This window comes from Triturus cristatus, chromosome 9, assembly GCF_964204655.1.
Source record: "Triturus cristatus chromosome 9, aTriCri1.1, whole genome shotgun sequence".
Classification (NCBI taxonomy): Eukaryota; Metazoa; Chordata; class Amphibia; order Caudata; family Salamandridae; genus Triturus; species Triturus cristatus.
In genome coordinates this window covers 852,132,905-852,204,993 of record NC_140592.1, presented here as the reverse complement: position 1 = coordinate 852,204,993, position 72,089 = coordinate 852,132,905, and positions in this window count along the sequence as shown.

Below are 72,089 nucleotides of genomic sequence, written 5' to 3'. Positions count from 1 at the left end.
CGACATAGTCATGAACCACATAGTTCTAGCAACCCTGCCAGTACTTGATAGCCTTGCTGCATCTTTTACATTTATTGTTATTCACAATAAAATAATAATACCTTTATGTTTTCTTAAATTTATTTGTGCAAGCACACTGAGGTTTCTCGGTGCAGTTGGGGAGCACAACAGTAATATTAAATGACCCAATTTAAAAGATTACAACTAAAAAAGATAGTTCTTGGTTTTTATTCAAAACAACTCCGAGGCCCCAAAAACCACAGGCGGCAAACACTGCGAGGACTGAGATTCTTCTATGACACCGATCTTCATCAGTTTCCCCTCCAAACTCCAGCGTTATAGATTCCCTCATCAGAACTGATCTGGGCCTAACCTTATATACATGGATTGAGAAACCATCATGACCTGTTCCCTTACATTAGGATCCAGGGTAAACCCCAGGTCATGCAGATGCCTCCATTCCAAGAAATTATCACCACATATACCTTCCCTAGAGTGTTTCTGGCCCTATAGTCAATCTGGGTGTGCAGCACCCCTATAATCCTATGATAGCAATCTTTTTCTGTCCATTTCCACTGAGTTAATATCAAATATTTCCAATTCCTCTTCCATATCCCAAATGTATGCATTGCCTGTAAAATGTATCCTTATCCACTAGGGTATATGATGTGCCAGAGTCTGCTTACACAGTTACCACCACCCCATCAAGACTGATTTGCCATTCTAGCTTAATTAAATCATCGTCATCATCTGACTCATCAGCTTTCCCAATGTGCAAAACTATTTTCACAGATTGTGGAGCCACTTGATGTTCCTCCTCCACATTTATCACTTTGGTCTCCTAGCATCATGATACATATTATCTGCATTTGCCACATTTTCTGTACGCAAATTTTTTGAATAACATTCTTCGCCACTAGATAAATGATCAAAACTTTTATTTTTACCACACTTCAACCTATTGTCCCTATCTCATTTCTTGTTGTCTTCCGAACACGCTTATTGATCTCTTTCAGTTTTCTTTTCTTTTCATTGCACAACTCTCTGACATTTCATAGATACCCCTGTCTCCTCTGTAACCCCCTCTTCTGTTAATTTTAGGAATGTTGTCATAGAAGTTTCTCCTCTCCATTCCCAGGTTATGTAATAATACATTTTGTTTCACTAGCTGTGAAAACTTCTGCCCCGTATTGCAAAATAGCTCTAAATGATTTTCTTCCACTGTCTCCAACAGTGGTGCTCACACTTTAGACAAAAAAGAGGAGGTTGACCCATACTAACTGCTCCCATGTTGGAAATCCTTGTTAACAGAACAGACTGAAATGATACACTAATACACCAGATCAAAACAATTAGCTAAAATAATTATCTTACAAAATCAGCTTTAAATTTTACATATGGCGAATTACAAGAACTTTTCTTTTTTTCCTAGTTCTCCATTAAGAAAAGATGTCTTGTCATACAAAGTCTGACAGCAACTGATCCTCAGCTTGCCCCATAATAACTCCCTTCAGTATCTCCACCCTGAGGATAAAAGTATATATCACCCTTAAAGTACCTTTATCTGACCCTTTCCTGTTACAGGAAGTTTCCATCCATCTCTATCACTACAGGAATATTTGCTCGCAGTAATGTTTCCCCAAAACCCATCCCTACGTCTTTTCTTGGTGCTAGGCGATTGATTCAAAATAGGGGCTCAGACACAGTCTCTTTGGAGCTGTATGCCATGCTCTCACTCTCCTCACTGGGTTCTTCAGTTCCATAGCCCATCACAATCACTTGCAGTTGTTACTGGCCTCCAGCACAAATGCAAGGTATAATGGCTCTACTATCTATCACACTAATAGTAAGTGTGTGGCTGTGACCATTCAGCAACTGTTGCAGGAGCCAACAACATGTCAATAAAACTGTTATCCCTTCACTGACCTCTATGCAGCATATCTAACACACAACCTGCTGATGAGAGAATGCTTGCAAATAAGTCTAACCCCTGAAAATTGCTTGGGGAAGCATTCCAACCCATTGTTCTTTTGCCCACCATTCCCACCATGCCACCTCGGATTACACATGGGTGGCTGAGATTAATTCAAGCTTTTCATCCACCATTTGTTTGCATTCTTTATGCAGCATAACCTGCAGCTACAACACCACTTCCGATGGTGGACATTATTCCTTTCTGGTGAATGGTATTCAGAAAACTCTTTGGAATACCATTCACCATGATGAAATAAAGTTCAGGGGTTCGTGGCTTGTCAGATCCTGCCCCCTACACAGGATAAACATTTTTACGTGATCCACTCCAAAAGACCACTTCAACCATTTTGCTGATTCAAAATGGTTGAAGGTTTAATAAGCTACAGGAACACCACCAACTCACACTTTCTCCGGGGAGACTAAGACCCAGTGTATAGACATGCAACTCACTAACATTATAAACACCCTCTCACTAACATTATAACCACTTACATAAAAGAGAGAGTAGAACCTAGATGTCTCAAGGAGTATTTGGTCACAGTTATGTTCCCCCACAACCCATCTCTACTTCTTTTCATGTTGCTAGGCAACTGATTCACAATAAAGGTTCCCATACAGTCTCTTAGGCACAGGATTCTTCAGTTCCATAGCCCATCACAACGCCAGTTTCCACACCATAGGCATGACCTAGCCCCCAAAGTTCATTACAACAAACTCAGAGTTCAATAAGTTGGTTATTCCAAGCTTATGAATCATCAACTGAGGATGCCCTTTCCCCAGTGTGTGTTTAGGGATGTGTAGTTAAAATGTATCCCCTAAAAATACTTTAGCTGTTGAATGAATAATATGATGTGCATTTACATGTGATTTGAAGTTGACTGTTTTTCTAACAAGTAGTCGGTGAAGGTCCCTCAGAAGTGGAGTAACATGATTGTGAACCCTGGATCCTGTTACAATCCTGCCTGGGCAAGTTAGAGATGTTGAAGTAATTTACCAGGGAGGGGCATGGCCACCCAAGGTAAGACGGCATACGTGGTCTAGAGCCCCATCACTCTTCTGACCCACGATCCTGAGTCATCTGTCACCATCTTGAGCCGCTGAACCCCACCGACGACTGCAGGGCAAACAGAGGTGCCTGGCGACCCGTGTGTCCGTCTGAACCATCCTGAATAGCAGTGCAGTGCCAGAGCTGACTTGGAGCAGCGGGCCCGAGGCAGCTGCCCCACCACATGCACCAGGGTGAGATGTGCTTTGGCCTGTGGTCTGCAAATATCTGGTAGGCAAAGATTTATCTGGGTGTCCTGTTGCATAAATTGCGGCCTGTGCCGCCCTCAGACCTGGGAGGTGCGTGGTAACATCCTATCCCCACCTTCTTCTTCCTGCACCAATCTCTCCACGCAGGCCTAGGACAAGGTCATGGTAGCCCTGAAAGCTGGAGGCAGCTATTACTGCCTGGTGCAAGAGGCAGTGTGCACTTCCTGGTGAGATGGTGAAAAGGATCCTTTGACCCTGAGGATCAGTTGTTCGATTGCCACTAAGCATGAGCCCTGCGCTGAGGCCTTATTCTCCAACTAGAAGACTTGAAATGTGTGACCTAAAGGTCACTGCATCAGTTTCCCACCGCTGCCCCTTCATAACAGTACGGACTGATCTTGATCTCCCCATACTGGCCTTACTGGCCAGGGGGTGAGGTGGGTCCAAGACCGACGTCGCAAGGGCAGGAGGACTCTGATGGACACACCGACCTTCAGGGCCCAGGATACCACTGCAGTCCCATAAAAGTTGCATAACAGAAAATACACACAGTTTTTTTTGCTTCACACTGTATCAATAAGGACTAAGAATATATATGTTTATAAGTTTCTGTTAGTTCTTTGGTGCTAGCAGAAGGCAATTTAGTTTTTAAACAAAGTGCCCATTTTTATTGTTTGTAGACACACAAAATGGGAACTGACCTTGTTTTCTAGGTTTGAACTACCCTGTCCCTTTTGTCAAGCATGAGTGCCTCTCCTTTTTTTGGGAATAAATGTAGTGCAGCAATTTTACAAGGCGAACCTCTCCACCATGCTGACCAGAATGGAACGCATACCGTGGTTAATAGGAGGTGATTTTAATTGATTATTGAATCCACTCCTGGACCATTTACACCCGCCCCAACTCTCCTCCCCAGTGCTCACAGCGGCAACTTACTTGACCCAATGGCGAGTGCTCTGGTCATTATGAACCCTTGGCGCATAATGCACCTTCATGCTAAAAAAATGTTTTCCTACTTGCCACTGCACGATCTCCATGTACGACTGGATCGAATTGTCTGCCATCAAACCATACATCTGCAGGTCACAGGGGGTGAATATCTGGGAAGAACCCTGTCAGACCATAATCTCTTACTACTCCACATGATATGGGGCCCGGAGACTTCAGAGATTAATATGGCTCCGCAATACAGAGCCCACAATGAGAGTGAAGATCGTGGCTGTGTTTCAGCCACCCCATTCCGGTCAGTAGGGTTACAAGCCAAGGCTGCCCCCTGTCCCTGATACTGTTCGCCTTGGTGATGGAACTGCCAGCACTGAGACTCCGACAGGTGGGGCACAACTGAGCGATAACTATTGAGGCAACATACACAATGTCTCATTATATTCAGATGAAATGTTGATATATGTATGAGATGTATGGAATAGGATTGACGATATAGCGACCATTCAGGTAGAATTCCATGCCACTTTGGGACTATGAGGGAACTGGTAAAAAACCTACCTGTTCCCACTCCATCCAGACTCTCCGCAGTGGAACTTTGTGGTTGATGGCCAACCCCTCTGTTGGGAACTACACACATTTAGGTATTTGGAGATTAACATCTACCGTACCACTCCTGAACACATAGATGCAATCTTACTAAGGCCATTGCTGCACTCTGCCCTCAGATTGCGTTCTGGTATACACTTCAATATCTGTACAGGGCAGAGTGCCGCTCTCAAAGATGGTATTACTGCCTCGAAGGGAGGCGGCGTGCAGCACTGCTTACATTAAATCTTCAAGTAGAGAGGGGGGCCTTGGTACTCCGAATTTTGAGCATTATTATTCGGCTGCACAACTATAGTGGCTGTCCCGCTGGTTGGTGGGCAGCCATCTGAAGGAATTGGGTCTAGATCTGGTAATCTGAGCGCAGAGAGGAGTTTGTGATGCCTTCATATCATGGGAAGGGCTCCCCCGCCAGGCTAACAACCTGCTGCATGAAGCTTATAGCAGTTACCAGAAGAGCCTGGGTCACATGACGGACAACCCCCCTATGCATCTGACATCTGCATGTTAGAATTGAAATGTGTTGCAGTTACATCATTTATGCTTTACATTGTATTATGTTTGCATTTATGTAGCTATTTCATAAAAATCTTTATTGCATACATATGTAACCAATCCCTGCAGATACTGTGAGATTAAGTTAGCATCTGTGCTGCCATTATCTCTCATACAGCCTCCATTTCGCCCTATGATTGAAACTAAGCTTTTGTCTCATGTTGCTTGCCTCAGCAGAAAGCTGCTGGGATGCATTTGCATCTCCAAGGTTAGGCCTCACTGAAGCATGAGAAGTTGCTTGTTAACGCATACCTTTACCTGAGATAGTGGGTGCTCCCACTATTCCAGCTGCAAGCACAGACTGTATGACCTCGCCAGAGAGATAGTGTGTGCTCGGTCTCAGACTATTAGCTCATCCTTCTGTGCCTCCCTTTGCTCAGTGTTTGCCCAAGCTGTATTTTTCTATCTGGGGCGGGACTTGGGAGGAGTTGGAGACACTTATTCTGTGTTTCTAAGTGTTCTGAAGGCAGTCCCTCGACAGCCATCCCATAGAGCTGGTCAGACTGGACTCCATTGCAGTGTATTAACTAATAAACAAGTTAGTTTGTGTTCTCTACTGCGTCATCGACTCTTCATTTCTTGGAAAGCTATTGGAGGTCGTGAGTGACCCGGGTGAACCTAGTTGGGTCACTTCCTTCAGCTGGCGCCCGAACAGGGACTCCATCAGGTGACTCATCCCGCCCGTAGTCGGGCTGTGGGGTCGGGGTTGCGTCCGGTCAGATGGGCGGATCGGAGATCCCCATATGATAGAGCCTGGTTCTCGTGGCTGCCCCGTCTGTCAGATTGGTCAGCCCCTCGTCTAGTGGTCATCTCGGCTGGGGTCCTGAAAAGGCAAAACCCTTGGATCTGACCGTGTGGTCTGAAGAGTTGGCAGTGGAGAATAATCTTGTTTAACCAGTGTGCACCAGGTGAGTTCATCTGGAATTTTGGTAAGTGCTGCGCCGTGTTGGTTAACTTGGTGGGTCTGCGGACCCTTGTGTTATAGAGCGTTTTTGAACGTTCTGCCAGGCCACTTGTTGATTTGGCTTTTTCTTGAAAAGGCCTGGGGCTAGAGTCTATCTTGTCTTGGTGCAGTCTGTGGACTGACTTGTGGTTTCCTTTGCTTGACGCGGTCTGAGGATCGTCTTTGGAAAAAGCGCTTGAATCTGTTTGTGAATATGGTGCACCAACAGTTTGTTTTTGGTATGGTCTGAGGGCTGTCTTTTGGGAAAAAGTACTTGCAATTCCTTTGCCAGGCAAAATAATGAATTTGGGCCCTTTCTTGAAAATGGCTGGAATGAGCTTAATTTGTTCTCTTGTTGTCGTTGTTGCTTTGTAAATGCCCAGTGGAAGAAGATCAGCCGGCGCCTTTTTTGAACAAGGTATATTAAAAAAAAAGGAATATAGTAATAATATATATATGTTGGTTTTTGCATAGGAGGAGTGGTTTGAGAAAGGATGAAGGAATGTGTAATGGACGGAGAAAGTGAAATAAGACAGTCAAAGAGCATGATGTAATAATAAAAATACGAGAAAAGCAGGGGTGTGCTGATCTCACATTTAGCTTTGGACATTGCAAGATGACAAAAAGCTGTTTTGAGCTATAGACATAAAGTTGCATTTTAAAAGTGGTATGCAAGTAAAAATGAATGAATGAGCCCTGCTCGGATGCTGATGCTTTTAGTCTGATGGGTAGTGTAAGGAATGCTCAAGTAATTAATTCATGATTGATTTGAGTGAGTGTGCTTAATTTGGATTTGACCTCACAATAGAACGTGTATTTAATTTGGAAAAGGTGTATCAAACATTCCAGGCAGCGTGTATTTATGCTGAATAAAAAGGATTTTCAAAGTTGAAACACACAGTTCATGATTCAGTTTGTTTTGGCAGGCTTACTGCGGCCTTCGGCCTTGAGATAAGGAATGGATTTTTCTCCCTATTCCTCCCGTCTTCATGAAAAGACCTTTTTTTATAATTTACGTTTGTGGCTAAATTTCATCAGTTCGAAATTTGTTTGAACAAAGCTTACTTCACTTCATTACGTAGAGTGAAAACTGCAAAGCACACATTTTTCTTATTGATTATATTATATATTCTCTTTTTCCGCATGATTAATACCTTTTGTTGGAATAGGTTGCTAGCTGTGTTGTGTTTTTTTTCTCCTTTTTTTAGCAGGACGCTTGCAGAATATACAGCCTTTTTTTCCCTTGAGTTTTGCAGACAGGGACAGAGTTGGGGGGATTGGGTAGCTTCTGAGCACAAGCACAGAGAGACTGCTGTGATACAAAGTGCAGAATGAGGACAGAATTAGATGCTAGCAGTCTAAGTTGCATGTTTTGACTAACAGGCTTTGTAAAGTTTTCATTTGTCCTATGCATTTATTTGTCTTCATGGGAGATTTTGCAATTTTTAAAAATTGATCTAGCTATATTTTGAACACACCCATGCCTTATATTTCATGAGTACTTTTAGAGTCCTGACTGTCCCTTATGTCTCATTTTCCATAGAAAATAAGTTTTTCTTCCTTTATGGGGTACTTTGTGTACAATATGCTTTGTGAGAGTATGGTTGAGCTGTTGTTTCTATTTCTGCTGTTTCTGCTCCTGCCATGTTGCCCAGCTGTGTAGGCTATGACACATTTTCTTTGTTCCCACCATTTGTGGCCATTATAACTAGGGCTCCTGGTTTTCCGTTTAAACGGATTTTTACATAGAAATACAGACGGAAAACAAGTTTTCCTTTGTCTGTATTTATATGTAAAAACGGGAAAATACTAGCACATTTTGCAGCGCTTCTGTGCTCCACCAGAGTTGCCTCGCCACGCCCTCTTGCTGATTCTAGGGCCATGGCTGCCTTAAGTAACACGAAACACCAGCTTCAGTTTTGCTGGAAATTTCTTTCAATGAGGGGTCATTTTGCCCTCCTGTCTGCCTTTTGTTAGCTGCCCCAGCCATGTCCAGGGCTCTGCTCCGCCCCTCGAGTGAGCCTGGCCAGCCATTTCAAAAGAAAGGTAAGTGGAGGGGGAGGGGAGGCTGTAGTCAGTGGCGTATGCAGGTTTGGGGCGGCAAAAGCAGGAATCGGATGCCAGCTCCCTCCCCCCCACAATCTCCCCCCCATCCCCCGTTGGACTGCACAGCCTAGCTACGTCAGTGTAGTGATTGTTGAGTTTGTGGCCGGACTGCAGAGCACTTTACACTGGGAACGTGTGCTGCAAGAACAGTCCGACCACAAAGCCTTACGCCACTGACCACAACAGAGAGGTCTGCTGGTTCCTGCAACATGTACCCAAGGTGACTGACACTGCCCCAGCCATAGCGGCCTGTCTTAGACTACCCAGGCGCCTATCGTCCGGTTTACTTCTGGGCCCCAGAACACAGAGGGCTTGAGAACCTACAGACCTAACACTGATCGGCCAGCTGAAACAACACAAGCCCAGTAATCTATGTAGCACCACCCCCGTCTCTATGTAGCAATAGGTAGCGCATAAAGCTGAGCCCGAGGCACATAGATTCGAGTGTAATCACATGGGTCACTTCTAAGTATTTCACTCTGGCGCTGCTGTTTGTCCCGTTCAGCTCGTCATATTGTGTTGTGTGCAGCCCCCCTCCCTGCGTCTCACCCTCACAATGTCTGCTACATTGTTTTCATGCTCAGTAAGTGCCTGCACAATGGGGGGTCGTGGCAGGAGGATCAGTGCCCTGAGCTCCTGGATGATCTGTGGCTGCTAGCGCCAGTAGGCCTGCATTGTTCTCAGCTCCCCACCGGTGCGAAGTGAATCACTCTCACACACAGCGCATTCAGCCCCCCTCCCGTGGCTCGGGCTGAGCTCTCACTCTCGCAGACACGCCTTGGGTAGACAGGGGGTAGTGGGCAGCGGAGAGAAGAAACCGGATCCTTGTATTTTCAGCCCGGGCTGCGCTGGAAGGCAGGGCTCAGTCAGACACACATACAGGGAAGAAGGTGTAAGTGAGACTCAGAAACAGAGTCTTTGCAGAGTTTGAGACCTGACTGCATTGCCCATAGCCATTGCTGTCTCTTCCTTCTTGCCTGGACAAGACAAGGACAGTGTCCAATTCTGCTGCCCCCCTCTTTTTTCCTCTTCCTCCCTCTCTTTGTCGTGCTCCTCCTCACTTGTAGAAAACCGTGACTGTTCTTTCCTCTCCTTTCCGTCATTCGTTCCCCAGTGAAATGGATCCAACAAAAGTCTTTTTCTGACATGTTTCTATTCCAAAACGCGGTCTCAGGAGGAGAAAAAAGGTTTTAAAATACGAACAATAAACACATAACTAAATAAAACAAGACAGAGTCGTCGCAAAGTGGCCAGATTGGTTTTATTCACACCCAAACACATTAGCGCCACCTTACAGAGTTATTTCTGCTGCTATTTCCACTATGGTTTTTCATCCCCCGATATTAGTGAGTACTGGGACACAGGTATGTGGATTTGAGGATAGAGATTGGATGAAATTGGAGGAACGTGTGGGACCGTACGTGTGATCTGAAGTAGGAAAAGAAGAAAAGAGAGTAGTAGCTACTGAAGGTGCTCAGTGGGTTTGTGTGCAAGGTGTGTGGAATGTGATAAAAATTATGAGCCTTTTGGGCAATAGCTTGTCTTTAGGAATATTGTTTGGTTTCTATGAGCAGTGTTTTAAAAAATGCTGCACCGCAAATTTTGTGTGATCTCAATGGGGATACTCATTTTGCTGGGCGCATTGTCATGCCTTTGGGTTCTCTCATTCCGCCGAGGAAAGGGATGGGGTAAGTCAATGGCTTGTCACCAGAGGACAGACGAGAGTGTGTCTGATGTTTCTTTTACTTCAACTTGAAGGTGTTCTTAGATTATAGTGGGCAGGAGTTGCCTCCTGAAAGGGGATTTGATTGTTTGTCCATAGATTTGTTACTAATGTGTTTTCTGAAATAGCGGCCTGGTTGTAGACATTTGAGAGTACTTGGTCTACATTGCCTCCTTCTGTTACATATTTTACATAGCATAATATTATGAGTGTTTTTGTGTTTTTTTTTTTAGATGTATTAGTTGTAATACACATTTTGCGCCCTCTTGCTTTGACTATTGGTCCATTTTTCGGTGGATTTTCAGTTTATGTTAATGTCCAATTGTGGTGAGAATGTGATGGGTTTGGCATCCGACTATTATTGCTCTCTGGCAGGTGAACGTATGATAATGGGTCTTAATGTGAGTAGTGAATAGTGTTTGCCCCCCCTGAGTTTTGCAGATGCGCCATTCACTTTATGGGCAACAGACGATGCAGAGGTGGGATTGTTACAGATATCCCAGGTTTTGATCTAAGCTATAGCCAATGCTATCTTGCCTTGCATCACTTATTGTCGGACAAAATGGGCGGGGCAGCGAGCCTTGTTGTGTATGCTGCAGGATTTGGTTGAGAAAGGCGTGGTTGAGGAGATGACTGTTGAATTGTAATAGCCCTATTATAGTCATTGCTATGTTTCCTCTTGATGCTCAATGTTTTCCTGACACTAATATACCATACATTTTGTTTGATAGTATTATTTATTTCAATTTCAGACAGGGGTCACAGATGTAGGGTCAGTGCAGTCGAATAGTTATTGCTTTTTGGCTTCTAATGGCCATGAAGAATGCTTTTCAAAAGGTAAGTATTGTTGACAGGAGGTCACCTGCTTAGGTCACCTACTGTCGAAGGGGGGTAGGAGATAAGGTCCTTGGCGAACTAACACATTAAATGAGGTGCATGGGGTGCATGAGGTGGATGAGTCTTCACCCTGAATGCCTGAAACAGTCTTTTGGGCAACTAACACTTGGGCAACTAACAAACTGTGCTTTCTTTGGCTTCTGTGCTTGGTACATATATTGTTGCATGCTGTTTTGTGCTGTAAGTACACAAGACAGCTTGTTGTGTGCTTTTTGTCTTTGATGCTACTGCAAGAGCCCTTTCGAGCTGTCAAGGGGGAGGTCATGACGGTGGCCGTCTCCATGGGACAATCAATTGGACTCATTCTGGCCACTGATTTCACAGACGTGGTGACCCCGACCACGCCCTTGAATAAAAAAACAATTAGACATAGCACCTTACCAGTGCTTGTCTAACTGGCTATAAATTGACATTGTTCGCAAAAATATTGTGATTAAAAGACGTGTCACCATGAAGTCAGCCATGTTACTTCCCCTCCCTTCTGTCAACTGATGGAATTGGAATTGAAAAGGAGATGAAAGGACGGGTAGACTAGACTGATGTTCCCTTATCTGATCCTTAAGGGGAACTATAGGTTGGTGGCTCTTGTTTAAATTCCTCGGTGGCACCGCCACCATTGCTCATGTTACCACAGCACTACATACAGTCGCAGAGACATCACAAGTCCCTCATTAGTTAGACTGAGTAACTGGGTTGTGGATTGTAAGTAAGTGTAGTGCCCGCCGGAAACTAACTGATGATGTGGGAAGGAATAATGTGTTTGCAGATCAGACAGCTAAGGAAAATGACCAAGATGAAATGATAAGAATGTTTGTAGCAGGCCCTGCTGGGTGGGTACTGGAAGTCACAATGTTTAAGTTGAAAGTAGAGCACATTTGAAGGGACGAGGGATGGTGAATTAATAGGCTAGGGAAGAAAAAGAAATGTTGATGCATTTCCCGTGGTTATGATGAGACATTGCCCATCCCGTGTACTGTATGGTGTGCATGACGCACAATACTAGGAAGGGTACCTGTATGCCCCCAGTAATTTCGCACCTCACATTTTCCCTTTCTGATGTTCTTCAGATCAATAATATAGGAATAGATGGATGCAATAATTCAAAGGATGTCATTAATATTTTCTTAAAGAGTTAAGTAAATGTAGTCATATCAGAGAGGCCCGGACGTGATGCACACAGCCTGGCTGCTTATTATGGAACATCCATATAAATACGACTTAGGCGAAGCTGCAGAGCAAAGAGTTGCTGGACAAGGCAGTACCACCAAAAAACAAAAGAAAGAGGGGCTATCCAGGAGCCCCACCCTGTTGGTCCACCTGTGCTTGAGTCCCAGCCCATTGAGCCCAGCCTGTGGGCTCGCCTGTGTTTAAGCCTCTGCCCCTTGGTCCCCTTGAGTCTGATCTCCATTTTTCCTGACCCCTCTGCTCCCGGTGTGTTGAGGTACAATTTGCGCTCCCGCAGCAGGAACAGTGTACCAAAGTGAAAGTCAGATTAAGTAGGGATGGACTGTATTGCTGAAGAATAGGGTGCATGTACCCTGCCCTTGGTACCAACGATATTGTAGGGAAAGGGGGATTGGTGCATTGTTTGGACAGTCAACAAACAGGGAAAATGGACTGTGATTCTAAGGAAAGAAATACCTTGCCCTGCAACGTGGGATCTGAATCCGAGCTAGGCGAACAGCTCCACCGCCGGTGCTCAACAGCGCCTAAGCCTAATGGATGATAGGGGTCCGCCAGCCGGAACCAGATGGACGCTGTGAACTATGTCCCATTTCCTTGCTTTATCCCCATTGGCTCCACTGCATGTTCTTTCCTCTGAACACATGTTTGATTCTTTGACTCATCACAGAGGGGAGCACTGGAAGGCATACACTGATAATTCAATTGTTTCGATTGGTGCACATTCAATTTGTTTTCTCCTGTTCCAGATATGACATTTATTGATTTTCACTCCTACATTGGGCAAATGTCTATTATGATGGTTAATATAGCAGTTCGTTTTGTATCCAGGGGGCGAGAGAGACTAAGATGGGTAGGAGCACATGACTGTACTTATAGCTTGCTTGACAACAAGTCTGCCTTGGATCTTACTTCATAATGTTTACTTTCACATTTATCTTTTGCATATGAGGGAATGGTCTGACAGATGTTGCCTCTCTTTTCTTTTTCCCTAATACTTGTTGCTTTGTCTATGTATCATACATTTTATTAGCTACCACGTAAAAGTATGTTTCTGCCTTGAGCCAAAAGGGTTGCTGACACGAAGAATATGTCCCTGTAGACCCTGTCTCCCAGCCTGTTGTGCCTGCTGTGTATCAATGCTGACACCACGCGTGTTTAGTCTCATAGAGTATTTAGTTCTGACAGATAGTTCATAAGTTAGCAACAGTAGCTTGTGATTGAACAGTTTTTTCTACCTTTAGAATTGTAAAGACCCCTACCTGATAGCAAGAATAAAGGCGTTAGCATTAGCTAATAAATGCTAAAAGGAGGGTCTGTTAGAATTGAAATGTGTTGCGTTCACATCATTCATGCTTCACATTGTATTATGTTAGCATTTATGTAACTATTTCATAATAATCTTTATTGCATACATATGTAACCAATCCCTGCAAATACTGTGAGATTAAGTTAGCATCTGTGCTGCAATTTTCTCTCATACAGCCTCCATTTCGCCCAATGATTGTAACTAAGCTTTTGTCTCATGTTGCTTGCCTCAGCAGAAAGCTGCTAGTATGCATTTGCATCTCCAAGGTTAGGCTTCACTGAAGCTTGAGAAAGTGGCTTGTTAACACATACCTTTCCCTGAGATAGAGGGTGCTCCCACTATTTCAGCTTTAAGGAAAATGAGCCGCATTTAAAAAAAAAAAAAGATTGCTTTATTTAAAAACAATCACGGACATGTGGTCTGCTGACTCCCGCAGGCCACCATCCCAGTGATTTTAGCAATTCCTAGGGGGTCGCACATTGCAATCTAGCTCATTAAATTAATGAGGTAGGTTGATTTGCGAGACCCTATAAATAGGTATATGAAACTCTTGGGGCCAAATATATGACCCTTACATGTTGCGACTTGCAAAATTGCGTCACTTTGCGACTCGCAAAATGCAATTTACAACTGTATCTCAGACACTGTTAGCGATTTCTAATGGGGTTGCAAATTGCCTACCTCATTAATATTCATGAGGCAGGTGCAATTTGAGACCCCATTAGGAATGGTTAGCACTCCCAGGGATGGTTGCCTGCTGGGGTCAGCAGACCACCATGTCTGTGACTGCTTCTTTAATAAAGCAGTTTTTTTAAATGCAGCCTGTTTTCCTTAAAGGAAAACAAGATGCATTTAAAAAAGAAAAATGAAACGTTTCAATGTAATTTTTTAAGAGTAGGCAGTGGTCCCTGGGACCTCTGCCTGCTCTTAAAAAATATTTTTGCACCCACTCACAAAGTGGAAGGGGTCCCGTGGGGACCCCTTCCCGTTTGCAAGTGACTTACCACCTACTTGAAGTAGTTGTTAAACTGTGAGTGTTTTGCGACCGCAGATGCGGTACATTCCATTGTGACTCGCTATTAGGATGGGTTACCCCTTCCTAATAGCGTGAGTCGCAAACGCTATTTTGCGAGTCACCGACTCGCAAAATAGCTTTTGTAGGTGCCAGGGCCTTTTTTTTACAGTCACAAACGGGCCGATTTCTCGTTTGCGACTGCAAAAAACGTCTGTACATCTGGCCCTTGGAGTTTCATACATTGGAAATTACGATTACCTAATTGCGATTCAGGGAAAATCCCAATTAAGTAATCGCAATTTCCAATTTTGATACAGCGGCCCTAAAAAACTACATTTAAAAACCGTTTTCACAAAAACTAAAAATAACCACCAAGGAGTTCCATACAGCTTGCCAGCCAAGGCTTATCAGTCGCATAAGTCTGAGATTTTCAATGTCGAGTCAAAAATGTCAGCAATTTGTAAATAATGCAAGTCCTTGGGATTTTCATATTGGGATAAAATATGAAAAATAGGACATGTAAACCACAAAAGGGACACACGTAATCATTTGATCCTATACTATCCCATCTACCTACATTATCAGTCTGGCCCAACCTGGTCTATATATGCATGTTCTATTTAAAGAGGTTTCTGATACTGTCATCTTCACTAGATATAGGATACGTGTCATAAATAGCACAGTAAGCAGCCTCTGTGGTTGCTGCATTGAGATTGAGAATATTTGCTGAAGGAGCTGTTTAATAGAGCCCCATTGTTTTCCCTTAAACTTGAATTATTTTATTTACTTAAATAGTTTTGCAAAAGGAAAACCGCGTCTCACAGGGAATGGAGCACGGTTCAACAACAGGACACTACCAGCATAGTTTTATACATCAGGGTGTCGATTTACATGGTGCCATGACAGAGCAAGATTGCACCCCAAACTGATACAAATTCAGCATCCTGAAAGCAGAACAGCCTTGGGACCAATTTACTTAGTTATACTGTTTACCCTGAGCCTCTTTAACATAACACATTTGTCATTATTAATACAATCACGGGCAAAGGAGAGGTTTTGCAAATTTGAAAAACTTTTCTAAGTTGTACATTGATGGAGGACAAACGTGACAGCTGAGAACAGCAGGGAAACATATCAATGTTACACGTGAATCTATTGCACAAATAAAACAGCATGGAGGTAACATCTAACGTGGGTAGAAAATAGCTACAGTGAAGTGAGGCCTTCTGGAGAGAACTGCTTGAGAGTGATCAAAGAGTCTAGTGTTTCTTCCATAGGTAAGAAAGATTTGAGTTCAACTTTGAAGATGTTTACAGTAAGTCCCTTACCAATGGTAAGGGACAGGGAGTTCCAAAGAATTGGACTGCTCTTGAGAAGGTCATCTTCAAGGTCCTGTGTTTCAAAAGCCATGGTGAGTCTAGATTCATTCATGACTTACTTTTGGACAAGAGTGTGCTTCCAGAGAGCTTTAGTATATGATCAGGGAACGTTGGCAGATTGAGATAGACTGCAATGGAGGAGGAACAATATGTTAATGGAGGGCCATGCACCGATCCAACCACAAAAGAGTAAGCCCATTCTTATTCAGGTACTGCACTTCTAAAGCTACTACAGACAAAAAGGGCCCAAAACAGTCATAAATATAGTCCAGCGAAGACCTGGAGTAAGTCCGTCACCACAAATGGCCATCCACTGGTACTGCAGCATAGATATCTTTCTCCTACCACAGAAACACACACACACAGCGGTTTTAATCTGAGTGTCAGCCTTTAGGAGTGAAACAGCAGGAATATATATATATTCACTGAAAAAACCATAGGTTTCAGGGGTGTTATAGTTAGCTGGACATTTCCCTCGTACAAAACCCTAGAAATTCCCCTGTTATAGTTAGTTCAGCTAACTATAACACGCGCCCCCGCAATGCACTGCTGATGACGTCACATATTACATCACTCATGACATGGTCAGTGACATCACTGATGACATCACTGATGACATCACTGATGACATCACTGATTACGTCATCCATTGAGTATGTGTTTCTGAACAGTTTTAATATGTTTAATATATATAGGGAAAGGCCGGTGGAAGAATGAGTGGGTGTACAAGTGTGTGAATGGATGATTTTCTAGGTGCGTAACTGACTCTATAAGTGAGTCATTAAATGTATCTTACTGCAGACTAGTGACTAAACTGTGTGAATGTCTGTATCTGTCTATCTGTTGGTGTATAAACGGCTGCATGGTTTTGTGAATAGCAATATGAGTGTCTCTATGGGTTATTGATTGGTTGTCTGAGTATCTGTATGTGTGCCTGAGCGTATGTGTGGGTGGGGTGTGTGTGACTCTGTGCATAGATGTGTGAGTGGGTGATTCTATGGGTGCATGGTTTTAAGAGTGCAACTGTGATGGACTGTATGGTTGGGAGAGTGTATGTAAGGGTGTGTTAGTGATTGAATGTATATCTCAGTTGTATATGTGACAGTAACTACATATGTGAAACACAGTGTATATGTGTATAAGAGTAAATAACTATCTATATGTGAGAGTGTGTGATTGCGGGACTGGCTGTATGGATGAGTGTGTGCTTGTACTAGTAATTGAATAAGAGTGTCAACATGTTTTAGTATTTTTATGAGTAAGTGAACTTGAGTGTGTTTAACTGTATAGGTGAGTCAATTGGACTGTGTTTGATTATGTGCACAACTGACTAGGTGTGTCAGTACCTCAATGGATGATTGGCAGTGTGTGAGTGTCTATATATCTGTATAAATGCATATGATAGTCTTGTACGGAGTGACTGTAAATATGAGTGACTGTACAGGTGAGTGAGTGGAGGTGCATGTAGACCTAAGAGTCAATGAGTTGGTATGTAGTTATTGGTATTGGAGTATCTAAGGTCTTCAAAATGGCCGTCTGAAATTTTGAGTTGGTGTATCAAAAGTTATATTAGGGTGTGAGAAGGTGTATTAATTTATCACATAGATGACGTCATCAGTGAGGTCATTTGAGATGTCATCAGTGATGTAATCAGTGATGTCACTAACCATGTCATCAGTGATGTAATATGTGACGTCATCAGCAGTGCATTGCGGGGGCGCGAGTTATAGTTAGCTGAACTAACTATAACAGGGAATTTCTAGGGTTTTGTACGAGGTAAATGTGCAGCTAACTATAACGCCCCTGAAACCTATGGTTTTTTCAGTGAATTTCTAAGGTTTTTTGAATGCCAATTCCTAACTATAACGCCCCTGAAACCTTTGGATTTTTCAGTGAATTTCAAAGGTTTTTTAAATGCCAATTCCTAACTATAACGTGCATGAAACCTATGGTTTTTTCAGTGAATTTCAAAGGTTTTTTAAATGCTAATTCCTATCTATAATTTATCTCTGAAGATATCATGAAAAGCATTCTTTTTTAAAAGTAGGGTGCACATTAGTTTTGTGGAAAAGCATCTTTGTGATTGGTTAAGAAAAAGCAGTTTCAACGTGGAGTACATATCAAAGGATAAAATTTGCTCAGATCAACCACACCTGCTACTTGCATTTGGAAGGCACTGTTCGAACTTAAAACAATCGTCAACTTTTAACCTGCACGTGTCGTTAAATATTCAAGAAAATGTTACCAAAAAATATCGTTAAGTTTTAAAAAACTTGATGAACTTTTAACCTGCACGTGTTGTAGAATGTTCTAGAAAGTGTGTTGATAGAATACGTTGCACTTCTGACTTCTATGTGTTGTTGAATATTAAAAAAACGGTTCATATGGAAAATTAAAAAGAAACCAATAGAGAAGTTTTGAAACCTAAAAGAATCAAGGAACTATTCTAATTTATTCTTTACATGTATTTATGTGTGCAGCAACAAAATTATAGACACAGCAGCACTAGGAAGAGGAAGAAGCAGGGAGTGGGGGTAGGGGGGAGATGGGCAGAATGGCACACATGCACAATTAAGTACAACACCCATATAGACTAACAATGGCCAAAATGAAACACACCAACAAGCAGCACAAGTCACACAACCCACCAACATCACACCACTGAACGAGCATAGAAGTGAAAACCACGCTGCATTCATACAGGATGTGTACAAAGGCCAGTCGTTGGTGTTGTGGGATGTCTGCGACCATGGTCATCATGGATGAGATGCCCAGCATGTGGCACATGGTCGAGTTCACTGTGTGTTATGTTGCCAAACGGCTGTACCTCCCTCCCACGAGCCCCCACACTTTTGTACGGTGCGCTGTTGTATCTCGTGCACTCGTACGGCACACCATTGTAATGCCTATTTGCGCATGTCCTGCTACATTCCAACTACAACATCACAGTGCCGTTTGGAGGTGGTGCATGCCAGTTTACAACATCAACTGCTGCGGCTCTTGTAGCAGGCCACACCAGAACACAGAGACACACTTACCGCACTTCCTGTACACGGACATGTCCGAGATACCCCGTTCCCCTTGCCGGATAGGCACACCACTGCACTGACCTGTGAACCCCAGACCAGCACACGCCAGTTGTGCATGCAGAAGGATGCGTGCGTAGCTACACATCCAAGCTCACTGCCAACGCTGAGGTGACAGCACACTGTGATGTTGCAGGGCTCGTGCCTATCATGCTAAGACAATGACCACAGGGACACACTTACTAATATGTGGGTTTGGGGAGCATTGGCGGTCCTGGAGTTGTTGAGATGAGTCTTCTGGCCCTCATGGGTATCCCTGTATCATGCTCATTGACTCTATGGTACCTGTGGGTGTTCTGGTGTGGCTCTTGGCTGTGTTTCCTTTAATGGTGCAGGTAGTTGTCCTGCTTAACACCAGCAGAAAGCAGGTGTAAAATCCCTGGTGCTAACGTGTCTTATCGCCGGAATTTGTTTCGCATTGCAATTGGTGTGAAAGTTGTGATGTGATTTTTTTCGTGTGCAGAACAATATACGAACTGAGCAGTGTATCTCATCAAGATCCAGCACCTGACGCACTATTCCCGATCAATATAAATACAATGAGATTTCTTAATAGATTTTGTGTGTACACTGTAAGTGCTTTAACGGAAGTAAAGTTGAGATAAATCTAACACACTATTCAGAAGTTGGTGCAAACTGCAGATGTCACCAGTATTCCAGCGATAAGTGCCCCAAAATTTAACACCATGGTGGACTCCATCAAATAACAGTAATAAGAACAAGAAAGAGTCACACAGCAGTTAAGAGAACAACCAAAACGTTATTAATTTTTTTTTCAAACTTTATTTTTATAATAATAAATATATAAACGAAAAACTATTTTCAAACTTTATTTTTGTATTAACATATAGATGAACAATAAACTAATAATCAAAATGTAACAACAATAATAAAAAACAACAAGGCGGAACACTACTGTGGGGACAATGGATGTCGACGACAGACCTGGAAAATAAGAAAGATTGTTAAAAAAACAACAACATGGTATTCTCACCAAAATACCACAAGAAACAAATCACAGATATATAAAATGCATACAGCTAACAAAATTTTATAAGTTTAACTTACAAAAACTGTAAATGTTGCCGCTTTAAAATATTTACCGAATCTGAAGAAAATGTTTTGCAGAAGGCACCACACCAACAACGTTTTTCTTCAGTGGTGAGGAAATTTTTTACTTTTTCCAAGGAGCAAACAAAGACCAATGCCACCTTCGTCACTCGCAAGATTTTCCAAAGAGTTCTGTTACAAGGAGATCCTAACAAAAAATACTCGTGCGGCACAGCAAGTATGATGAAACACCTAAGGACCCTTCATCCAAACAATCTTGCACGAGAAGAGTGTAAACAGATGAGAAACACTCCTGTTCTGTATCTGTAAAAAAGAATCACAAATAAATGTATATTAATAACTTTCAAATTTATACTATTCCATTACTGTACAAACACATTTTATATAAAAACTGACTATGAAACTATAGCCCTGAACCACAAGTGTGACGATCATTAAAACACTACAAGCATAGTGCATACTACTTTGAAGCAGTTCATGCCCTAAAGCCTACCTCACTAAAAGACTACATGCTAACTGACTAAATGATTACAGTACTATAAGGAGACACACTGGGTGACTCACAGGGTGTTTGCTAGAAGAGTATGAATACTAACTAGGGAATAGAAGGTGTGAAACACAACTGTGCAGGTGATTAGAGGACTGCATCCATACTGCTTAGGCATTTAAAGCAGTCCATGTGCTAAGGCCTGGCTCACTGCATGACTACTTGGGTACTGACTGAATGATTATCGTACAGCAAGGAGAGTGCCTAGGTGAATTTATAAGTGCTAGGCTTTTCGCACAGGGACTAGATTAGTACTTGGTACTGAATGGGTCACTAGAGGAGTGCAAAGGCAGTGACAAGTGCTGGACTGTATGGATACTGACTAGGAAATTGAAAGTGTGAAAGACAAGTGTCTAGGTGGTTAGAAGACTGCATGCATAGTGCATAGGGGTTTGAAGCAGTCCATGTGCTAAGGCCTGGCTCAGTGTATGAATACTTAGGCACTGACTGAATGATTAGAGTACTGCAAAGATAGTATCTTGGTGAATTTATAAGTGTTTTGGGTTTTAGCACAGTGAATGGATTAGTACAGGGTGCTAAATGGGTCACTAGAGGAGTGCAACGGCAGTGACAGGGTGTTTGCTGGAAGTGAACCGATACTGACTAGGGAATTGAAGGTGTGAAAGACAATTGTGTAGGTGGTTAGAGGACTGCATACATAGAGGATAAGGGTTTGAAGCAGTCCATATACTAAGGCCTGGGTCACTGGATGAGTACTTGGGCACTGACTGAATGATTAGAGTACTGCAAGGAGAGTGCCTGCGAGAATTTATTAGGGTTTGGCGCTGTGAATGGATTAGTACATGATGCTGAATGGGTCACTAGAGGAGTGCAACGGCAGTGACAGGGTGTTTGCTGGAAGTGAACCGATACTGACTGGGGAATTGAAGGTGTGAAAGACAAGTGTGTAGGTGGTTAGAGGACTGCATGCATAGTGGATATGGGTTTGACGTAGTCCATGTGCTAAGCCATGGCTAAGTGCATGAATACTTAGGCAGTGACTGAATCATTAGAGTACTGGAAAGAGAGTGTCTAGGTGAATTTATAAGTGTTTGAGTTTTGGCACAGTCAATGGATTAGTACATGCTGTTGAATGGGTCTCTAGAGGACTGCAAAGGAAGTGACGGGATGTTTCCTGGAAGTGTATGGATACTGACTAGAGAATTGAAGGTGTAAAAGACAAGTGTATAGTATGTCAGAACACTTTTATTTGAAGCAATCTATTTGGTACTTAGAAACTGACTAAATAATCAGACTACTTCTAGGACAGTGCTTAGGTAAAACTCTTACATTTTCAGTTCTGCCACAGTGAACAGAATAGTACATGGAACTGCACCTTAGTGTCAAACCCTGACTCATTTTATCAATGCATAAGCAAAGACTAGCTTCTAATGCTACTAAAACTTGACAACATGAGACGTTTTAAATTAGTTATCTGTCAGCAAATACACGATGTTACCAAATGCTTCTCTCACAGTGGTTCTCAAATGCACACAGACTCACAGTGTAATTCTGGACAACAAACACTATACCTAGGAGTTTACCAAAAATCATTCACTACTGTGGAAGTGGTAAGCGAACTGCACACAATCTTCATATTTCAGGACTGCACTTTTGTGTCAAAGCCTGACTCATTTAATCAAAGCATAAGCAAAGACTGGCTTCTAATGCTACTAAAACTTCACAACATGACCGGCTTTAAAACAGGTATGTCAGCAAATACACGATGTTACCAAATGCTTCTCTCACAATCCTTACCCAAATGCACACAGACTCACAGTGTGATTTTAGACAAGCAACACTATCCTAGGAGTTTACCAAAACTCATTCACTACTCTGGAAGAGTTAATGGCACTGCACACAATCTACATATTTAAGTACACCACATCAGTGTCAAAGCATGACTCATTTAATCAACGCATAAGCAAAGACTGGATTCTAATCCTACTAAAACTTCACAACATGATAGGTTTTAAAACAGTTATCTGTCAGCAAATACATGATGTTACCAAATGCTTCTCTCACAGTGATCCCAAATACACACTAACTCACAGTGTGATTCTAGACAAGCACCACTATCCCTATGAGTTTACCAAAACTCATTCACTACAGTGCAAGTGGTAAGGGAACTGCACACAATCTACATATTTCACAACTGCAATTTACAGTCAATGCCTGACTCATATAATGAAAGCATAAGCCATAACTGTCTTTTAATGCTACTAAAACTTGACAACATGACATGTTTTACAACACTTATCTGTCAGCAAATACACGATATTACCAAACACTTCTCTCACAGTGGTTCCCAAATACACACAGACTCACAGTGTGATTCTAGACAAACAACACTATCCCTAGCAGCTTACCAAAACTAATTCACTACAGTGGAAGTGGTAAGGGAACTGCACACAATCTACATATTTCACGACTGCACTTTAGTGTCAATGCCTGACTCATTTAATCAACGCATAAGCAATGACTGGCTTCTAATGCTACTAAAACTTGACAACATGACAAGTTTTAAAACAGTTTTCTGTCAGCAAATACACAATGTTACCAAACGCTTCTTTCACAGTGGTTCCCAAATGCACAAAGACTCACAGTGTGATTCTAGACAAGCACCAGTATCCCTAGGAGTTTACTAAAACTCATTCACTACACTGGAAGTGATAAGGGAACTGCACACAATCTACATATTTCACGACTGCTCTTTAGTGTCAATGCCTGACTCATTTAATCAACACATAAGCAAATACTGGCTTCTAATGCTACTAAAACTTGACAACATGACAGGTTTTAAAACAGTTTTCTCTCAGCAAATACACGATGTTACCAAACGCTTATCTCACAGTGGTTCCCAAATGCACACAGACTCACAGTGTGATTCTAGACAAGCACCAGTATTCCTAGGAGTTTACCAAAACTCATTCACTACACTGGAAGTGATAAGGGAACTGCACACAATCTACATATTTCACGACTGCACTTTAGTGTCAATGCCTGACTCATTTAATCAACACATAAGCAAAGACTGGCTTCTAATGCTACTAAAACTTGACAACATGACAGGTTTTAAAACAGCTATCTGTCAGCAAATACACGATGTTAGCAAATGCTTCTCTCACAATCCTTACCCAAATGCACACAGACTCACAGTGTGATTTTAGACAAGCAACACTATCCTAGGAGTTTACCAAAACTCATTCACTAGTCCGGAAGAGTTAATGGTACTGCACACAATCTACATATTTAAGTACAGCACATCAGTGTCAAAGCATGACTCATTTAATCAACATATAAGCAAAGACTGGATTCTAATGCTACTAAAACTTCACAACATGACAGATTTTAAAACAGTTATCTGTCAGCAAATACATGATGTTACCAAATGATTCTCTCACACTGATCCCAAATACACACTAACTCACAGTGTGATTCTAGACAAGCACCACTGTCCCTACAAGCTTACCAAAACTCATTCACTACAGTGCAAGTGGTAAGGGAACTGTACACAATCTACATATTTCACGACTGCAATTTACTGTCAATGCCTCACTCATTTAATGAAAGCATAAGTCATAACTGTCTTCTAATGCTACTAAAACTTGACAACCTGACTGGTTTTAAAACAGTTATCTGTCAGCAAATACACGATATTACCAAATGCTTCTATCACAGTGGTTCCCAAATGCACACAGACTCAATGTGTGATTCTAGACAAACAACACTATCCCTTGCACTATATCAAAACACATCTAGAAGTAGTATCACATTTTAGTATAGAAACATAACATAATTCATTTCACAAATTCATAAACAATGACTGGTTTCTAATTCTACCAAAATATAAAAACTACACAGATATCTGTCTACAAACACATAAAAAACACAAATGCCTATCACAGAATGGTTTCTACATGCACACACATTGTAGAGAAAAAAGTACTCCCTACACTTTAGCAGGAAAAATACATTAGTATGATTAAAATCAAAATAGTCTGCATACATCCCCTCACAATTAAATAACTCATCTTTCAAGTTCTTTTGTAGATTAAGGAGTATATCAATCACTCACCATATTTTCTTTTACAGAATCTCTGCACTGTGCACCTCTCAGCAAAAGCAAAGAATGGAAAAGTTTCCCTTTCATTTTCCACACATATACATGTAAACATCAAATCACAATCCTTCGCACATAAACTCAAAAGCAAACACACATTTCTATTGGTTAAACGTTTCAACCCTTTCCAACTGAAATACATTTCAACCCTTCCCCCAATCTGCCTTCTGCCTGTTACCATAGAAACAGGCCATGGAACACTGCACTGAGATCACAGGTCACAAGTTCAGCACACAATGTTCCTACACAAGACAGGAAGTGTGCTTGACTTTTCAACATATCAGCTTATCATATATAATGTTCCTTACAATCTGTTTTTGTTAACCAATAACAATCATACCTTTAAAAAACAAAAATATACACCCTACCTTTCAGTGTAGAAAGTTGTTATACAACCAATGATTTCTTGTCATTTTTCAAAAAACGTTGCCGTGGATCCGCGCACCCACCGCGAGAGAATCTGTGCATCCAACGCGATAGGATGCGCGCACCGTGCGCGCATTTCGCCGCTTTTTTTTAAAAGGGGGGCCACAGGGGGTCCTTCTGGGACCCCCTAAGCAGATCTAGAGGGTCAGAGTATTTCCACTCTGCCCCCTTTATATCTTTTACACACTTATTCCCCTTCCATCTTCAGCCTCGCTTCTACCGAGGCAGAAAATGGCCGCCAACAGTTCCTGGTTTCGAATGTAGAGAGACGCTCGACAGCCAATTAGCATTCAGCACGCGATCGGGAGGGTGCGCGCTCCGTTCGGGGTGGGTGCGCTTACGGTGCGGGTACGGTCCGCGGATCCTCCGCGGCCATAGATATCACTAACTTTTTACCCTAATTTTCTCAGGAACTACTGAACAGATTCACACCAAATATGCAAAAGGCACGAGTCCGAACTGAGGACTACCTCTTTGCCAAATTTGGTGTCATTCCGTTCAGCGCTTCGGGCTGTAGCTGCGACAACAGATCCTATCGGAAATTGCATGGGGAAAACTTGTTTTGGGACCCCCCTTTTTTCTCGGCCCCCGCTTCACGGATCACCACAAAAGTTTCAGGGTAGGAGCGGAGCGGAGCTGGGCAAAAGTTTGGAGTATTTCGCGAAGATTCGTCAATCGGCGCCAAAGATATTCCCAATAGAATGTTGCGGATTTTCCTATGGAAAATAGGTCCTAACTATAACTGTCTACTGTTACTAATTCCATATGACGTTTGACAAAAAAGACGCCCAGCACAATGGGTCGGGGCTTGATGGCAACGTCACTGCCTCAATATTCCAAACGAAATCCACGCACACTCCCTGCATGCAAATCAAGCCCTCCGAACCGAGAGTGGTTTCAAACTTCTTTATTCCAACAGGTCAGCCAGTAGCACATCAGCCTGCATTACGTGTTTCAGTCCCCACGGACCTTAATCATATGCAAATTCGAGGGGTTGGTGTCTGGGGAGTTTAAATACATTTCAGAGTCAGACAGCAAGAAAGGACTCAAGTATAGGTGCTCTCTCTTTTTCGTGAACTACACTTTCAGTCAGTTTTGAAAATTTCGCGAAGATTCGTCAACCGGCGCCAAAGTTATTGGGAATAGAATGTTGAGGATTTCCTATGGAAAATATGTCCTAACTATAATTACCTACTGGCGACCGCCAGTAGGTAATAGATATATATACATATATAATATATATATATATATATATATATATATATATATATATATATATATATATATATATATATATATATATATATATATATATATATATATATATTCACTGAAAAAACCATAGGTTTCACACATGTTATAGTTAGCTGGACATTTTACTGATAAAAAACCAATGAAATTCCCCCGTTATAGTTACTGTAGGCAACTATAACTCACGCGACCGCAATCCTCTGCTGATGCTAATACTGTATTTAGACACTTATTTGCCCATATCTTCTTCCATTAAATTTTAGCTATACATATATTACAAATATTTTTTTTTCATAAAGACACATATGTCATCAGCAGAGGATTACGGTCGCGTGAGTTATAGTTGCCTACAGTAACTATAACGGGGGAATTTCATTGGTTTTTTATCAGTAAAATGTCCAGCTAACTATAACATGTGTGAAACCTATGGTTTTTTCAGTGAATTAGCAAGGTTTTTTAAATGCTATTTCCTAACTATAACGTGTGTGAAACCTATGGTTTTTTCAGTGAATTTGTACGGTTTTTTAAATGCTAAGTTACTTTACGCCATTTGTGGCGTGCGCGCCCACTTAACGCAGTTCGTTCCGTGCACGGTTTTTATCAACTTTAATAAGCCCTGTACATTTGGTGGCCTTCGGCCACCAAAAGCACAGGGGGTGAGGTCAATGTGGATAGTGTTTTTTTTATTTCGATTTTATAATTTCATGTTGCCAAAATTACGTTTTTTTTCTCTATTAATAAGCACTGCACATTTGGTGGCCTGCGGCCACCAAAAGCACAGGGGGTGGGGTAAGTGTGGATAGTGTTTTTTTTATTTTTATTTTTTTACCGTAAGCGTACGGTAAGCTTACGGTAAGCGTACGGTAAGCGTACGGTAAGCGTACCCCGCGAAATTGCCGAAAAAAAAATAAAACCGTTTTTGCTCTTGGGGGATGTTTGGGGACTCCCTCAACATGACTATGTGGGAGGGAGTTGTCAAAACAGCCCCGTAACATGTTTTTGGCCATCATGTTTGATAAACAACACTCAGTGCGAGAGACAAAATGGCGGACGCCGCTTCCTGGTTTCGGCCGATTCGAATGTTTACTAAGATCTAAGAGCCAATCAGAATCGCGCTCGCGCACGCCACCGTAAGCTTACGGTAAGCGTACGGTAAGCGTACCGTAAGCGTACCGTAAGCGGGCTCAGATATATATATTGATTTAAAGGCTATTTTCTCAGAATCTACTGAACAGATTTACACCAAACCTACAAAAGGCACTTCCTTGACCTAGGGACTACCTCTCTGCCAAATTTCTAGTAATTCTGTTCAGCCGTTCGGGCTGTAGCTCGTTCTAAAGGTCCTATGGAAAAATGCATGGGAAAAACGCGTTTTGGGACCCCCCTTTTATCTCAGCCCCCGCTTGACGAATCCCCCCGAGACTTTCAGGGTAGGAGCGGAGCGTAGCGCCCCACCTATTTTGAGAAATTCGCGAGGATTCGTCGACCGGCGCCAAAGTTATTCAAAATAGAATGTTGAGGTTTTCCTATGGAAACGTGGTCCTAACTATAACTACCTACTGGCGACCGCCAGTAGGTAATATATATATATATATTCCAAACGAAATCCATGCACACTCCCTGCTTGCAAATCAAGCCCTCCGGACTGAGAGTGGTTTCAAACTTCTTTATTTCAACAGGTAAGCCAGTAGCACATCAGCCTGGTGCAATGCATTATGGTCATTGAAGTATAGATGAATTCGAAAACTTTGATCATGGCTCATCCAACTCGAAAATTATGATGAAACTGTGCAACAGCAGTAGATTGAAGAGAGTATGGACTTTCATTGATGTCTTTTGATCTCCCCAATATGAATAACAGTGGATTGCACGCACCGACTGAAAGTGTAATTCACGAACAAGAGAGAGCACCTATACTTGAGTCCTTTCTTGCTGTCTGACTCAGAAATTTATTTAAACTCCCCAGACACCACCCCCTCGAATTTGCATATGATTAAGGTCCGTGGGGACTGAAACGCGTAAAGCAGGCTGATGTGCTACTGGCTTACCTGTTGAAATAAAGAAGTTTGAAACCACTCTCACAGTTCGGAGGGCTTGATTTGCAAGCAGGGAGTGTGCATGGATTTCGTTTGGAATATATATATATATATAAATATATATATATATGTATATATATATATATATATATATATATATATATATATATATATATATATATATATATTACCTACTGGCGGTCGCCAGTAGGTAATTATAGTTAGGACATATTTTCCATGGGAAATCCGCAACATTCTATTCCCAATAACTTTGGCGCCGGTTGACGAATCTTCGCGAAATTTTCAAAAATTTTGGCCAGCTCCAGTCTGCTCCGATCCTGAAAGTCTCGGGTGATTCGTCAAGCGGGGGCCGAGAAAAAAGGGGTCCCAAAACGTGTTTACCCCATGCAATTTTCCATAGGAACCTTTAGTCGCAGCTACAGCCCGAACTGCTGTACGTAATTACACCAAATTTGGCAAAAAGGTAGCCCTTGGTTCAGAGTCATGCCTTTTGGTTAAATGGTGTAAATCCGTTCAGTAGTTCCTGAGAAAATCAAAAGTAAAATCAAATATATATCTGGGCGGAGCCTAACCACACATCTCATCGTGAGATCTGATTGGCTGTCAGCACTTCATTCAAGAAGTATTGGCAGCCATCTTGGGACCAATATACATGATAGCACCTCATTAAAAAGCATTGCATTTAATCGAAGGTTTTAAGACTTTAGTTACATTATAAATCATTTGTTAATGGTACCATACTCATTTTAGGAATTGTGGTGTGTTCTAAGGTGATTTTACCATGTGAAAATGCCTTCTGCTGGGATATCATGAATCACGTTTGAGAGAAAACTATTTTCTCATGCTTTTCCCACAGAGGTTTGGAAGGTGATCTATAAGCTAAACTGAGAGCATATTTTCTGTAAATTCACATTATCTTTCTCAGTCATGTGAGAATGAAGTCTGACATTCTCAGTAAAACATGTACATCCAACAAGGGCAGAGACTGTCAGTTGATTCCTTTGTGTTCTACTACAGCTTCCCAGAGTGTTCTAAAGAACAACTAGAGCGCTAACTGTCCTACTTATGACAAACGTACTGCACACCTGAAGCCATCTTGATTGGAATAAAGTGGTAACTCTTAAAACATTTAATTTAAAAAGGAACAAAATGAGGGGGTTAATTTTGCCATAGAAAGTATGATTAGTGCTGCAGAAAGAAAAATGAGGGCACATTTTGAGTGACTTCTCAAATCCTCTTCTATTTCATTAAAGAATTCTGACAATGCAGACTGAAACATGCACTTTCAATACCAGCAGCAGACTTCCCTGGTGAGCAGTAGCTTTACTACTGTGATCTAATGAGCAACTAGAGTGCTAACATTCTGAATTTATGGCAAATGTGTGACACATCTGAATGCCTTCTTGATGGAATCAAAATAAAAAACTGACAGTATTTCCTACTGAGGAGACTGTAGTAAATGAGGAAATTAGGAAACTTCATAACAAATAAGTCTCCGAAGATGGCCACCAGAGACAAAAGAGCCCAAATGTAGCACAAATATCACCGAGATGTAGCCCAAGTATAGCCCAATGACAGAATGTTCCAGAGTGTTCTAAAGAACAACTAGAGCGCTAACAGTCTTACTTATGACAAAAGTATGGCACACCTGAAGCCATCTTGATTGGAATAAAGTGGTAACACTTAAAACATTTAATTTGCAAAGGAACAAAATGAGGGAGTTCATTTTGACATAGAAATTATGATTAGTGCTGCAGAAAGAAAAATTAGGGCACATTTTGACTTCTCAAATCCTCTTCTATTTTATTAAAAAATTCTGACATGCAGATTGAAACATGCACTTTGAATACCAGCAGCAGACTTCCCTGGTGAGCAGTAGCTTTACTACAGTGATCTAATGAGCAACTAGAGTGCTAACATTCATAATTTATGGTTAATGTGTGACATATCTGAATACCTTCTTGGTGGAATCAAAGTGAAACCCTGAAAGCATTTCCTACTCAGGAGACTGCAGTAAATGAGGAAATTAGGAAACGTCATAACAAATAAATCTCCCAAGATGGCCACCAGAGACAAAAGAGCCCAAATGCAGCACAAATATCACCCAGATGTAGCCCACATGTAGCCCAATGACAGAAGTGTGCAAAACACGTTTTATTTGTTGTGTTTTTGAAGTTTTATATAGTGCAGACTTGTCAGGTATTGGAGTGCTTTACATGAGCATTGGTTACATTACACAAGAACAAGTTCATTTTGGTTGTAGACATGGGGAGATTAAGTGATTTGACCAGAATAACAGAATGTCGAGCTGAAGCAGAAACTCCAACCTGGTTCCCCAGTTGCAAAGTCTGCAGCTCTGGAAGTAACACCACATCCTCTCCCCTAAGTGCAACATTTAATCAAGTGGTCAACTGGATTAAAAAACATAAAGATAACAAATAATTTAAAAGTGCTTTGTCGCTATTTAAAAAACCCCTCAGAAAATATGTCCTCATTTTAGTTTTTTAGAGCACTAACCATAATTTTGATGCAAATAAGACCCTCTCATATATGTCATTTCTAAAGGAAATGCTCTAGGTATTACAGTTTTGATTACATCAAGATGACGTCAGGCGTTCCACACTTTTGTATTAAATATAGAATATTAGCAATCTAGTTGTTCATTAGGATACTATTGAGAGGCAGAGGCCAGGGGCACGGCCTCTGAAAATTGAAGGCAGGTAGGAGGGTGCAGAGGCAACAATTTGACCACACTGGGCAGGCAAGAAGGGCAGTGGCAGCACAACAGACTATGGAGGGCAGTGGAAAGGGGGGCAGGGGCAACAAACCAACAATACAGGACTGGCAAGAGAGGCTGTGGCAATATAATAGACCATTGTGGGCAGAAGGAAGAGGCAGTGGTAGTACAACCATACATGCCAACAGACCCGATTAAGCCAGGAAACGTCCAATGTTTTTAAGCTCAAATGGGCTTTATTTGATCTGTCTCCTGTCTACAATCTCCTCTTTTTCAATGTAACTTAAAGGGGAAAATCAATACCCCAGTTTTTTTTCAAAATCTCCCTCTTACCAAGTTCAAAATGTTCGCAAGTATGGTACATTGGATCATGGAAGGCAGGAGGAATTGGGGTAGGGACATGGACTCGGATAACAGAGGACAGGAGGGACATGGAGAGGTGCACCAAACTGACCCTACCGGGCAGGCATCAGGGTTTGCAGCAGCACAATACACCACACAGGGCATGCGGGACGGAAGTGCAGCACAACAATCCATAGAAAGCAAAAGGGAGGGGACAGAACCATGTACATGGACAACAGAGAACAGAGGGTAAAGAGGCAATGGTAGCTAGCTGACCATAATGGACAGACAGGAGAGAAGGCTGCAGCATAACAGACCATGAAGGGCAGGAGAGATGGATCAGGGGCATTACAATGGAACAGACAAGCCAGGAGGGAGGGAATAGGGGTCTGCACATGGGAACAGAGGCCTGGGGGCATGGGGGCAGGGCAGGAGCAGCTAGATGACCATGGAGATCAGGCAGGATGGGCCCTAAAGCAAGACACACCATGGAGAGCAACAGTGAGACTATGATGGCATACACACATACCATGGAGGGAAGGTGGGAGGGGGTCAGGGGCACCTAGCTAGAAAGTTGTAAAATGGGGCGTGGCCTCTGAACACCACTCTACAACGCAGCTCCCTGGCGCATACTGGAGGTACCTGGTGGGCTAGTTGGCCCCCAGGGATCCTCAGGATTGAGGAGGAATTAATTTTCCAACTTAAAACACCATTCCACCATTGTGCAAACGCGCCCCGTGACGAGTTGTAAGTTGGGGAATTAAATCTCTTTCAATACTGAGGGTCCCTGATGGCCAACTAGACCAACAGGTATCTCCAGTATGTGCCAGGGAGCTGCGTTGCAGACAGGTGTTGAGAGGCCACGCCCCTTTTTACACCTCTCTGCAACGCAGCTCTGTGGTGCTCACTGGAGGTACCTAGTGGGCTAGTTCAACCCTAGGAACCTTAAGTTGGGGAAATAATTCCCCTTCAATCTTAAGGGACCCTGGGGGCCAACTAACCCACCAGGTGCTTCCAGTAAGCGCCACTGCACTGCGTTGCAGAGCGGTGGTCCAGGCCGTACCCCTTGTTACACCTCTCTGCAACGCAGCTCTGTGGTGCTTACTGGAGGTACCTAGTGGGCTAGTTCAACCTTAGGAACCCTCAGGATTCAAGGGGACTTAATCTCCCAAATTAAAAGGGCCACCGGACGCGTTTACACAGTGGTTAAGGGAGGGGACGGGCCAGAGGTGACGTGTGCAAACATGCCCTGGGGCACGTTTTAAGTTGGGAAAATAATTCCCCTTCAAACCAGAGGGCCCCTGGGGCACAACTAGCCCACCAGGTGCTTCCAGTAAGCGCCACTGCGCTGCGTTACAGAGAGGTGGTCCGAGGCCATGCCCCTTTTACACCTCTCTGCAACGCAGCTCTGTGGTGTTTAGTGGACATACCTGGTGGGTTAGTTGGCCCCCAGGGACCCTCAGGATTCAAGGTGACTTTATCCACCCCAGGGCGTGTTTGCACACATATCACCTCAGGCCCCCCTCCCTTCATCAGTGTGCAAATGCACCCCGTGGCGCGTTTTAAGAGGTAGTTTTAATCCCCCTGCCCTATTATATACTAGGGGATTACAGAGGAGGTCATGCTAATCACAAGGATACCCCAATGCAGTGCTCCCTAGTGTATGTAGGTGTTTTCACTGTATTCTAAGTGTCTTTTAGCATAGCACTGGCTCTAGGACTGGTTAGTCAGAGTCGGTTACCACCAGTACTCGTCTGAAAAAGTTGAGGGTACAGGATGATTTTGCAACAAGGCTTCTTTCTGCTCCTCTGTTTGTTCTTTCTGCAAGTCTTCCTTCTTCCTGCACTTTTCTTCTTCTGTTGCTTCTTTCTGCATTTCTGTTTTTTTCTTTCTGTGCTTTTTTTTTCCTTTCTTCACATGTCCTAACTCTGTAGGCATAGTTAGAAACTAGCATTTAAAACACCTTAGAAATTAACTGAAAAACCATAGGTTTCAGTCATGCCACAGTTAGAAATTAGCATTTAAAAAACCATTGAAATTCACTGAAAAAACCATAGGTTTCAGGCATGTTATAGTTAGGAATTAGCATTAGGATGATGTCATCAGTGATGTCATGAGTGATGCCACTGACCATGTCATGAGTGATGTAATATGTGACGTCATGAGTAGGATTGCGGGCGCGCGAGTGATAGTTATCCGAACTAACTAACTATAACGGGGGAATTTCATTGGTTTTTTACGAGTGAAATATCTACCTAACTATAACATGTGTGAAACCTATGGTTTTTTAAGTGAATTTATATATATATATATATAATGGCGGATATGGCTTAATAAAAATACAGCACAAGATTTGTTGGGTCTGCGTTCGTTTGTTTCGTGAGGCAAAGAAAGTGAAGGCGAGTTGGTGCATATATATATATATATATATATATATATATATATATATATATATATATATATATATATATATATATATATATATATATATATATATATATATATATATATATATGTATATATATATATATAATCTACTGGCAGTCGCCAGTAGATAGTTATAGTTAGGACCGTGTTTCCATAGGAAATCCGCAACATTCTATTTTGAATAACTTTGGCGCCGATTGACGAATCCTCGCGAAATTATCAAAATAGGTGGGGCGCTCCGCTCCGCTCCTACCCTGAAAGTCTTGGGGGGATTCGTCAAGCGGGGGCTGAGAAAAAGGGGGGGTCCCAAAACGCGTTTTCCCCATGCATTTTCCCATAGGACCTTTAGTCCAAGCTACAGCCCGAATGGCTGAACAGAATTACCTGAAATTTGGCAGAGAGGTAGTCCTCAGGTCAGGGATGTGCCTTTTGCAGGTCTGGTGTAAATCTGTTCAGTATTTCCTGAGAAAATAGCATTTAAATCAATATATCTATCTATAAGCGCGCTCCGAGCGCGTACGGTAAGCTTACGCGAGCTTAATTCTGATTGGTGGTTACATGACTGTAAACATTCGAATCGGTCGAAATCAGGAAGTGTCGGCCGCCATTTTGTGTGTCTCACACTGATAAACAAAGGAGGAGAACGTGAAAAGGGGGCAACGAAGAGAGTTGCAGACCCCCTAGCGTTTGTCAGGGGGTCCAAGAAGGTCCCAAAAGTATGAGAAATACATTTAATTTTTTTTTTTTTAAATCGTGGGGTGCGCGTATGGTAAGCTTACCGTACGCGCACGGCAGAAAAAAAACAATAAAAAAATAGAAGTAAAAATCAAATTTAAGTGTTTAGATATTAGGGGGCTCTAAAAAGAGCCGTTGTGTTTATGAAGTGGTTTTTTTGTGGTACCTACAAGTAAGTACCGATGCAGAGTCTAAAGTTCAAGAGGAAGACTCTGTTGCCTTCATCAGTGAAATGTACACCGTCTCCTCTATAAATGCCTTGCATGTTGTAACGCAAGTTGTTGTGCTATATAGAACCCATACCATAGTCTCTGAGGAAAGCAGAAATAGATTTGTTGACGTGCTTTCTTGCTTTGTCAATCTGTGGACAAAATTGGTTGGACCAGTTCCACTTTTGCCTTTGGCATATATTAGAATATACAAAGGCAGATTGAGGAAAAAGCGACATCAATTGCACAAAGGTGTCCTTAACAAGCATTTCCAGACCTACCCCAGTTAAAGTGCCAAGGTCATTTCCACCACAGTGCACAATAATAAGGTTAGGCTGTGGGAGATGTAGAAAGGTTTTCACCAAAGGCATCAATTGGTGCCACTTTAACCCTCTCTGACCAATCCATTTAATGTCTACATTTGGCAAAGCAAGGTCTCTCACCATACCTCTTTTTTCTGCATACTTTTCACTCCAGAAGACATAGCTGTGACCTGCAATCCACACTGTGAACATCTTTCAAGGAGATCTGGATGCACTCAGGAGGTGTCTTTCAGTAGAATGGCAATATGAAATGAAAGACAGTGGAGGCATACATATTTTTTTAATAAAAATAACTCATTGGCTGATTCAAACCATTTTACAGTTAAAACTAGGCTGTATGTGTACATTTTTAGAAGCATGTTTTGTATTGGTTCAGAAAATTGTGTTCCCACAGAAGATTAATTTGGATTTGCTGTTAGGTTTGACAGGTGAAGCTCTCTTGCTGTTTGGAATAGAAACATTGTGTGCTGAACTTCTGACCTCTCTGCTCACACCAGTGTTCCATGAGCTGTTGCTATGGTAGCAGGCAGAAGTCAAGTTGGGGGAAGGGTTCATTTGGAAAGGGGTTGCAGTTTTCAACCAATAGAAATGTGTGATTTCATTTGAAAAAATGTTGGAAACACTGAGATTTGTAATTAACATGTATATGTGTGAAAAAAGTGAGGGAAACATTGCCATTTACTGGTTCTGGTGGGAGGAGAGAGGTGTACAGCTCTGAGATTCTGACTCTGATAATCTGCTGTTTGAGTGCCACATTTGTTTCTCAACTAACTAATTTTAAAGGTGAGATATGAGTTTGAGAGGGGATGTATGTGGTGATTTTTGATAAAAATATTAGAATTGTGGTGATTCTTTAAAAGTTATGTTTTACATTTTGTGGTTTGGGAGATATTTAACTGTCTTGAACTTGTAAAATATTATGGAGTATGTTTTCATCATAAGTTAAGGTGTACTGGTATCACTGAGGAATACTGTTTTGTGCCTAGAATCAAACCATGAGTCTGTGTGCACACAGGAATTGTTGTCAGAGATTTTATTTGTGTTGGTCCGGTTCTGTAAGAATGGCATTTGTAGGAAAGGGTCAGCTTTTTTTTTTTATAAATATGATGGTTTTATTAATAAGTAAGTTATTTTGTTGGTTAGGTAAGTGTGAAATTTCTGTATTTATCACACATTTAGTTTCATGCTCCCTTTTTTTCACTTCTCCTCTATCTGCTTTTCTCATTTCCGTTGTACTCCCTCAAGGACCTTGTAGGGTGTTGTTTTTAAAAAAAATAAAAAAAAATGCGCGTACCGTACGGTAAAAAAAAAAAAATTAAAAAAATTAATTAAAAAATTTTTAAAAAAGTTGTGAGGTAAGGTTGGCTCTTAAAAGAGCCGTTGTGTTAATACAGGGACAGAGGAAAGAAAGAATGGGAATATTAACAAGGACCACAGATGTGCTGGTCTATCTTATTGTTTATTAGGGAAACACTGGTTTCCCCATGAACAATTAGACCATAACATCTGGTGCACCTCATTTGTACCCTCTGAAATCGAGGGTTCGTTTCCAGAGGAGCAGAAGAGGGTGATGCTCCCACCGCAGAGGAAGTGCTCGACTGAGCTGCCGAAGATGTACTCGGCTAAGCTTCTGCGGGTGTGCTCGGGTGACTTACTGAAGGGTTTGCTTCAGTATGTCGAGCAAAAGTCCTGGGATGTACATCCCTAATGTGTCTCACCATAGTGTGATTACCAAAGGAATACTTCTTCCTTGGGTTACCTCTAGATAAGACACGCTCACAAAGTGAGCAGGTGACTAATGGAGCATTTACCTTTTTCTGCCCCTCTGGAAAAGTGAAATACTCCCAAACAAAAGAATTCTTTTGTTTCCTCCTTCTCTGTCTGATGATGCTGCTGCCCTGCTCACTCTCAGAAGAGGTCTGCTGCTCTGCCATTGTATCCCAAAGACAATTCAGCTCCTTCTCCTAGGGAATCACAAGCAGTAATGAGGGGAATGGGTGTGGTGTAGGAAAATTCTGGAACAGAAAGTAGTTTAAACCAATCAAAAGTGTTGTTTCTTGATCACATGACCAACCGTACGCGCACGTTTAGCTTACCGAGCGCGTACGGTAAAAGTACGCATGCGCGTACGAAAGACACGCGCACGCGCGCATGCGCATTACAGGCACGCTCGTACACTTCCGCGTAACGTGCGCGCGTGCGTGCGCGTATGAAGCATGCGCTTACGCGTCGCGTAGGAAGTACGGACGCGTACGCAAATTGCGTAAGCATGCGCACACGGAGTATAAATATTACGTACGCTCACCGTAAATAAAGCGAAGCGTGCGCTTACGGTAAGCTTACCGTACGCGCACGGTAAAAAAATTCAAAAAGATAAAGGTTTGTTGAAGATATTAACTATGTTATACAACTATATCTAACCATTTATTTGAAAAAGGTGAATCTTTCTATATTGAAGAATGCATTAAAACCATGAATATATACATAGGTAGAATAGTGTTTAAAGGAAAAAAAAAAAGAAAAAAAATGATGTAAAAAAAAAAAACTTCAATGAAAAAACCATAGGTATCACACATTATAGTTAGGAATTAGAATTCAAAAAACCATGCAAAAACACAGAAAAAAACATAGGTTTCACACACATTATATTTAGAAATTAGCTTTTAAAAAACCTTGCAAATTCACTGAAAAAACCATAGGTTTCACACACGTTATAGTTAGGAATTAGCATTTAAAAAACCTTGCAAATTCACTGAAAAAACCATAGGTTTCACACACGTTATAGTTAGCTGGACATTTCTCTCGTAAAAAACCATTGAAATTCCCCCGTTACAGTTAGTTCAGCTAACTATAACTCGCGCACCCGCAATCCACTGCTGATGACGTCACATATTACATCACTCATGACATGGTCAGTGACATCACTCATGACATCACTGATGACATCTCAAATGACATCACTGATGACATCACTAATGACGTCATCAATGTGAGAAATTACCACATCTTCTGACACCCTTATAAAATCTTTGATATACCAACTCAAAATTACAGAGTTCCATTCTCATATCCATAAATAATGCAATACCAATAACTGCATACCCAAATATTAACTTTTAGGTCTTCATACACCTCCACACACTCACCTGTAAAGTCACTCATAGTTACAGTCACACCATAAAAAAGTATCATATGAATTTATACACACACCTATATAGACACTCACACACTACCAATCATCCATAGAGGTACTCTCAAACCTAGTCATTCATACAAATGATCACACTGCCATTTACTCACCTATGCAGTTATACACACTCAAGTTCCCTTGCTCACAAAATAGTATCACATTTTTATGCTCTATTAGAATCATTGACAAAAGCACACGCTCATCCATACAGTCACTGTCACAATCACACATTCTCACATCTAGCCACTTATATACTCTTACACAAATATATACTGCCTTTCACATATGTAGTTAGTCACAAATGTACCAATGAGATATACATTCAATCTCTAACACACCCATACATACACTCGCTCAACCATACAGTCCATCACAGATGCACTCTTAAAACCATGCACCCATAGAATCACCCACTCACACATCTATGCACAGAGTCACACACAGCCTACCCACACTAACACTCAGGCACCCATACAGATACTGAGACAAACAATCAATAACTCATATAGACACTCATATAGCTATTCACAAAACCATGCAGCCACTTATACACCAACATACAGACACATACAGACATTTACACAGTTTAGTTACTAGTCTGCAGTAAGATACATTTAATGACTTACTTATAGAGTCAGTTACGCACCACAGAAAATCATCCATTTACACACTTGTACACCCACTCATTCTTCAAAAGTCCTTTCCCTATATATATTAAACATATTAAAATTGTTCAGAAACACATACTCAATGGATGACGTCATCAGTGATGTCATCAGTGCTGTCATTTGAGATGTCATCAGTGATGTCATGAGTGATGTCACTGATCATGTCATGAGTGATGTAATATGTGACGTCATCAGCAGTGGATTGCGGGTGCGCGAGTTATAGTTAGCTGAACTAACTGTAACGGGGGAATTTCAATGGTTTTTTACGAGAGAAATGTCCAGCTAACTATAACGTGTGTGAAACCTATGGTTTTTTCAGTGAATATATATAGATATATATATATATAGATATATAGATATAAATATATATATATAAAGTCCAACTCCAGTTTCCTCAGTCAGAAACAGACACCGACACAGGGGCTAGATTAATAATCTGTTCCTTGTTTATTGAATACGCTGTTACGCGTTTCGGCATTTCCTGCCTTGCTCACACATATTTATACATATATATATCTCTGTTTCCCTATTTCCACCAGCAATACTTCTGGTCTCACTCGTGACGGGTGTAGTGGCTTGAAGAGACGGTCCCTCAATTAATACCTGTACTTTTTCTAGCGGAAAGAATCCGCGCACTCCGAGCATCTTGTTATATATTTTATTTTATTTTGTTGTGCCCACCACCAACAACTGACAGACGCGTTTCGGCCTCCTGGCCTTTGTCAATGTCAGTTATCTCTTTGTGTTTTTACCATTAAATATTTACTGTGATGCTGTAAAAATAAACAATGGACTTCTAGTATGATCGGCTGCATTCCTATTTACATCTTGAAAGGGTTTCTAAGTTCCTACTCATATGTTCAATGCTCTGTTTTTTTGCTTCCTCCAAATGTAATTCAATACTTTTATATCCATGTATTCAAATGATATCAAATACATTGATCAAATCATATAGTAAATAAATAAATAGATAAATAGCAAACAATACAATATCACATTAAGAACAAAGCAATTGCTCAAGCCAAATCTGAACATGTTGTTAAAAACATTGTTCAATGAACTTTCCCAATGGATTCCAAAAATGTTAACATGAAGTACATATCGTTCCATATATTACATTTTTGGTCAGACAGAGGTGTCTCACCCTAATGGCTCATGCTTCCCCCCTGGATCTATCATTGCAGAGGGGTGTGCTGAGGATGTGTGACAAGCTTAGGCACAGCATACAGCCCCCAACTTGTTGGTGAATCTTTAGGGCAAGTCACCATTTCACCCTTCAAAGCTGCAGCCAGGCCCTTGCTTCAAATGACCTGAAGAGTGGTGTCTCTCCACTGGCCTTACCTCATGTCCTGCAGCAGTTCTCTGTAGCAGAGCATTAGCCCTAATTGGTCACCCATGCACCCAAACATTTACTCATGGGCGACCCGGTAGCAAGACATCTGGCCACAAGTTAGCACCCCAGGAGAAAACAACTGTGATTCACAAGGCCGAGGTAACTGTCTCCCGCAATACCCAGACCATGAGCCTCGTGTATCCCAAAGGGATGCAGCCTACTCAGCCATTCAATTAATTCTTCTTTAAATCAATGGCATGAATCTGGGTCTATTAACTTCCCATTCAGTTGCAAGTTTCAGTTCAGCAAATCATCTGCCACTTGTTGCTTGATGGGTCCTATTCAGCACTGATTTGTGGCTGATCATCACCTCGACCTGCAGAGCCTCACTAAAGTGCAGCCATTTTGTAGCTCTGCACTCTGGCGTCTCTCCTCCCAGCAACAGTAAAGTTAATTCACCAGGTAAAAAATTCAACCAAGGCAAAAAATAAATGATCAGTTGGATTGTGGGCTTGCCAAAATTACCACTAAGTCTTATAGGCTGGCAGTAATGAGAAACACCAGGGGAGTCAGATAAAACATCTAATATGTGATCCATTCAATAATCAAGTTCATCTAAATCAAGATTTAATTGAAATCCTACCCAACACAACCTTGACTACAGGATTAACCAATCTGAATGTCTCACAAACTCTTGCCTTAAAAAGGTCAGCTGCACTTATATACTGATGTAATAGCAAAATTGTGATCACATTTTCAAAATCACCAAAAACTCAACTTTTACTGACTCACCACACTGATATTTAGGGCCTTATTATGACTTTGGCGTTCCTGCAGCAGACGTTGCAGCATGCTGTTGACCTTAGGACCTCCAAAGCTGTGGTGCTGCCACCCGCCAGATTAGGATTCAAATCCTGGCGGGCAGGCGGTCCTAATAATGATACTATAGCTGTCCTCCAAAAGGACCAGAAATTCACCATTAGAAATCAAACGTGGAACACCAAGGACATTCCAAGTCAGAAGAAAGTTGATTTTTGATCTGATTTGGGACACTGCAATGCTAACTAGAAGCAGATCCCTTGAGCTGATTAGTATTCCACATACTGTATGGTCACCAGCCAGCATTATTGTTTAAATTCCACGTTTGACCATAGTCCACTTTGACCCAATTACCTCTCACTGCTATAAGTTTAAAGGTTCCTCTGAACTTGTTCAAATTCCATCCTCGTCACCAAAATTGTTATGATCAAACACGGCACACACAGGCAGCTACCTTTGAATATGTATTTATTTGGTTGAAGTAAGCGTGAACAGCCCTTCTCCAGGCACAGCTGGACCTAACTCCCAACCGTCACCCTCAAGCCGCATGACATCATATAGAATTTATGTACATCACAAAGGTAGGCAGCCCAGCCTAGCCAGAGCAGCCGAAGCACTACATAATATTTATCCCCACCCCTTTCAGTACTCAAAGAAATATTTATAAAGTTCACCTACAGCCGTTTTTTCTATGGGTTTGTCTTCCAATATCTGCAGTGTGTTCTTAAAAATCACTCCCTCATTCAGGACCCTTCAAATATATTCATCTGAGAAACCTTCAAATTATTTCAGCAATCAAGGCTCCCTCACAACCTATTCCTCTTTTACAAGCAATAACCCAGCATTTTTAAGTTTCCATTCACCCCTTTGTTTAGATTTTACAAACCCAACCTCACACATGGTAAATGACCATCGTAGAGATTTTTTGAGTTTAAAAAAAAAAAGATAAAATATGCTCAAACTGGATTATGTTGTATATTGATGGACTTTAATTTGGTCACCCTTTCACCTAGTCTAGTTGTTTTCAAGTAAGCAACTCTACTCTTAGGCTGTTGAACAGTAGGTGTCACAAACCTCTTCGCATTTTTCTTCTTACTGTTGTCCCTTTCTTGTTTAACACTTATTATTACTTCTAAGATTAACAACATACAAGAAAATGGGGGCGCATTTTGGTAAATTCTTCTCCGTCTTAACCACCATTTTCACCGCGCAATTTTGCTTATTAGTTTTGTGGTGGGTTTTTTCCCACGCATGAAAGTCATTCTAATTCCATTTGACCTATACAACGGGCAATCATATCTTCTAATTATCTTTAATGGCCAACATAAAATAAGAACAAAATTGCGTGTATTCTCCTCCCCCTTTCCCCCACCAGCTGCCACTTTGGGATGCAAGTAATTACAAACCACCTCATTATCCAATAATAACTCCAGGTGGGTCGCTGATTATTTTTAATTTGTTCATGTAGAGGAAGAGGATTTTTTTTATTAATTATACTTGGGGATCATCACAAGGTCGGGATGGGGCATTGTTGCCACTGAGACTCTGGCATGAGTGTGCGGTGCAACACCCTTCCATAATTCTTAGCACTTGGATTAGCCTTGCCCATAATACAGGAAAATTAACACATGCACAAGGGCCCAAGCCAGATAAACAGACTTCAAGTAAAGCAACATACAGTTGAGCTTGTATGCTCATGGGTGAGCGTGCAAAACATGTCGATAGATTGTGGCACCGATTATTTCCAAGCTGTGCTGACACAACCTGTGTAACCAATACAACTTAAACTAAAATTGAACACAACAAATGACTTAGACACTTTCCAATTGGAAATCTTGATTGATCTGTTGTGCTCCGTGCTCTTTATTATTTAAGTATTTTACACCCAGAACCGTAGGCCTTTATATGTCCCTTTTCTAAAAGCTCTATTTGGTATTTTGTTACCACTCACTGGAACTTTGGTGACCATAAACCAGACATGATTTTCGCTACATGGCTTCATACTTGGAAGGAATGTTCTAACTGATGATGTCAGCTGTCAGACGAAGCATATACAGTATTAGGGTGCAACACCATGATTGGTAGCGAGCATGTTCAGACTAGTAACACAGGAGTTTAGGAGTTTTATGAATTTAGAAATCAGCATAATTAAATGAACAAGTGGCAATGAAAAAGACATGCACAATCTTGTTGCTGAACATTTTAAATGTAATGAAATGAAACCTGAAGAATCTTTAATACAAGATTTAGGCTCGATTTTATAGTAGATAGAAAATAGTAGCAGAAAATCATATGTTTTGGCCGCTGTTGGAAAATCCTCCAACTTTGTGAGAGTTATTGGGTAATCTTTTTTTAAAGGTGCCACCCAGCAGTTAGGGACATACTGTTCCCATGAGGATCAGCCTCGGTACTGATTTGTATAAGGCGAGCCTTTGTCTAGAGTAGCAGGAAGGGCGAAAAAATGATGGACTCAAATGTAGCCCGAGCAGTCGCCATTGACGAGATTAATTTAACAATTTCATCCATTACATTGTTTTTTTTTTTTTTTTTTTTTTTTTAAACCGTTTATTACAAAACTCAAAGAATATACAAAGATGGGCCTACAACCTTCCGGCCGGCCGCTAGTAAACAAAAGGAGCATATGATACACATTGTAGAGCGCGCGTTGCGGCTAAGGAAGATGCACAGGAGTTAGCAGCATTGATAGCCACACCATCCGGACCCCACTGTACGGTTTCATTTTAAACTGAAATAACAACCAGAAAAAACAAAAACCACAAGGCAATCTACAATCAGAAATAGCAGCATGTGCTCCCCTGAGAGGGGGACCTTACCAATCCATAGGAGTATCAAGAAGGGGAAGAGATCAGGATTAGGGCTGGGTAAAACTCAATGCCCGGAACAGGGAAGATGGTTCGGCTACGGGGATGGGGCAGGCGACGGATCGGGCAATAACGGTGGAGTACAGATTCCCCCGCGGTAGGCGTTCCAGGGGCCCCAGACTTTCACCCATGTCCCAGGCTTACCTCTCGCAACATACACCACCTTTTCCCGAAACATGCACCAATCCATATGTTCCTTCCAGGCCGAGACAGTCGGGGACCTCTGAGATCCCCACAGTTGAGCAATATCACGCTTGGCCACCATATATCCCAGAGTCACCCACCACATCTGTGGCGCCGAGTAGTCGGTAGGTTCCCACACATTCAACAGGCATCTCCCCGCTTCGGGTAGCAGCACCACATGCGTAACCACACGCAGGACCTCATGCACACCACGCCAGAATCGCTCCACCTCCGGGCATTCCCACAATATATGCAGAAAGGTCCCCAAAGCGCCACACCCACGCCTACACAACCCGTCCACAGCATAGCCCATACGCAGAAGCCTCGGCCCCGTCATGTAGACTCTGTGGAGTATCTTGAGCTGGACGAAGCGAAGGCGGGCCGGTATGGCCACCTCTTTCGGGGAGGCCACCGCAAGGGTCCAGTCCTCGTCGTCCAGCTCCAGTCCATCGGCAACCCAAGCCTCACGAAGGGCAATCAGCAATCCCGTGCGGTCATTGATCAGTTTTTTGTAGATCAGTGAGATCGTGCTGTCCGGAACGTGTCCATCCAGCACTCTATCCTCAAGGGGGGAACACTCCGGGATGGAGGCGACGTCCGGGAAGACGGAGCCCAGTGCATGACGGATCTGCAAATACCGAAAGTACTCCCTGCCATGCAAGTGGAACTCCGTCTGCAGCATCTCGAACGTTTTAAATCCTCCCCTCGTCCAGAGATCCCCCACCTTGCTAATGCCTATCATGTCCCACTTCTCGAAGCCCTTCGAGGTCCACAGGGAGCCCAACTGCTCGGACGCGTATAGTGGTGACGCCCGGGTCAGACGATCCTTCCACCCCATCGCCACATTAGCCGCGTGCCACACTCGCACCATGACACGCGTGGGGCCGGTCAGCCGAGCGTCGGGCGTGCTGGAGTAGAGCGCTCGATTATAGTCCCCACCCGGGAGTAGCATCTTATCCATTTCGAATGCCGGGTTTAAAGCGGGCCCATACAGGCCGTGATTAATCGCAGCCAGCTGGGAGGCCCAATAGTATTGTTTGATATCCGGGAGGGCAATCCCGCCGTCATACCATGGGAGCGTCAGCTTCGCCAGGGCGATACGCGGCCGCCCGTCCCAGAACAGGCGGCGCTGCAAACTCTCCACCTCACGGAAGTAGCGCGCTGGGACGGGGTCCATAGTATTCTGCAAAGCGTAGAGGAAGCGCGGCAGAGACATCATCTTAAACAATGCCGCCCGGCCGAGCGGCGAGAGCGGCAAGCGCTGCCAGCGCGTGACTCTTCCTTCAGGCTCTGGAGGGGGGGAAGCAAGTTCCGATCATACCGGGCCTCCGGGTCCAGAGTAATGAAGACACCCAGGTACCGAAATCCCTGCGGGGCGATCTGGATCGGACAGCCCCGCGGGAGAATGGGCGCCTCCCCAGAGAGAACATACACGCACGATTTAGCCCAGTTGATGACAAGGCCGGAGTTACGACCAAATGAATGCAAAACATCAACCAGTACTATAAGTGAGTTACGTGGGGAAGCTAGGTACAAGAGGATGTCATCAGCGTATAGGGATACGCGGTCCTCATGCTCGGGGGTCCAACGGAGACCACGGATGGAAGGCTCCCACCGCAGCCACTCCGCCAGGGGCTCCAAGGCAAGCGCAAAAAGGAGCGGCGATAAGGGGCAGCCCTGCCGCGTGCCCCGGCCCAGCTCGAACGGAGCCGATACTCTACCGTTCACCACCACCTGCGCCAATGGGCCCGAATACAGCAATTTGACCCAACTGATGAACCCTGCGCCAAAGCCAAACTTCGCAAGCATCGCCCAGATGGTTGGCCATTCAAGCGTATCAAACGCCATGGTGGCGTCCAGGGATGCCAAAATGGCCGGCTCCCGTATGTACTGAACACGTGCAAGCACCCCATGCAAACGCCGCAGGTTAAGAGCTGTGTTACGATGGGGAATAAAGCCGGACTGATCCTGGTGAACCAGTTCGCCCACCACGCCGACCAGCCGATTGGCCAGGACCTTGGCGAGAATTTTAGGCTCCGCGTTCAGTAGCGAAATGGGCCGATAGGATGTAACCCGGTCCCGAGGTCTCCCCTCCTTGTGGATAACCACGATTGTAGCCAGACGCTGGTCCAGCGGGAGGGAGCCCACCGAATGGGCCTCCAGGAACATCGATCGGAGATGTGGTGCCAGCGTATCCGGTCTCAATTTGTACAACTCGATGGGGAGACCATTAGGACCCATGGCCTTGCCGGAAGCGACCGAACGTATGGCGAGGGCGATTTCGTCGGAGGTTGGAGCGGCGTCCAACGACACTCTGTCCTCCTCCGAAAGGGAAGGCAGCGCGATATCCCTGAGCAGGGTACGGGAATCCTCTTCAGAGCAGGAAGACACCGGGGAATACACCCCACGGAAATAGTCCGCGAAGCAGGAGACAATTTCTTCCGGCTCAGTAACACACACACCGTCTGTTTTCTCAATCAGCGGGACTACACGACTCGCTCTCTCCTTTTTGTCCAGCCACGCAATCAATTTACCAGCCTTATCACCCACATCATACAATCTCCCCTGTTGCTCTCTACTGAGGCCCCTGGCTGCCTCCGTGACGAGGGCCCTATAGGCCGCTTGCTTGAGTTGGAGGACATGCAATACGGCATCCGTCACCCCGCTTTCTAGATTACCCTCCAACTCGGCTATCTCAGCTTCCACCCGGGTCACCTCCTCCCGCTCGCGCCTCCGGGTGTGGGAAATGAGGGACAGGGCCTCTCCTCGTAGTACTGTCTTGAATGCCTCCCACAGTGAGACAGCCGAAGGCACGGACCCCACATTCTCGTCAAAGTAGCGCTGAAGGGATTTAATCAATTCAGCGTGAATAGTGGGGTCGCGCAAGTACCAGGGATTGATCGGGACCACCCTACCCTCACCCCTCGGAAAAAGGTCCAGGTGTAACAGGAGCAGGGAATGGTCCGAGATACCCCGTGCCAAATGGCGCACCTCTCCCACCCTCCCAACATAGGCCGCCGGGACCAGGACATAATCTAGTCGTGAGAGACTACCATGGGCCCCCGAATGGAAGGTATACTGTAACTGCGTGGGATGTTTTAAACGCCAGCAATCCACCAATCCCAAAGTGTCCAATAGACCAGAGAGCCACGCTTGGGCCCGGGGGAGGTCCCTAGGGGGGTGACGATCCACAGTCCCGGAAACCACCGCATTGAAATCCCCCCCCACCACCAAAATCCCCCCTGGAAGGCCAAGGAGGAGGCGCCCCAGGTCCGCAAAGGTAGTCGACTGCAGCCCCGGTGGGACGTATACTGACACAAAAACCACCACTTTGCCCTCCATCCTTCCCACCAAGACCGCGTAACGTCCCCTGTCGTCATGGAGCACCTCATAAATCTCCAGCGGAAGCGAGTTCTTAACCATGATGCCCACACCCCTTGAGCCAGACGTAAAGCCCGAATGGGCCACTAGGCGATAGCCACGCCAATTCATGGCGCAGAAGGAGTTGCCAATGAGGTGTGTCTCCTGCAGAAAAACGACATCGGGCGAGATTCGCTTCAAGAACTGCAGGACCACCCCACGTTTAATCCTGTCACCCAGTCCATTCACGTTCCAGGACAAAAGAGTTAGTTTCCTACCCCCCATCATAGACAAGAGCCACCATTCGTCCCCCCGAGAGCACTATAGAGCTAGCACAATGATACTTTTGCCTTGTGGTGAAAACGAACAACACCCCCCCATCCCTACCCACCCACCCCAACAAAATTCCCCCCTCCCTGCACCCCTGCATGAGCCCGAACAGCCCCCCCAACGTGCAGTGTGCCTGTCGCCCCATATATATAATAAAAACTAGCTAAGCCCCCTAGAGGAGGAGGGAGAACCCCCAAGAGACCCCACACAACCTCCATAGGAGGGGAAATTATACAGACAGATGCTTAATCGAGAGTGGCAACATTTTTGTCCAGAGTGAAGCCCAACATCACCCCCTCAGTCCCGATCCAGTGTGCCGTCTCCCCCCGCCACCCCCCCCGCCCCCCAGATCACGATCCCCAGACAGAGTGTCCAGCCAGTCTCCGGCCGCTTCGGGGCGATCAAAAAAGTGCGTGCGACCCTCTACCTCCACTCACAGCTTGGCTGGGAAGAGCATTGCGTATTTAAGGTTCAAGTCCCGAAGACGGCGCTTGACGCCTTGGAAGCTCAGTCTCTGCTTCTGGACCGCTGGGGTGAAATCCGGATAAAAGTTCACCTCCATGTTGTCAAGCTTTACCGGCCCCAACAGTCTGGAGGCTTGCAGGATAGCGTCTCTGTCCCGAAAGTTGAAAATCCGGGCAATGAGGGGCCGCGGAGGGGCTCCGACCTTCGGCCTTCCCCCGGGAACCCTGTGGGCCCGCTCCACCGCGAAGAATTTACTCAGCCCCCGTGGCTGGAGATGGGTAGCGATCAGGTCCTCCACAAATAGGTCCGCCGCCGCTTCCTCCCGTCCCTCGGGTACTCCGATGATGCGGATGTTGTTTCTCCGGGCCCGACTCTCGGAGTCCTCCAGGCGCCGATCCATAAGCGCGCTCGCCTGACTAAGCCGGCGCACCTCTGTTTGTAGCGCCGCCACATCAGTAGTAAGGCCCGATGAGGTGTGGGCCAAAGAATCAACTCGGTCGTTGGTCTTGGAAAGATCGGCCCTCACCAGGCCAACATCCACGAGGACCGAGTCGATCTTCTGTGCCAGTGTGTCGAACCGCTGGCCTACCGAGGCCTTCATCTCGGCAATGGCGCCCATGACATCCCGCAGAGTCAGATCCGTGGACAGGTCCGGGGCATCAGGAGGGTCCTCAGGGGATTTGTGCGGTCCGCCGGGAGATCCCTTCTGGAGGGTATAGCGGTCCATACTGTTGGCCTGATGGGTGGTGCCACGCCGGGTCGGCTTGGTCTTTGCCCGGTCTCGATCTTGTTTGGTGGCCATGGCCACTAGTCTCCCGGTCGCACCAGTCACGTCGTGAAGGGCAGGCAATCAGGGCCACAAGCTCCAGGGGGGGCCACCCCCGATCGGCGGGGTGGGTCACAGCCGGCGGGCAGGCCAAGTCTCCCAGCGAGACCACACCGACACAAAGAGCCCCGCGACCCAACCCTGCAGTGATTGCAAGGGGGGTGCGAAAGCGAAAGCGAAAGCGCGGGGTGCGCGACTCGCTAGGCCCGGCCCGCCGCTGTTGTTCACTTTGTCACTGGGTCACCCCTCAGCGCAAATCCGGGGTCTGGCGAGGAGAAGGCCGCAGACTTCAATCGGTGCTCACTCCGGTGTCCGAGGTCCGATTTGACAACGGGAAACGGGTGCCACCTCAGCTCAGGCTCACCAACACATTCCCCTCATCCGAGACAGGATAAATTCAGGATAGTCGTGGGAGGTTGCGGAGGTCCTCGGGAGCCTCGCACCTACGCGGCCATCTTGGTTGCGCGCTAGGCTCCTCCCCATCCATTACATTGTTGTTGCGTTTTACGTCCCAAGTGTGGCGGTATGCCCAGACGTGGGTCAAATTTTGTACAGTCATTGTATATAACTACCCGTGTTGAACCTTTGATAGCTGTATATAGCTTTTTGCCACCTTGTCACTTTGCGCCGCCCGCTGTGTTCTGCAGTTGTCACTTGCGCCATCATTCTCCTTGCCAGGAGCACAACGTGCACTTTGCCACTTTGATTGCCACTACTATTTATGCTCACAGTGCTGTTGAAACTGTAATGGATAAACTGTGGTTTCTAAAATATATGATGCCATGAGCACCTTCATACAAACAATCAGGAGTCTCCCTTTCTTTCCTTTGCAATGCCTTGTGCATGCTTAAATACTTGCATTTCTCATTGAATCCAGTTGAGACGTTGTTATTTTTTGCAGATGTGGGTCACATGCACACTGTGCCATAGGACTCCTACTACACCCTGGGCAGCAAAGTGAAATTTTGTAGACCCTGGAGCACCATGTGATGCTGATTCAATGTTTTCTTTGCGTACACCTGTAAACCTTACAGCTATATGGTGAAGCTCAGGAGACATCCTTTCCTCTACACACCTACAAAATGTGGGAGACTTTTAACACCCTTTCCACTCATAACTGCACAACTTGTGGCTGCCTTTTTATATGTGCATGCTTACGTATACAGTTAGGGTAGTAAATGCACTGCATAAGTTTGTGGAAACATATACACAAATGAATGTAAAGAAAACAAAGAACATTAAGATCTCACACAGTCAAACAAAAGGTCGACATACGTAGGAGGTGCAGTTGCAACCCTCGGTAACCTCTAAGAGAAATCCCTATCACTAGTTATTTTTCCATAGAATGCCTTGCCATCATTTACCGGTTGCCTGGTGATCCCTAACTGTGCATACAAGCATTGGTAAATGCATTAGGTTTCGCCTATGTTATTAATAATAAACAGTTTTTTGTTTTTTGTTGTAAGTCATGTTGTGCCTCTTGGGGCAACAGGTAGAGGAGTCACCAGAGAGGTAGTTGACAAGGAGCTGTTGCATACCTATTTAAAGGGTTAATGGGAGCATTAAAGCTGCTTTAGCAATAATACAGTACATTAAAGTAAGAAGAAGGAGCAGATGCATTGATTTGTCCTCTTGGGTATATGTCTGAGCCCCAGAGAATGTCAGAGCCCCTGTGCATGTCTGAGCCCCCGTGCACGTTGGAGCCCCCGGGTGCACGTCTGCACCCCGGGGTGCACATCTGAGCCCCCGGTGGCATGTCTGAGCCCCCGGTAGCATGTCTGAGCCCCCGATGCACGTCTGAGCCCCGAGTGGCATATCTGAGGCCCCAGTGGCATCTCTGAGCCCCGTGTGGCATGTCTGAGCCCCCGGTGCATGTCTGGCAGATCTTCTTGAGAGATGCAGGATGAGTGCTCCAAGGCAAAGGTAGAACATTGTGAGACAGGTTAAGTAGCATGAGAGAGTGGATGAGTGTCATTGAACTTATTGTGAAAGGCGCAATGCAAATGAGAGCTGTAAGACAGGGTGTGAGATTTATGAGATAAGTAGGTGCATTGGACAAACAACAATACCGTGAAATAAAGAGCATGTGTTGTGTGAGATGCCAGGAGACAAGAGATTGAGTGCTAGTGCTGTGAGCTAGGGGATGCGAGTTTTGGGAAGAGTGCAATGAAAATGACACTGTCTGATAGAGAAATTGTTGTGAGAGTGTTGGAAATTGCCCTTTTAGCAGGGTTCGCCCCAAACTTTATAGGACTCGCCTGAGCCAGCGCATGCGCTGCTCGGAGAGACACTTAGTGTACAGGTTTACAAAGTGCTGCCACAGCCGGCCTAGCGCTTGCGTTCACGCGAGCAGCCGCCATCTGCCTCCCTTCCAGCGCGATCACTGCTGCGCACGCACCACTCGCGTGATTAACACAGAGCGCGTCCGATCACTTTCGCTTTCATACACAACTTGCATGGCGTCCTCTTGTTCTTTTCTACTTCCTAATTGGATAGCGCAGGCAAGGCATCACTTCCGGAGTGCAAGTAAGCAGTGCGTGCCCCCAATAACTGCCTCTGGGCAACAAAAAGCACTCTTCCATACATCAAACAGGGATCACGCAACTACTCGAGGTCAGCTTTCTGATGACCTATAAAATCTAGCGACTGGCCTATGCACTTCTCCTCTTTCATTCGTCTTTCTTCAGTTACGTTCCTTCCTTTCTTTTATCACCCCCATCCCCTCTCCACATTGCCCCTCCCCCATCCACTCGTTGCCCTGCATGTATTTTGTCTAACTACCCTGCTCATTTCTCGGCATCATGTGTCTCTACCGGGACCATTCTCACACAGACTTCTGTCCCACTCAGCTATGCCTCATCCATGCTGCTTGCTCACCCGACACCCTTGCCAGATTTTGCCATCACTCTACTCCATTCTATGTGGTCTTTGGCATCTCTGTCCCACTTCGTTAACTCTGGTGCACTACTTTGCCCCAGGTATTTGTCGCTGCTCCATCCTGCATGCTCATTAGACTCCCTGCCAGGCTCTCTTATTAACTTTTCCCTGTTTGCCTCAACCCACTCGCTGTTTCTCCCTTACACACCCCATCACTGCTGCCGCTGTGTGCTTACGTGACAACGAATTAACCCCATGAGCGCTCCAACGTCAACTGCTCTCTGCGTTCCTGTCCTACCTTTCATAAATGTTCATAAATCATGCTAAGTGGGCTTCCGCTCTTGTTACTTGTGCTCTGTGTGCTTCCTATCACTGTAGTTGTTTTTACTGTTGATGCTCATGCAATGTGTGGTTCCACTTTAGCTGTTCATGTATGCACCTACCCCAGTTGTTCATGCACCTGTCTTAGCTGCCCAGTCTACGTGTGCCACTACGTTACCTGTTCTTGCACAGTGCACCCCGCCTTAGAAGTTAGCGCCATGTGTCCCCCCCAACTCTAGCTTCCCTTGCTCACCGCTTCCATCTGCCCCTGCAGCCCATTGGATACCTAGTCCCCCTCCAGACCCACTCCTCTGGTACTTGGGAGCTTTGAGAATAGTCCGAAGGTGCGATTTTCCCCCATGGTCTCGGAGGTCTTTGCGTCTCACGGGGAGGGGCAGAACTCTTTTTCCCGCTGCCCCCTGTACTTTTCTGTCTCAATGGAGATGGCAGTTCGGGACCCCTGCCTGGAGGGTGGGCTTCGCTGAGCTTACTAGCATCTCTGTGCCACCAGGGTCTTAGTAATATTAACCCCCAGCAGACACAGGGTTGAGGTACTGTATTATATAGCACCCACTCTATTTGTTAGATGCTTTATTATTTATAAAACTGCAGGTGCCTTAAAGTATTCCATTCCTGGTATCAACGACTATTCTCTGTGAGTTCCTTTACTTTTTATGGACGTGGCACATTAAATATGCAATACTTGTGTTATCGAAGAATACGGGCTTTGGTGTAACACCCTCCATGCTCAGATGTCATTGTTTTCTACCTCTTCTATCCTCGTCTGGGCCCTCTGTCGGTTGCAGGGCCCTGGTCTCCACCCTAGCAACCCCCACCCCACCTTTCTGTAGGATACTCGCTTGAGCTATCGTCAAGACGCGGGTCCCACAGCTCTCTGCACTGTACCCATTTTAACCTTTCGTTACCAACACACAAGCACTTCCTGCAAAGTCCTGTGTTTGATCTGCTTTGATACAGCAAAGTGAAGGGCTCCCTGCTTGTTTGGGTGTCAGCAGCTTGTTGGGCCCCCTGTGTGCTTGGCTATCAGCAATGTGCCAGTGGGCTCTATGCTAGCTTGGGTGTCTTCAGTGTGTCTGTGGGCTCCCTGCTTGCTTGGGTGTCAGCAGTGTGTCTGTGGGCTCTCTGCTTTCTTATGTGTCAGCAGAGTATCCCTGGGCTCCCTGCGTGCTTGCATGTCATCAGGGTGTCCGTGGGCTCTCTGTTTGCTCAGGTGTCAGGAGTGTGTCAAGCATTGGCATAGCCAATAGGTCTCGCCTTTGGGACCTTACAAGTGTTTAACCATGCAACAGTTAATGTTGTTGCACCAAGGATATTGTGCTGCATAACTAAATACTTATAAGGTCCCAAAAGTGAGACCTATTGGCTATGCCAATGCTTGTTGCTTCTTCCTCATACGTTTTCCTGACCTCTGGTTGTTGGCTTTAGGACTCTGGGCACTGTACCACTGCTGATCAGTGCCAAAGTGCATATGCTCTCTGTGTAAATTGTTATTGGGATTGGTTATCCATGATTGACATATTTGTTTAACCAGTAGGTCCCTGGTAAAGTGCACTGAGTGTGACAGGGCTGGTAAATCAAATGCTACTAGTGGGCTTGCAGCACTGATTGTGCCACCCACATGAGTAGCCCGGAAAAGATGTCTCAGGCCTGCCACCGCAGTACCTGCACGCAGTTTGTTAACTGCCATGTCGACCTGGCAAGTGCACCCACTTGCCAGGCCCTATCCTTCCCTTTCCTTGCACATAGGACACCCCTATTGTAGGCCCAAGGTACCCCGCTGGGCAGGGTGCAGTGTATGTGAAAGGTAAGACATGTACTGCTGTGTGTAACATATCCTGATAGTGAAATACTGCCAATTTCGTTTTCACTATTGAAAGGCTCTCTTGCCCATAGGACAGAATGGGGAATGCTTTGTCACATTTTACAAGCATATCTTCACATAGGGATACAATAGAAAATTGGAGTCTGGTATCCCAGAACTCAGAATTTAATAACACATCTTTTAGTAAGGATGGTTTTTAAATTATGTGTTTGAAAATAGCACTTTTAGAAAGTGGCTATTTTCTTGTTCACCATTTCTGTGTGCCTCTTACACAATGCTGGCTCCACCCCCTGTGGTGCGTCTGAAACCAAGGCTTACACTGACAAAGGATTTTGTTGTGCACTGGCAGAGTGCCCCCAGAACTGGTTTGAACTGGGCTCAGAGCCCCTAGCACAAAGAAATGAAATACATTTTGGGGTATAAATATTAGACCTAAAACCCTGAACTTTAGACTATTGCTGGAATCAAGAGGAACCTTTGCTGAGGAGAAGAGCTAAAGAAACTGAGGAGAAGTTCTGCTCTTGCTGTGTGTCTGGGGTTGGCCTGCAGTTGCTGTTTCTGCCAAAGAAAGGAGAAGGACTTTGCTGTGTGCTGTGTCCCCCTGATTAAAGAAAGGCCTCAAGGCTTGAAGAAGAGCTTGCCTCCTGTTTGGAAGTCCCAGGAACAAAAGTACTTCACCCCCCAGCTCCCCTGAACTTCCTTGCTGGGAATTCTGACCTGCCGGGAGGTGCCTGTGTTGGGCCTCTGGAGGTTGTTTCTGCTGTTGGGAGCTGGAAGAATCAACCCAAGAGAAGTAAGAAATCCCGTTTCTGACGCCCTACGATGCCCGCCAATGCTGGCAGTGATCACCCGTTCCCGACGCCAGTGCTCGCATCGACTCCGTCTTCGCCAGTGCCTGCATCTTGTTATTGCGGCGCCGATAACCGCTGAGAGTGACTCGAGAAACTTGCCGACATCGCATCATCACCGGAGCCGACATCGGCCATCTTCGACGCCATGCATCGTCGCCGACATCGTTTTCAAGGTACTGTTTGTTTGGGGCACTGTGTGACTCCGCTCGCAACGCCACGATCCTCTCGGGCGGTGCCGTACTTTGGATTTTGTACTGTCCTGACGTCGTGATAGCCCCAGTTGGTGCTATTTGTTTTCTATAAGCTTATTTTTGCAACATCCTTTTTAAAGACATTTTACTGAGTATCTGTAGATTGGATTTGTGTCATTTTGGTCTTGTTTAGCTTAGATAAAGATACTTTATTTTTCTAAACTGATGTGGTGTCCATTTGTGGTGTTTTCACTGTGTTACTGTGAGTGTTGGTACAAATACTTTACACATTTCCTTTGGGATAAGCCTGTCTGCTCGTGACAAGCTACCAAGGGGGTTAGCAGGGGTTATCTAAAGTGTGCATCCCCTTTACCCTGACCTGAAGCAAGGGTCCATATTTGGACAAAGGTACCTTCCTCTGTCAACTAGAGACCTCCAGACAGAATGAATGATGTGAGATAGTGGGCATGCGTTATGAGACCAGGATTAAGTATTAGGAGATTGTGAGCTAGGAGGTCAATAAACATGAACACATGTTCAGCAGAAAGTGGAATACATCATGAGACAGAACAAGCAGTGAGAAAATTCACTAAGTGGTGAGATAAGGAAAGTCTCATTAGATAGGGTAGGAGTGTCAGGGCACGATGAGGTGCCTGGAGACAAGAGGTGATTCTCATGGGACAAAGGTAAATGCTCTTATACATCACTCTGCACCAAGGAGTGAGAAGTACTCCTCTATGACAGTGTGACATCCAATCCACGCTACCAAAAGGAACGTATTAGAAAAGCAAAGCATAGCATTGTAGATGTCCTTCTTGCCCCTAAACTTCAACTCACCTGCAGTGTGGTGTGTTATAGGGCTACCCATTCATACTGCAGCTGTACCTGAACTGCAGTAAGCAGGAGGACACCACAAAAGACAGAGAAGCGGCATTTTCAGGTTATTACAGGCAGTACAGAACTTGCTAAGGCAAGTAGGCATCAGTACTTGATTTAAGCAAGTTTTGTGCAGCCGCAATAGTGATCGCTTAGAGTTGACTTCATTAGCCTGGGCCCACAGCATATCCACTGCTGAAAATTGGCATGCATTTAATTATTGCATTAGCCTGGGCTCACCGCATATGAGCAGTGGATAGCACGTACATTTAATCAATCCATTACATCTACGGCTGACTGAGTTTATGTCCTTGCTTGTGGGGGTTGAGAATAGCTAACAAGGCTGCAGAGACAGTAAGCAAAATTACAGTATGTCAGTGGAGGAGAAAACAATAAGTGAGTAGTAAATGTGTAGCTTTGGTTTTGATGTTCCTTGATACCTTGAGAAGGGTATGAAGTGTGCTATCAAGACAATTACAAACAGCTGGAACCATCTTAGCAGCAGTTTGCAATCCTGTCACACGCCCTCTCTGACACTCTGCCTGGGAGTTAGAAGATGCCTGTGCAGCACTCCCTTCCCATGCTGAAAGGCCCAGTAAGGAAGACAAACTGAGCAGCTTACAGTTTTAACTATGAAGTCCTTTTACAGAGGTGAGAGTGAGTAGGAAAACAAGCCAACTCTGGCACACCAATAAAGCTCACACCACAGATATCCCAGAACAGGAGACACCACTTGCAGCGGCAAGTGACTTGCTGCCTGGCACCTGAGTTTCTAAAACTTCAACCCTCTGAGTAGAAGTCATCAATTGGTCCAGTAACTCTGCCTTATGGTTCAGAGTTATAAATGACAGGCAGGAGTGTAATGTAATATGAGGCAGATGACCACTAATAAAGTTACTTCTGTAGTGGCTTGCAACGTTTAGTTGCACAGTCAAATCAGCCAGCCAAGACATACAGTGGCGTGCAGCCCTGGTTCATGCAGGTAACAGCGGTGGGGCCAGGTAATTTTCCCTCGGCAACCTCCCTCTAAATCCCCCCTTACCCGGCCCTGCCGCCCTACCGCTGTTACCTGCACGGACCGCGGCTGGTGGCGTGGACATACAGGGTGAGATGCATAGTATCGCCATTGGCACCCCTCAGTCCCCCCTCCAACCAAAATACATTACCCAATAATAATCACACAACACAGACTGTTTGACTGGGTACAAAATGCTGCAGGTTTATCCACCGTTATGGAATAGGTGGGTTATCTTATGGGCGATCCAAGGGCAGGCAACCAACCTGCCGCCTGATGAGCCGGGCAGCACTGGGGCGAACCCCGCCTTTGCTGCTGTCCAAGTGATTCTCTTACAGGATCACGTGACCGTTGGTAACTTCTACTCACGCCCCTTGCGGGGGCGGAGCGTCGCATAGTAAACCCCCGGTTGTTCAGGCCCACAACCGCCCGAAGGACTAGCGGGGCGCAGACATGGCTTCCAGGACCCTCCCATAAGTCTCCTCGGATTTGGCTCTGGCACCCCCTATGGTGCCGCGCAGAGGTACCCCTTGGTACCGGCCTGCTTCCAGATCGCCCTGTAACTCCGCCTGCAACAAAAAAAGGAAACATTACAATATTCTCACCCCCACCTGCCATCACCACGCTGGGTAAGCGGTAGGGAGGGAAGCGACGTGCGAGGCGAACAAGAGGTCGCCAGCATGGTGGGGGAGGGCTATATAGCCTCCCCCCACACAAAGAAGCCCCGGAAGTGACGCCCCTCGCGTCACTTCCGGGCAGGAAGAGGAGGGGCACACCGGCCGGAGTCCCTGCCACCAGGAGGGGTGGGCGGAGGAGGGGTGACCGGTGCACATGAGACACTAGGGAGCCGACCGCTCTAGTGGTCCCCTGTGGGGGCCGCGGTCAGCGGCATAGTATCGCCATTGGCACCCCTCAGTCCCCCCTCCAACCAAAATACATTACCCAATAATAATCACACAACACAGACTGTTTGATTGGGTACAAAATGCTGCAGGTTTATTACATACACCGTTATGCAATAGGTGGGTTATCTTACGGGCGATCCAATGGCAGGCAACCAACTGGGCTGCCTGCCCACCTGATGAGCTGGGCAGCACTGGGGCGAACCCCGCCTTTGCTGCCGTCCAAGTGATTCTCTTACAGGATCACGTGACCGTTGGTAACTTCTACTCACGCCCCTTCCCGGGGTGGAGCGTCGCATAGCAAGCCCCCGGTTGTTCAGGCCCACAACCGCCCGAAGGACTAGCGGGGCGCCGACACAGCTTCCAGGACCCTCCCATGAGGCTCCGCGGATTTGGCTCTGGCACCCCCTATGGTGCCGCGCAGAGGTACCCCTTGGTACGGGCCTGCTTCCAGATCGCCCTGTAACTCCGCCACAGCTCTGGAGGCGGCCACCGTCGCCGCCAGAGCCCCCCACCAAAACAGCTAGTCTTACCTGCAACCTCTCCTGTCTATAGCTAGCCTGGGTCAGATAGTGTCTGATGAAACAAAAGGCCCGTTAGACCTGAGGAGTTGTGCCGTGAACTATTCACCCCTATGCGGGAAAGTTCCACTGCTTCACTCGCCTCAGCCCCGAGCCAACTCTGGGTGGGGAGGATGCCGACACCCAGGCTCACAAAGCCCCATCTATTTTCTGATCTCACCTAGCTGCCGTCCTTCTAGCACCGAGTGTTGCTGGACACCTGCGTGCCCCTCTATGGGACAGCAGCCCTCTTGCTAGGTGACCACTCCCCCACCCGCCTGCCTGCTTTGGCTATTATGGCGTGAGGGATTCTATTTAACCTTTGAACAGTCCCTTTGTTTGCTAAATCCTGACGCCCAGGAGTGTTCATAACTGAAAGTGTGTGACAATGCCCTTGCCGTGTATCCCTTATTCCTTATGGGAATTATGCCCGTCAGTTCCCTCTGTGGTGAAACCCCCTAGGCATACCAGCTTCCCAACGTCCCCACCAAGCATAAGTACTCTAGCTGACCGTGCGGGGCTTTTGAGATTGACCGCAGGACCCGGTCATTTAGTAAAGTGACTTAGGGAAGTAAATGCACTGGGGTGCACTTACCTCCCCCTGTTGGCAAGACAATTGCATTGTATGTATTATGTCCGCTATTGGCGACACCTCACCTTTCATGTCATGACAAATTCTGCAGTGCACCTCGCTTGCTTAACTGCCGTTGGGTCACAGATGCCAATGCCTGCTACCCTCTCTGACCCTGGGTGCCTAAGCTCGTAACAATGTCGGAATCACAGATCCCAGTTTTATGTTAGCTGCAGTACAGTTTCAGTGGATCCGCTGGGAGATACCACAAAATGCCTTGGTCATGATAACATTAAGAAGCACACAGTTTTCACCTGGCGTACCTCGAAGTGATACTGGCTTTGAACAGCTGTAAGGCAAGAGCACACATCTTAAACATGACTACTGGTTTTTGCCAATTGGCACTCTTCTGGTTCCAGCTGTTTGTGCAGCATGCGTGCCCCCGGGGCACGATGTCGCTGCCCAGCCGGTGTCTGTTACCCACTTGCTGTTACTTATCTATCGCCAAATGCCCTTACTTGGATTGGGGGGAAGCTGAATGCTTCCTAAGGACTGTAGAATTAATGCTCCACCTAATTTGACCCCAAAACTTAGGGAAAACACAAGTATTAATCATGCCCTTCATAGTACATCTACCCCAGCGTTGACCATCAACGTATTTGGGACACTGGTGGCAGAAGATGCCCCAACCAATCTCAGGTTCTAGCCCAATGCAGGATAACCCAGGGGGCCGGCAAGTCTGTGGGAGCATTCTGTGCAACTACCTGCCCTTTTCCTGTTTACCAAACTTTTTATGCACCGCAGCACACTTGTCAGATGACAACTACCACCTCCAGCCAGCTGCCCTGGCTAAAGCGCGTGTGAATATGTCTTACTGAAGCAACCTGAAACCTGCCCATGGTTGCAGAGGGATGCCTAGCCAGGGTACATGGTACCTGTCTCTAGATGGTGCCAGCAGATGTTCCTTATGAAGGCCCTTGTGCCCAATTGCCCAATGCAGCTCAGCATTTCACAGCGCCTCTCGTTGCAGTGTAATTTCCAGATTAAGCCGCTTGATATAATACCAACAGATGGACAGCCGGGCACAGCGGTGCCACGTCCACGAAGAGCCCGCTACGGTGCAAAGCCCCCTGAGGAGAGAAATACAGTTCCTACCTACTTCAAAACCAACAAAACTAAAGAGAAGGTAGACCTCACTGGAGCGCCCCACCTTATCCCCACTGACATGCATGAGCGCTAGTATAGGGCAGGGAAACAATGACCAGCTGGGTGGACACTTGCTACACCGATTGGGTCGATTGCCCAGACAAAACTGATATTGAACCATTGAAACCTACATGGTCCACGAATAACTCAGGCGCCATGAGACGGTCTAGAACAAGGACCAGTGGACAGCGTGTCACCCGATAGTCAGTTAAATATTGATGGATTTGAGACAAAGCAAAAACCAAAGGAAATGATGGACGGAGTGTTGAACATTGCAAGCACTCACCCCCAGTCAACTGATCTGGGTTTAATCCATCACCGTTCTTTAGCCCACTCTGCCACCCCAGTTCAGACATGGCCATATGCAAATCAGTCTGACCCTGTGCCTCATGGGAACAGTCCAGCCCGAACTGCCAAGCCATGTCTTCCCTGGACCGGAAACAAGCTTCCTAGGACCGGTTTCGGGCATTTCAGCCGTCTTCAGCCAGGCTTGCTTGAATCCAGTGGTAAAGTGAGCAAGGGACTCACGTCTGAGCATACCCTGCCAACTTCTGGCGGACAAAGCAAAAACCAAAGGAAATGATGGACGGAGTGTTGAACATTGCAAGCACTCACCCCCAGTCAACTGATCTGGGTTTAATCCATCACCGTTCTTTAGCCCACTCTGCCACCCCAGTTCAGACATGGCCATATGCAAATCAGTCTGACCCTGTGCCTCATGGGAACAGTCCAGCCCGAACTGCCAAGCCATGTCTTCCCTGGACCGGAAACAAGCTTCCTAGGACCGGTTTCGGGCATTTCAGCCGTCTTCAGCCAGGCTTGCTTGAATCCAGTGGTAAAGTGAGCAAGGGACTCACGTCTGAGCATACCCTGCCAACTTCTGGCGGACAAAGCAAAAACCAAAGGAAATGATGGACGGAGTGTTGAACATTGCAAGCACTCACCCCCAGTCAACTGATCTGGGTTTAATCCATCACCGTTCTTTAGCCCACTCTGCCACCCCAGTTCAGACATGGCCATATGCAAATCAGTCGGACCCTGTGCCTCATGGGAACAGTCCAGCGCGAACTGCCAAGCCATGTCTTCCCTGGACCGGAAACAAGCTTCCTAGGACCGGTTTCTGGCATTTCAGTCGTCTTCAGCCAGGCTTGCTTGAATCCAGTGGCAAAGTGAGCAAGGGACTCACGTCTGAGCATACCCTGCCAACTTATGGCGGACAAAGCAAAAACCAAAGGATTTGAGACAAAGGCACCATCCAAACTACTGAAACAAAGTTGGCGAGAATAGTTCTATGGAGAAAAGCATTGAAAGAATCGCTCCTCAAAGTCAAAGGACATAACTACCCGCTTAGGTCTACCTTGCTGGGAAGGATGGAGCGATGCCCTTTATCGGAACTGGTGAATGAAGACATTATTCATTCATGTACCGCCAAATTGCGAGAGACTGCCCCCAGTGGTCTTCCCGCTTAATGGCACCCTGGCAGTACAATTGGTTTAGAGCACCAATAATTAACCCCAAACTGATATACTGATTTGCCCCACCCAGGGCACCCTGTCCGGTAACCACTAAGTCAGACGTACCGCAATGCCAACTGAAGGCAAAGTAAAACACCTTTCTGACCTTGGGCTGTTCGCGGCGACACATACATAGTGACGCCCAGTGTTGCGCAAAACTAAAATCTGCATACGCGCGCACTACATAACGCAAGGCAGTTCTAAGGATAACCTGGCAATTGTGCCACTATAAACCTGTCAGGTGGCTGCTTCCTTTGCACCACACCGTGCAGCCAATCATAGTAACACCACAACTACTAACCTGAGTACTCGTGCAAACGTGAAAACCCCGCCAACAGTGCCCAGGCGACACTAGGGCGCCGACCGCTCCAGTGGCCCCCTGTGGGGGCCGCGGTCAGCGGCAAACTCTGCGGAACAACCACTTGTGCGGGCTTGCACAAGCAACCGGAAAAGCATGCCGGACATGACCCGGTTTCAGGTTAGGATACCAGTCATGGACCAGTCAGAGTTGAGACCTGGCATGGTGGCCACTCCTCACATCAGTTCGTAACAAAGTATAGATTAGCAAGCCTGATTCACAGATTGCATTAATCGCCCCCCCCTGCTGGCCCGTGTGTACCTTAAGTTAATTATCTTGTGCCATTCAAAAGTGCCCTCTTTTGCCCGGTTGCTAGTACTGCACGAGCACTCTGGCCAAATTCGGATCAATCTTCATAAGGAACAGAGACTCCTGGAGATGCCTGGGATTGAACCCGGGGCCTCATACACGTGAAGCATGGCTCTGCCACTGAGCTACATCCCCGCTTCTAAGGGATAGTGACTTATGTTCTACTTTGGGCACAGCAGCAGCTCAATGATATTACTGCAAATAATGAGGGGGGGGCGGGGAGGGGTGACCGGTGCCCAGGCGACGCTAGGGCTCCGACCGCTCTAGTGGCCCCCTGAGAGGGCCGCGGTCAGCGGCATTTACTGTCTGGGTGGGTCACAGTCATGAACAGCTGTTTGGTGCCATTTAAGTGCAGAGAAGGCCAGAGGCTGTTAAAATACAGAACATGCTACATCCGACTGGAAAGCCTTGCGGGTACCCGGTTCTTCTCCCACGTGACTCTGCTCTGATACAGAAGTGCAGAAACACTGCATGCACTTAGAGTAAGGAGCAACCTGCCAATCAAGCATTATAGTGTGTGTCTCCACTTTGGTAAACAAGAACAGAGTACTGTAAGTGTACACTGTTGTGGAAGGGATATTCCTCCATCATCCTTCTTCCCAGTGTGGTGTCAGAAGTAACGGACACCCTCTTCACCATATGCTTTTCTGGGGGCTGGGCCAAAGAAAGTGCGCCACACTGCCAACAAGCCAATAGCTGAATTGGGCTGACCCATTGCCTTCTGGTATGTTTGCTGCTCTGTGGGCTGAACCACGATGGGGCTGATGCTCTCACTAATCAAATAATTAAGTGGGCTGACGCATAGCCCATTTTATGTAAATACTATTAAAAATATTATTACATTTTTTGTGAACACACGAGACTCGCAAGAAGCTAACGCATCTCTTGGTTCGACCTAAAACGATAAACCAGTTAGGTGGGGTATTAACCTACAGAAATACAAAAAGATGTAAACAAAAAGCCCAAAGAATTAACACTCACCTTGTGAAGCCGCTCTGTTCCAGTGCATCAAGGCCCTAGGAAATGTCTCAGTCTCTTCAATAACACTCGTTTCTTATTGCTACAGAGCAACATTTGGTACATAGGAAGGCGTTCATACATACTTCTACATAACACCCATGCACATATTTGATTCCCTTCTACTTTTCCGCCTGTCTGCTGTCGTGTTCTACATAAGCACAGGAGTCAGGTATGGTGTGTGATGCTTCTTTATTGGTTTCCTGTACAGCGCTCTTGTGCCCACGTCCACCTCAGTCCCCTCCTGTCCTCGACTGTGTCGTTCCCATTGTCCCCTCCCCTCACCGGACCTGGTGTCCAGTGTCCTCTGGCCTCTGCCCTTTGCCCCAGGGTCCTAGTGCCCCTGGTCAGGTCATGACATCTCCCCCCTTGTTGCAGACAAAAATATATATATATTTTTTTATTTTTGTATTTTTTTAAGTTAGAGAGAGAGAGAGAGAGTTTCTGCAGATTTCTGTCTCCTCACATTTCTTCAATTAGTCTTTTTGTTTTCTTGCATTCTCTTTTTGGTCGTTTGGTCGTTGCGTTCTGATATCTGCTGGAGCTGTCTCCTCGTGTGTCTCTTCCTTCAGCCCATGTATTGGCAGCTCCTCTTTTTTTGATTTCAATTCTCTGAAGTGCGAGCTGTTGCGAGTAATGTGGTATGGCCCGGCTGAAGCCGTTATCATCTGCCCTTTCACTCCTGTCACTGTCAATGGGTCCCTTGAGAAAACACTGTCTGATTTTCGCACTTGTTTCTGCCGTACTACCACGGTGTCCCCTTCCTCTATCTTTGAGCTTGCCGCGTGTCTTCTCCGATCAGCATATGCCTTCATCTTTTCTATCGCCTCAGTGTCTCTCGTTGCTATGTCTTGTCGCTCTATGCTTTCCTCTTCTTTCACTTGTGGCAACCTCGTCCTGCTCGATCGCCCCAACACCAGTTCTGCGGGGCACCTTCCTGTGGAGCTGTGAGGGGTGTTTCTATAGTCCCTTAGGACCTGGCACAGAGCTTGTCCTATTGAGATCTGCGTCAACTTTGCTCTTTGTATTGCCTTTTTTATTGTCCCCATGAACCGTTCTGCCATCCCATTTGCTTGTGGCCATAGGGGAGTTATTCGTCGATGATTTATCCCGAGGTATTCCATGAACCTTTTGAATTCCTCGCCTGAAAATGGGGGCCCATTGTCCGTCTTCAGTGTCTGTGGTGAGCCCCATGCTGCGAATACGTCATCCAGGACTGGCAGTGTTGCGTTTGCTGACGTTGACGCTACCTGCCTCACTATTGGGAATCTGGAGAATTCGTCTATTATTACCAGCAAGTAGTTCCCTGTCTCCAGAGGTCCATAGAAGTCAGCCGCCAGTTCTGTCCACACTGCCTTTGGTAGTTTGGACATTTGCAGTGGCTCCGGCTTTGATGGGGGCCCTGTTACTTGGCAGATGTGACAGTGCATCACGGTGTCTTCCACGATGTTGTCCAGTCCCGGGAACCACACTTTTTCTCGTAGCATTTTTTTTGTTGCCACAATCCCTCGCTGTGACTCATGTGCTATTTCTACTGTCTTTCTCCTCAGGGTTCGCGGTATTACAATTCGGGTGCCTCTCATCAATACTCCGTTTTCGCTTTCTGAGAGTTCTTCGCTGATCTTTTTGAGTGCAAGCAGTTTCTCACTCCTTCTTCCCAGCTGTTGTTGTTGACGTGCCTCCACCTTTGTTGTTTCGTCACTTTCATTATTGCTTGCATGGTGAGGTCTTTCCTTGTCTCCTGTTCCAGTTCTTCCATTGATATTGTTGCCGGTGTGTTGTGTTTGAGTGTGAAGTTTATGTATTCTTCCGCCATAGTTGTTACTTGAGATGCTTGTGACAGGGGGTGCCTTGACACATAATCAGCCGGATTGTGTTCCTTCCCTGGTTTGTGTATTATTTTGAAGTTGTAGTCCATTAGCCGTATCCCCCACCTCTCTATCCTGGGTGGTATTTTTGCATTCGGATTTCCGTATATTGTTATCAGTGCTTGGTGATCTGTTATTATTGTGAAAGGTTTTCCGTAGATGAACATGTGGTAGTGTTCACATGCCCATACTACCGCCAAACTCTCTTTTTCTGGCTGGGAGTATCCTTTTTCGACATCTGATAGGCTTTTGCTTCCATAGGCTACTACATGTTTTGGGGAGACTTTTCCTGGTTGATGTTGCGCCAGTATTGTCCCTAGCCCCACTGGGCTAGCATCTACTGTCAGTTCAGTGCACAGCCTCGGATCAAAGTATGCTAGGTGATCTACTGCCGTTACGGCGTTTCTTATCTCCTCAAATGCTTTACTGCATTTTTCAGTCCATGCAAAACTTTGTCCTTGTTTTGTTAATTCCCTCAGCGGTGCACTTACAGTAGCGAAGTCTTGAATGTACCTTGCACAGTAGCTGGCCAGGCCAAGAAATGACCTCACTTCTGCCACATCGCTTGGTTGTTGTGCTCTTTCCAGCGTTTTTACCTTGTTGCGATCCAACCGCATTCCTTTCTTGGAGAAGATGTGGTCAAAGAATACTAGTTCGTCTCGCTCCAGCTCACATTTCTCTTTATTTAGTGTCAGACCCGCCTGCTCTAAGTGAGAGCATACCTCTCTTAGCGCTTTGTCGTGCTCCTCGTTTGACTTTCCAAACACCAGGATGTCATCGCTGTAATTCAGGCTGTTTTTTACCGGCCTTATTACTTGTCGTATTGTCTCTTGAAATATTTCCGCAGCCGACGATACACCAAAGCTCAAACGTTTGTATCTGAACAGGCCTAAGTGTGTGGAAAACGTCGTGATGTATCGAGACTGAGGATCTAGTTCTAGCTGGTGGTATCCCTTGCGCAAGTCTAGTTTAGAGAATCTCCTCATGCCTGTTAGACAGCTGATCATATCATCAAGGTGCGGTCCGGGATGCCTCTCGCGTTCAATTGCTTTGTTTGGTATCCTCATGTCAACACAGATTCTTATTTTTGACGTATCTTTCTTTGGTACGGCCACGATCGGTGACACCCACGGCGTTGGTCCTTCTGCTCGTTCTAGGATGTCTTGCTTCAGTAATGCATCCAATTCCTCTTCTACCTGCGGCTGCAGGTGTATTGGTACCCTCCGATGATTTTGCGCTGATTTTCATTCAGGATGCTTCCCTTATCCGATACATTGTAGGTCATTTCAAAAAGACCCATCATCTGAGCCGTGATGTCGCTCAATAGGCATGGCGCTGGGATGTCGCCCTTTAACACATGAATTTCTTCCATCGTCTTTTTGTCTTTGTATGTCAGTTCTTCTGTAAACTTCCCCATGTTTGTTACTGGCGTCCGGGACCCTCAGGTAAATACTTCAACTCGGGATGGCTTCAAGCTTGGCTTTATTTCCATTTTCTCGTATTCCGACACACACATGATGTTACATGTTGCGCCACTGTCTAGGACAAACTTTGCTTTGTGTGACCCTACACCTATTGTCACCGATTCTGTCCCTTTCATCTTGCTTTTGTCTACCAGACATATGCTTTCTCTGCTTTCACTCTCCTCAGCATGTTCGGTAGTGACATCCGACATGAGGTATAGTCGTCCCGTCGGTGCCTCTTCTCTTTCTTCTTCTTCTTCAGATTCTATTGAGGAGCTCCTTATTCCTGTTTCAACGTGTCGGACATGTCTGCTTGCTGATGCTCGTCGTCTTCCTGTTCTTCCTCTATCGTTCCTGAATTGCATTCCCTGACACACACTGGCATAGTGATTTCTCCCATTGCATTTCCGACATGTCTGACCAAACGCCGGGCACGGACCTCGATGTGGAAATTCAAGTCCGCAACTGTAGCATGTTCCTTCTGGTCAACTCTTCACTGTCTGGTCGTTTCTGTCTTTTTTGCATCCACTTGTGTGGTTATTGTTTGTCATTCGGTGCACTTGGTCCACTGATCGTTCCTTTCCTCGTTCCATTTCCTTTGCTTGTGCTGTCGCTCTTGCTTCTGCTCTTGCTAGTGATAGGATGTTTTCTTGCGACGTTGGTTCCTTTAGAATTCTTGCGCGAAATTCCGTGTCACGGCAGCCCTCAATGATGCGCAGTCTGATGGCTTGTTCGTTATCGAATTTGTCAAACTCACAGTGTGTTACGAGCTTTCGCAGTCTCGTTACAAAATCATCCAGCATTTCATCTTGTTGTTGGAAAGCAATCGTGAAGGTGTATCGCTCAAAATCGACATTTCTTTGCGGGTCAAATTTGTTTGTCAAGCACGCCTTTAGTTTGTCGTAGGTGGCAGTCTCTTCTTTTGGCAGTGTCACTAGTAGGTCTTCAACCTCATGCCCTACTAGGTTTAGGAATAGGCCTAGTTGCTTCTCTGCTGTCACATCGGTCGCTTCTGTGTACCTTTCAAAGCGCCTGATCCATTTCTCCCACCGATCAATCATGCTTGTAGTTTTATCCACCTATGAGATCCTGAATTCTAACCTGCGTGTGCACAAGGCACACTTGCGAAGTTCGCAATATGAAGAAGCAAGAATTTGACATTTGTGCGAAGACTGACGGTGTGGCGATGCGTTATAAATAAGAATCCAGACGGAATGACTGGCGGGATTCACCGTTGACCGCCATAATCGTAATAGGGCAGTCAAAAGTGAAACCGACGATGAGACTCGGAAAGGCTTCTACCTCAGGTCGGAGGCATTTCGAGTCTCATCGTAATCGGACTCTTTATGATTAGCTGAAGAGTCACATCTTGATCTGCCGATATGCACCAGCCTTTAGCTACTGCGCATCACATTTTCAATTCAGCTATTACCAGTGGTGCTATAGGTTAAAAGTCTGCTGTGGGTGAGGATGCGCCTCTATATCATGCTTTCAAGGCAGTTATGTGCTGCCTTGTCTAGGTGAGCATCTGAGCACTACAGAAACACTGCGAGAAATAGCAGAACACCTCTGACAATTAGATAATGTGCTAGATTATCATGACTGAATTGCAGCTAACTTGCGTATCTAATGGGGCTGCCCCTCCAGCTAGTGTGAGGTCTGTGCAGCCAGGGCTGGCGTTCCTTCATTTTTTTGTTTGCAGTATTATATAGCACGGACTCTACCTGAAGGTATCAGAGCGCTTTACATGAGCACCAGTTGCATTAGGGACAGACACATTCATTTTAGACACAGGGAGATTAAGTGATTTGCCCAGAATCACAGGATGCCGGAGCATCCCTGCTGAGACTCAGCTTCAAAATGGGCTGCCCTAGCCGTTAAGCCACACCCTCTCCTCATTCACTTGCATTGGAAAAGCCAGGGTCCTAGATATGGGGAAAGCTAAAATATTGTTTTAGTTTCCATTGGAGAGAAAATATTGTTGTGAGGCAGGATCTTTAGGAAGGTTGCATACAACACATAAGCCCCAGGTCATTTACGTCCCCTGAAATCAGAGAAAGAGAGACCCGTGCCACAAATGTGGAACAGGGGAGCGGGGCAGGGTGACCCATGACAGAGTCAGGCATTGTCAGTTAGATCATGACGAAGAAAAGGAGCAGTTGCCTGGTTCAGTCGGCTCTTTGTGATACATGCAGCAAAACAACAGCAACAGCACAGTGGCAATATTATTAACATATTGGGGCATATGCATCAACCAAACGAATACCGATTACCTTAATAGCGAAAAATAAGGAATCGCCATTAAGGAATCGGTATATGGCATGCATCAACAGATTCGGTAAAATTTAGCGATTCCTTAAAAATCGCTAAATTTACCGATTACTCTATAGCGGGGCATGCAAACTCCCATTAGCAAATTGCGAGTTCGGTAATACCGAATTAGCTAATAGCGAGTTCGGTAATACCGAGTTAGCTATTACCGAATCGGTAATTGCGAAATCGCAATTTGCCGCGTCGCTCCGGGAACGTGCAGATGACATCACCAACCAGGAAATACTGCAGCCCCACCCACATAGCCTCGACAGAGGAGCAGACAGGAGCTGGGAAGGAAGACTGCCTGTGCAGAGTGAGGCCACACCGACTCTGCAAATCCAAAGATACACACATCATGGCGCAGGAAGTGCCATCCAGCGCTGAGTCAGCACGCAAGCGAAAGCGGAAATTTTCTGACAGGGAGCTCGAGTACCTTATCGAGGGAGTCTCCAGCAAACACGACCGCCTCTTTGGCAAGCTGTCCCTCAAGGTGCCTGAGCAGGAGAAGCGGCGCATATGGCTGCGCATCCGTGAGAGGGTGAACCCCCCCGTGTATGTACACCCGAGTACGTTCGAGTCGTACCCCCACCCGTGTATGTACGGTGCGTACCCCCAGCGCGTAGCGCTGGGGGTACGCACCGTACATACACGGGTGGGGGTACGACTCGAACGTACTCGGGTGTACATACACGGGGGGGTTCGACACGTACGGTTCGACACGTACTCGGGTGTACATACACGGGGGGGTTCGACACGTACTCGGGTGTACATACACGGGGGGGTTCGACACGTACGGTTCGACACGTACTCAGGTGTACATACACGGGGGGGTTCGACACGTACTCGGGCGTACATACACGGGGGGGTTCGACACGTACGGTTCGACACGTACTCGGGTGTACATACACGGGGGGTTCGACACGTACTCGGGTGTACATATACGGGGGGGTTCGACACGTACGGTTCGACACGTACTCGGGTGTACATACACGGGGGGGTTCGACACGTACTCGGGTGTACATACACGGGGGGTTCGACACGTACGGTTCGACACGTACTCGGGTGTACATACACGGGGGGTTCGACACGTACTCGGGTGTACATACACGGGGGGTTCGACACGCACGGTTCGACACGTACTCGGGTGTACATACACGGGGGGGGTTCGACACGTACGGTTCGACACGTACTCGGGTGTACATACACGGGGGGGTTCGACACGTACTCGGGTGTACATACACGGGGGGGTTCGACACGTACGGTTCGACACGTACTCGGGTGTACATACACGGGGGGTTCGACACGTACTCGGGTGTACATACACGGGGGGTACGGCGCGTACATGCGGGGGCTGGGGGGGGTATGGCGCGTACATGCGGGGGCTGGGGGGGGTACGGCGCGTACATGCGGGGGCTGGGGGGGGGTACGGCGCGTACATGCGGGGGCTGGGGGGGGGTACGGCGCATACATGCGGGGGCTGGGGGGGGGTACGACGCGTACATGCGGGGGCTGGGGGGGGGTACGGCGCGTACCGGGCACCTGTTTGGACGTCTCCATGGTTGCTATTGGAGTTCGGTGCGGACGGTCTTTTAACCATACGGTTGTGAGATCGGACGCACGGGATGGATCGTGATTCCTCGGTCGGACTTGACTGTTCACGTTTGTACGGTAAATCGGCCGAGGACGTCTCGGACACATTTTCCGACCCGAGGACGTGTGGGGACTAATTCCCAAGGCGGTTCGTATGGACTTTTTACCATGCGAATCGTGATTGCCAGTTCGTACGGCACTTGTACGATTCGTACGGTAAAAAGACCGGATACGAGTCGTACGGGAATTTTTTTTACCGGATCGTAATTGGCACCTATATCTCTCCGGATGAACTAAATAAATCTGTTGCAAGATGAAAATTCAGAAAGAGGCAAAACTTTATGAAAAAAATAGTTCCACCAAAGTGGATGTTAACAGTATTTCGCCCACGGTAAAATGATAAGAGATGCAGAGAGTAACAAGCATTGGTAAATGCAGGAAAATATGCTACAGTCAATAGAAATGGAGGGTAAATTAAGTGGCAAGCACAGGAACAAATGAAATGCCAGTAAAGACAGGTAGCAGGATGTAAGCTCCTTCTAAGTTTATATTAAAAACAATAGATTTCACAAGCGCAGCGCAAGAGCCATGCAGGCAAAATCTAAAAACCTTCTGTCTCTGATGCTCAGAATGCTCCATTTTTAAAACCAAATTTGAAAGACATGAGTGTCAGGAGTAAAGAGGTTGGTAGGAAACTCATGGAGTATGTGATGAGACCCTCGCTAAGCCCCAAGACCAGTACTTTGATGTTTGTTGCTGGTAAGGTTCACAGATGGATTGGTGATACAGGCCAGTCTTGCGGCTCAGGGCCATGTAAAGTAAAACATTGAGGTGGGGCATGTATTTTCCTGTGGTGGACAAGCCCTACCTCTACTTACAAGGGCCAGCAATCCTTTTACTTTCATGCCGCAGCCTGCTTCCTGTAACAACCACCTTCATTAGACTGCTTACACCTCCCCTCCCTGGTTGGATTGAAAATGTCCGAAGACTCAATGAGATCATATTGTACACTTATTTCTATGCAAGGTTGCTTGGATTCAGGGGATGTCAAAACTGAAGGAAAAGAGAAATGGTACAAGCCCTATTTGTAAAAGTAGATTTGACAGTAAATTGGTCCTTTTTCCTAGAGGAATTGTTACCCCTTCTAGTTGAAGTACATTTTTACTGGT